At 39.5% G+C, this 72,089-nt stretch overlaps 3 protein-coding genes across 18 annotated transcripts in view; 2 read left to right on the forward strand and 1 right to left on the reverse strand.

The window, feature by feature from the left end:
* The window catches only part of LOC123505786 (protein SGT1 homolog), a 10,256-nt gene extending 6,330 nt beyond the window's left edge, over positions 1-3,926 (forward strand). For all 4 annotated transcript variants that reach the window (XM_045257471.1, XM_045257472.1, XM_045257475.1 and 1 more), the window contains 3 exons: positions 775-865; positions 1,745-1,941; positions 3,574-3,926. In XM_045257471.1, coding sequence (XP_045113406.1) covers positions 775-865; positions 1,745-1,941; positions 3,574-3,681 — 396 coding nt within the window. In that variant the 3' untranslated portion in view covers positions 3,682-3,926. The remainder of the gene's footprint in view (positions 1-774; positions 866-1,744; positions 1,942-3,573) is intronic.
* Positions 3,927-8,435: 4,509 nt separating this feature from the next.
* Positions 8,436-38,111, forward strand: LOC123505568 (VPS35 endosomal protein-sorting factor-like). Its single transcript, XM_045257034.1, is given in 25 exon segments — positions 8,436-8,500; positions 9,868-9,940; positions 12,660-12,738; positions 13,449-13,517; positions 13,670-13,780; positions 14,416-14,563; positions 17,768-17,797; positions 22,986-23,033; positions 23,672-23,868; positions 25,489-25,619; positions 26,088-26,237; positions 26,544-26,721; positions 27,036-27,094; positions 27,096-27,168; positions 27,389-27,530; positions 27,760-27,941; positions 28,235-28,381; positions 28,496-28,559; positions 28,562-28,667; positions 28,863-29,025; positions 29,178-29,370; positions 29,945-30,247; positions 30,426-30,526; positions 30,856-31,011; positions 37,812-38,111. Coding segments are annotated over 24 exon segments (2,928 nt in total). The 5' UTR covers positions 8,436-8,500; positions 9,868-9,926; the 3' UTR covers positions 37,896-38,111.
* Positions 38,112-49,579: 11,468 nt separating this feature from the next.
* LOC123505838 (longitudinals lacking protein, isoforms H/M/V-like) overlaps positions 49,580-72,089 on the reverse strand; it is a 61,966-nt gene continuing 39,456 nt past the window's right edge. The window contains exons 6-7 of one of the 13 annotated variants that reach the window (XM_045257584.1): positions 63,900-64,192; positions 63,276-63,427 (exon numbers count right to left, since the gene is read on the reverse strand). In XM_045257584.1, the coding sequence (XP_045113519.1) occupies positions 63,409-63,427; positions 63,900-64,192 (312 nt within the window). In that variant the 3' untranslated portion in view covers positions 63,276-63,408. Of the gene's footprint in view, positions 50,002-51,773; positions 53,444-53,930; positions 54,488-55,671; positions 56,152-58,455; positions 58,925-59,206; positions 59,627-60,561; positions 61,434-62,443; positions 63,428-63,857; positions 64,196-64,633; positions 65,625-65,657; positions 67,206-72,089 lie in introns of those variants that run through there. The other 12 variants (XM_045257582.1, XM_045257586.1, XM_045257595.1 and 9 more) reach the window with 12 other exon arrangements.

Here is a 72,089-nt window from a genome sequence, read left to right on the forward strand (position 1 = left end):
ATGTCTCAGAGTGATTGGTGATTAGTTGACTGTACGGCAGTCAAAGGGTTGAGGTGCTGGAGGAAGATCTTTTATTGTCTGAGTTAACTGAGATTCTTCTTATTACCATTGCTGTGCTCTGACTTTGTAGTGCTTCGTAGCATTATCCTCACTCAGATGTAGTGCTCCTTTTCTCCATGACAAGGTACTTAAAGGGCATTATTTTACTTTCATGTGAATTCTTACAAGACAGACTTTCCACTGAAGCACCACATCTAAATTCACTACTAAACCAATCCAGACAACAAGTAAGTCAGAATTGTTGATAATCGATTGATCATTGTAGGAAGTGAATGCTAGACCAGAAAATACTGATGAGGAGAAGTTACAATTACTAAAAACAAGATATATTCTCTCTCTCTCTCTCTCTCTCTCTCTCTCTCTCTCTCTCTCTCTCTCTCTCTCTCTCTCTCTCTCTCTCTCTCTCTCTCTCTCTCTCTGGCCATTATTTTATTTTCATGGGTTTACTCTTTTGTTCATAGCAGAATATAAAATTACACTAATCCCTTCATCACATTGGACCATTCGTTTCAAAACAGATCCACTGCCTTTGTACATTATAGACTGTCGTTGCATGTAAAACTCTAGTACAAGAAAGGTTCAGTGCATTGTGAGCTGTGTCTGTTGCATCATAGTTGTGTACATTATGAATAATTTCTTGTATATCTAACTTAAAGGGATGATAAGGGCAGAGTAAGGCCATCAGTGTAAATGTCTTTCTCTTTCCCCTCACAGATAGAGATCAAAATGAAGAAGGTGGATGGTATCAGGTGGGGTGCCCTGGAAGGGGATGGGGAGCCACCTTCCGTCAAAGCCTCCATTCCAGGTAAGCCTTAGACCCGTATTCAGAAACTGCTTGCTGTAACGAGTCACCATGATTATTTTCAAACGCCATAAGGTGATCAGCCGGGTTCTCATAAATATTTAACGTTGGTAATGTAGAAATGTTAATCTGTCACTAGAATCATAGAAACACTCTTTAGAACCCTATGTCATTAGAACATGAGGGTTTTGAATGTAGTGGAGGTGTGGCGCAGATGTGTGTCAGGATGTAGGCTTCACTGGTGTGCCCTCTTGTCCAGCCTTTGGTGTGTTAGTGAAGTGAATGATAATGTGGCTCTTAGTCTGATCTGTGTGTTTAACAGTTTGCATGACGACTTGTGATATTTGATTGGTTTCATTAGTCATCATTGGTACTAATCTCTCTCAGCCATGTAAGTAAACAAATGACAAGTGATTTCATTAAGCTATGTTCCTTTGTCCTTTCATTCATGGACTATTGTTACCGTTAATGAGACAGTTAGTGCCAGAAGAATTGAGTGTATAGATACAATTGTCACTCAGTAAACATGACAATGCTGTGTGTGGGTGAGGACTGTTGGTAGTGTTCTATAAATGACATTGTTTCACCCCTTTTTTACACTTCCCTCTTTGTTTGACATGGAAGTTTTCAATAGGGAAGTTTTTAGACACTTATCCTCAAATTTTTTATTTTTTTATTTATTTATTTATTTTTCATTGAGGAATTGGCACCTCAGTTAGGCTTTTTTCTGTATGCCAGTGCCCTCATTACATTACATTAGAAAATAATAATAATAGTGCCAAGAGATTAGAGACATGAATATTGCTAGTTTAATTATGGATAAGCAGGGCATTAATGTGAGTGAGGAGTGGATGAGTGACACTTGCCTCTGTGCCTTCCTAGGAACATCAGAAGCAACAAAGGTCCCATCATACCCAACATCTGCCTCCAAGAAGCACGACTGGGACAAGCTGGAGGCAGAGGTCAAGAAGGAGGAGGAGGAGGAGAAGTTGGAAGGTGATGCAGCGTTAAACAAACTCTTCCAGAAGATCTACGGCCAGGGCTCAGAGGAGACTCGCCGGGCCATGAATAAGTCATTTGTGAGTGTTGCTCCCCAAACATCAGACAGCAAACTCAAGTGTCGTCCAATATGAAGCGTTCTTTAGTTCTTCCTTTAGGAATTGCCACTTCATTGGGTCTCTCTCTCTCTCTCTCTCTCTCTCTCTCTCTCTCTCTCTCTCTCTCTCTCTCTCTCTCTCTCTCTCTCTCTCTCTCTCTCTCTCTCTCTCTCTCTCTCTCTCTCTCTCTCTCTCTCTCTCACACACACACACACACACACACACACACACACAGGGGTCAGTATTGGCACCAATACTTTTCCTCATTTATATTAACGACATGCCAGAAGGAGTGAACAGCTACATAAATTTGTTTGCGGATGATACGAAACTGTGCAGAGTTATAAAGCAAAAGGAGGATTGTGAAATACTGCAAGAAGACCTAAATAAGATCTGGGAATGGAGTAAGAAGTGGGAAATGGAATTCAATGTGAACAAAAGCCATGTCATGGAAATGGGAAAGAGTGAAAGACGACCTGTGGGAATCTATAAGATGGGAGATGGTGTAGAACTGGAGAAAGTAAAAAAAAAAAGGACTTAGGAGTGACGATGGAAGAAAACAATCAACCAGTAAGCCATATTGATAGAATTTTTAGAGAAACATATAATTTGCTGAGGAATATTGGAGTAGCATTTCACTACATGGACAAAGAAATGATGAAGAAATTGATAAATACTATAATAAGACCTAGATTGGAATATGCAGGAGTAGTGTGGACCCCTCATAAAAAGAAACACATAAGAAAATTGGAGAGGCTACAAAAATGGCTACAAGAATGGTCCCAGAACTTGAAGGGATGACATATGAGGAGAGACTAAAGGCTATGGATCTACCAACCTTGGAACAAAGAAGGAGAGAGGAGACCTGATACAAGTCTATAAATTGATCAACGGAATGGACCAAGTGGATAATGAGAAACTGATCTTGAGAGAAGAATATGACATCCAAGCACAAGATCGCATAGTAAAAAGCTGAGAAAGGGAAGATGTCTGAGAGATATTAAAAAATATAGTTTCCCGCAGAGATGTATTGAGACGTGGAACAGTTTAGATGAAGAAGTAGTGTCTGCAAAGAGTGTGCACACTTTTAAAGTAAGATTGGATAAGTGTAGGTATGGAGACGGGGCCACACGAGCATAAAGCCCAGGCCCTGTAAAACTACAACTAGGTAAATACACACACACACACACACACACACACACACACACACACACACACACACACACACACACACACACACACACACACACATACATTTTGTTCTCCTAAGTCAGTTCCTGCTTACATAAAATGATAAGTAATCTTATTTTTTAGTAGCCAAATTAAGGTGAAGGAAGATTTTTCTCCCCTATTTTGTTCCTTTAGATTAGCTCCCCTCGTAGATAAGATAAGAAAACATTAACCTGAGTGTGTTTGCTAAGTGAACTGTCAAGACAATCTCCCTTTGCCTGTTATGCTGTGACTGTCCATAATGAAGTTCAATTGTGTGGTGGAAAGTCATTTTTATTTCTCTCAGCCATGTAAGTAAACAAATAACAAGTGACTTCATTAAGCTACTAACATGGAAGATTCCTCTTAAGCTACTAACATGTAAGTTTCTTCTCACTCTTGCAGATGGAGTCAGGTGGCACAGTTCTAAGCACCAACTGGAAGGAGGTGGAAGGCCAGAAGGTGGAGGTGAAGCCGCCAGATGGTATGGAGTACAAGAAGTGGAACCAGTAAGGACATCCCCTCCCCCTGTTAACTATTTTTCTTGCTTCTCTAAGTGATAAATGCACATATTACTATTGTCTCATGATTAGATTTAGGACATCAAAGGCTCTTTTTTATTCATGAATTAATGTTGAAGTACATTTTTCTAACACATTTCATGCCAGCGCCATATCTAAGTGTACACTCAAGCTCATGACATGCCTACAATATCCTCATTTGCTACATCCAAGAGATAATAAATATGATTCATAGAACTCTAGCAATTTATTTCTCCACTTGATAGGGAATAGAAGTGCTTTTTTTTTTTTTTTTTAGCCATCCACTCTTCTCAAATCAAAGTTCTTTTCTCAAACAGTTCCACTCTGCTACATGTCCTCTCAATCTTAAGTGTTGGGGTGACTCACTGAAATCCCCCAATAGTGTTTGCCTTTTTTTAAGTAAGAGAAGAAAGCTGGCCAAGGACAACATAAAGAGTTAAAAAAAAAAAAAAATGGTCCACTTATGGGGACCTCATAACACACTTTAGTAATGCCTTAAAGAAATCCCTGGGCTGTCTGCAGTAAGTGTAAAGCGTAGCTAGCCGATACAGATAAATATCGCTATGGGCAATGTATAGTCAGGTAATGATGGGTAGTTGTGATAGATGGATAGGGGATGTAGTAAAGTAGATAGTGGATAAACAAATAGGTGTTGTGTAACCATGATTATGTATGTATCTATGAAAAGTTTAGATTGGTAAGTAATGAATATATACATAGATAATACAAGTACCTATACCTATATAGCTAGATAGATAAAGTGAATAGGAAATAACACAAGGAGCCCATGTGATAGAGGCCACACCACCAAAATCACGCTCTGTGTTTCCCACCAGGCCAAACATTACTGAAACATGTGGTAGAAACCAAATTTCAATACTTGTCCTTATAGCAAAGCTACACAAGGTTGAGCATTGCTAACTTTGGTGTGTAGAAAAACAGCTAGATGGGTCAGGTTTTAGCAGGCAAGAGGGTTCAACTAACACGGGCAGGCAGCCTATGTGAGTATGGCTTAGACACTCTTGGCCAGTCATCAGTGTGCAGCAGCCATGTGTGTCTCAGTCTGTGGTGTCACTGTTGTGTACATGTCATAGTTACACTTTGTGCCCTTGAAAGTCTTGGGTCATTAACCCCTCCACCCTCCATCCAGTGCCATCCACCTAAGCAAGTTATACATTCATTGTTGGATAAAGCACCCAACAATGATTGTGTCAATGAATAATGCCTTTATTAATGCCATAACATAATAAAAACTACAAAAATCCTAATTTTTTATAACTTTTTGGAGAAGAAATTAAAAAAATCTTTTTTTTATTTTTAGCAAAAAATTATACCATACCATATTCATAGTGAGTTCCCTGTGGGCCAATCAGGACAGCAATCCAATGATAATAAAGAAATTCATTTGTTTTTGTGGGTTTTTGTTTTTTAATATATTTATTCTTTTTCAGGGAAACCCATATGAAAAAAAAATTATTTTCATAAGGTTTCATTTGATATATAATACTCTATGATTATGCTTTTCTTTTATATGTGCTGCAGTTGCTCAAAGTTAACCCTAAATATCTTAAAGTTAAGTGGTGTGTTGACCCTTATTGCATGGGGCTCCTTATACATATATATTAAAAAAGACAATACACATGTAGATAGTAAGTTAGTTAAATAGACTGTAAATAGATATATAGATTGATAGGTACTAATGTAATGGTGATGCACACATGGATGGAATGTAGAGAGATCTAGGTAGGTGATTGAATGACTAGTGAAGAAAAGAGTGGATGGAGTAAGATCTGTCATAGGGCACTGGTAATAACTGGTGCACTACTGATAAGATGTAGATAGGCAATAGTCAGATGATAAGAGATGATATACAGTTACTCAATTGAATAAGTAAAGAGGTAAAGATAGATAGTAATTAGACAATAGGTGATGATAGGCATTCATTGTGTCCCCCCACAATCGTGTGTGTGTGTGTGTATATATATATATATATATATATATATATATATATATATATATATATATATATATATATATATATATATATATATATATATATATATATATATATATATATATAACAATTAGGTTTTGAAATATGCTTCCACTTTCATGTTGATTAAGTTTGAAGTGAGGGTTCAGTGAGTACATAAAAGAGTCTTGTCTCCATATCTACATCTATCAACTTCCTACCAAGTATGCAGGCTGGTTGTTATAATTACATCTCTGTTGCCACCAGCCATCCCTGCCAGTTTGTTGATATATGCTTACTTGTGTGAAGATAGATAAATAGAGATAGATCAGCAGATCATTTGATAGGTTGGTAGATAGTAAATAGACAGACATATAGATAAACAGATAGATAGATGGATAGGTAGGCAAATAAATAAGTAAATAAACTCATAGATAGATAAGAAAATAGATATGCAGGAAAAAATGTATATACTCCTCAACTTATGATCAATTCACCCTGGTGTATTGTCAAAAATACTTGTATATCAAGAATAGAGGCAATAGAAATAGAGAATGGAAGAAATATAGTCTACCTTTTGAATACCTTTTTTTTTTTTTTTTCTTTTCCCTCGAGAGTTGCAAACTAAACACTATAACAAAGAGAAAGATGTCACAATAATCAATAAATCAATATGTGAAATTTGTAGTATAGTATCTCATTAATAATAGATTTAGTAATAGATAGTTATCGTAGACGTTCATACTATAAATACTGCTATCACAGACATACCTACAGTTACATTTCAGATGGGTTATAGTGGCAGCAGTGGTGATGGCAGTGGGAGTGTTCAGTCTCACCACACACCCAGATACACTCCCACACAGCCATAGATGCTAAGAAACACATGCTTATATACCCCAAACACACTCAAACATACCCAAAACATGTCTCTAGACACCAAAACACACACACACACACACACACACATAGTGTTGTGGTTAACATAATTGGCTCACAACCTAGAAGGCCTGGGTTTGAGTCCCTGGTGTGGCGATGCAAATGGGCAAACCTCTTTATGTGTAGCCCCTGTTCACTTAGCAGCAAGTAGGTTCGGAATGTAATTTGAGTGGTTGTGTCCTCACTTCTCCGTGTGTGGAGTGTCGTGTGGTCTCAGTCTTACCCTAAGATTGGTCTATGAGCTCTTCACAACTCTCCACAGTGCCTTATGTTCATTTATTGAAGTTTTTAAGGCCATTCACTTATTTTTAGGTTTCCTTTACATTTGAGATTGAAAACTTCAAAATCTACCCAGATATATAGAGCGAAGTTGTAAGTAATACCAGCTATCATTTACTATTTTCACTTACTGAAAGCGAGCATGTCTCAGAAAGGAGCCACTAGTTTAGCATTTCATATCCCTAGGTGCAGTATTCCTAACATGGCTTCATTTGGGTTTAGTGAGAGAATAAAGGCAAATGATGTCTGGCTGTTCCACCGATCTTAGTGGCCCCCACCACTCCCACCTCCCCAGGTTATCCCTGGGACCCCTGGCAGCCTGCTCCGGCCTGCAGGTTCTAATACTTTTTTTATACATTTGCTAACGATAACATGTTGCGCTTCCATGGTATGATTTTATGGTTTCTATGAATATTTTGGTGTCTTGAAAATCTTTTCTGCATCTCTGTTCGGTAAACATGTGGCGTTTAGTGTTGTTTTATGGTGTAAGTATGAGCTTTTCCAATAGTCAAAAATTTCATCTTAACGTTTATGGATTTTTTATTTCTAGCTATAACTGGGCCTTTATGGTATTACAGAATCGTCTATGCTCTCTTAAATACGTCACACTACCATTGAGTCAAATATCTGGGTTTTATAATGGTGTTTAGTCCTGTTAAAGGTAAATTTATTTTCTTTTATTTGTGTACTTTTTGGGGTCATAGCGTGATTCATTCTATAATGCCTTAAAAGATAGCTCATACTATGTAAAATGTTAGTGTATTCGCCAAGTGAAAATAGCTAGACTTTACAAGAGTTTTTAATGAGTGTAGATTTTGTCTTTTTGTTTTTACATAAATACTTTTAACACGTTCATTTTTGGTTCTAGGAAAGTGTTAGATGCCTGAGAAGATCATTCACATTGCCTAATATTTTTCAAAAGAGGTATAAAGTCGAAATGACTGGACGTTTTTAGTAGTTTTATAAGTGAAAATATTTCTATACTTTTACCATAGTTCATTTAAACTTTACTTTGAAACTAGTTAGGCTGGAAATGTTTAATTTTTTTGGATATTACTTAAAGGAACTATTAAGTCATAAAGTATCAAGCATTCGGCTATGACTTCATTATTTCCTATAAATCATTTTAGAATTATTTACATAGCTAGCTGAGTCACCGCTGTTCCCGCTCACCCTGACGACGTCACATTCAAGGTGGTGCCACATCTTGAGGATGAGGAGGAAGGAACAAGAAAGACTGCAGGAAGAGGAAGAGGAGCCGTCAAGCCACAGTACTTAATTATCTCCACTTCAATATTTTGCTTAATATGTAGTGTTTTGATGTGTTTTTAGGCTCAGACGTGTAGATGAAGCAATGGAAAGAAGAAAAAAGACAAAAAAGAAAGGAAGAAAAAAAAAAAAAAAAAACCGAAGCGGAAGAGGAGCCAAGCCGCAATATTTAGCCAAGAGTTTGACTCAGGGGGCCCTTCAAGGTAGTTCAGAAAGCTAGATTCATGAGCACAGCTGTGTGCAGTGACTGATTGTGTCAAATCGGTTGGAATTCGCCCTTGCTTTAATCAAGTTAGGGGCCACAAGCAATAAGTGTTTGGTTTGCCTAACTGTAAGGAACACCTCTGTGGACATTTTGAGGTGTATTCATGGTGCTTTGAGTGTGTTTTGGATTAGTTTTGAGTGTTTTGACTAGGTGTGTTTCGAGTCGTGTGTAGAAGTGATGTTCTGCTCGTGTTTGTGTGTATGTGTGGCCCCGTGTGGGTTTTCTTAGTGTTATTATTAAGAAAGGTTTATTAATTGTGTATTATGTGCACACTTACATAGTACTTAGGCTACATACATACATTGATATTTTCTTAGAAAAATTCCTTGGCAAAGCTGGATATCTTTTAATTTCCTCAGATTTTTACATTTCCTTAAAAATTTCCTTCTGTAACACAAATTTCCATGAAAGTGGAAACAATGAGGATATAGTATGATTTGCTTCCCAACCTCCTTTTTTCCTTGGTGAGTTGTCCATTGCATATTTTACTTTTTAAGTTTTTACCTTTTTAAGTTTTACTATAATTTATATTGATAAATGATAGTTATGAGACACTATTAGTGTTAGCACATGCAGGAAAACAGAGTAGGCTATAAGAGACATTGTCAGATTTCAAGTAGCACAAGCATAGACTAATATACCTTAACATACTGCAGGTGGTCTCAAAATGTCTCGTAAAAAAAAAAAAATAAAAATAAATAAATAAATAAATAAATAAATAAATAAATAAAAAATAACTACGCTTGTTCCCTTGCTCATAGTCCCCTCCCCCCCCCTCATTTGACTAATAGAATCGACTCCCTGTAAGTGTTTGAGTGTAGAAAGGTATGTATATAAGCAGTAGATATATCAAATATAACTACAAAGTGATGTGCAGTCTGATGGTATGTATAGGGAGATATGTATATATGATCGGATTATCTGGGCGATATCCAGCTGGTTTGACAGATCAGAGGCTTTCATTCAAAACTAATATAAGAAAGAAATCAGATAAACAGATGAAATTAAATCAGAGAGTGTATGACGAGTATTGCAGAATAAATAGCCATTGTTAAGTTATCATCATTATATCTTAAGCACATAATTTTCTTGCATTGCTATCATCATTTATTAGGAAATAAAACATGTTAATTTCGATATTTTTTTTTGGTAATGGTACGTACTTATTAGAATATATTTGAATTTCTTACACATCTATGTTATATTTCTATGTAATATTCATCAAAACACACATATAGGAACCCTAACAATTAACGATAATGATAGTAACACTTAAGTCAGTCTGCCATCTGTTGTTCATCTATTCTCTTTATTCTGCTCTCTCAATTAAGTACTCCCACTGACTTTCTCCTCTTTTTCCACATTTCATACTGTTTCTTCTCTTGTATCCTTCATTCAATCATAAAAAAATAAGTGTCCTGTAATCTTCTCAGTGGCTGGCGAGGCGTGGCGGTGATTGGTGGGCGTGTTTGTTGACATTCTGCGGGTGGTGATGGCGCTGGAGTGGTGAGTGCAGCTGCTTGTCTCTTCTTTATTGTTCCTTTCTGCCTCCCTGTCACTGTTTGTTGTGTTGGCTTGGTGCAGGGACGCGGGGACAGGTGGTGACTGGTGATGTGTGTGTTCAGTGCTGGGCGGTGAGTCAGGTGTGTGGATCACGGGAGTGTTGTGTGTCTTGTGTGTCAACTTGGGTCACCTGGAATGACTGCACATGTAGGTACAGTGGACACTGATCTGCTCAGTTCGCAGTTTCACTCAACCGTGGAGACCTTCTTGTGGCTCATGTGTTTTTGCTGGTGAGAAGTGTAGTGGATTGATTGATGGTATATGTCATTTCCTTCGCAAATTATTACTTTTCGAGTTACGACTTCTTATTTTTTTGAACTCCAACTTATGCTTTACCTCTCATTCCCAACAGCTATGGTAAGCCTGTGGCAAATTGCAGTTTTTGGTATTACTGCAGAGTTTCACCACAATCAGCTACGTGTTTTTTACCTACCTCAAGAGATAGAGCTCCTGATTACGAATAATTTGAACCCCATATATACTAGGTGCAACCTTTTTGAATGGCGACACAGATTTTTTTTAAATTTAAGCGTGTTTTGGTGTTTTGGTGATCAGCCGTGACACTAGCCTCCCTGCCGCACACTGATGGTGTCATGCGCCCGCGGCGGCTCGGCAGGCTCCGTGACATACCATTGTCTGAGCATGCGCTTAATTGTTTACGCTGATTGGTTCTGTTCTTTGAAACTGAAGCGGCGGCCAATGAAAAAAAAAAAAAGCATGATTATTTCCACCAATCACGACGGCCCCTGAGGTTAGGTTTAGTTAGATTAGGTTTAATTAGGTTAGGTTAACTTAGGTTTAGTTAGGTTAGGTTAGGTTCTTTTCTGGAGGAAACCAATTTTTTCTGGTAGATTTCGGCTTGTTTTTAATTGAATTACCGGTTGCTTTTTTATGCAAATCATAATATGTTTCGGGGCTGTAAAAAAAAAAATTCGTTGATTTGCGCCAAAAACAAGTTGTATTTTGACTAAAAGCAAGCTGAAATCTACCAGAAAAAAATAGTTTCATCCAGAAAGGGCACGGTGGTGAAACTCTGTAGGTTTACCCTGTTTTTTGTTGGGGAAGTATTAAATCCAGTAATGTGTATTGCAAAAGAGGTCGAGAATCGATAAAATAATAAAAATTTTTAAATACTTTGAGGGTGGCAGCGACTGGATGCGGCTTTGGTTTGTTTAGTATCCCAAGGGATATTAAACCAACCCAACGTAATAACCTTCTACCTTGGGGAGCTGTGCCACCCTAGACCCCTCCTAAGGGTTATTAACTAAACTCATTGTAATAACCTAGCCGGGAGTTGATCTGTCTCTCCTCAGGGCCCCCGCTAAGGATACTAACCTAACCAAACATAATAACCTTCTAGCCGCCCCCTGACGCCTCCCAGGGGTTATTACGGTAATTAAACCCAACATCCTTCTAGCTGGGGGTGGGTAGCTGCACCTCAATTTAATGCTTGTCAGAAAATTGTTGGTGCTGCTCCACTCTCCCACCTCGCCTAGAAGGTTATGATGATGGGTTTAGTTAATAACCCCTGTGGGGCAGCTAGAAGATCATTATGTTGGGTTTGGTTAGTAACCCCTGGGAGGATGCAGTCCTCCTGGCTAGAAGATTATAAGGTTGAGTTTGGTTAGAATCTCCTTTGGGGTGTGGTGTAGCTGATACAGCTGGAAGTGTAGCATTGGCAGCACTGCTCAACATAAACAGAGCAGTGCCGCATCCAGCCACCACCGCCACCATCAAAGTATTTTCAGAGTTTTTTATGTGATTTTTTTTTATTTCCAACCTCTCTTGCAATACACATTTCTCAATATAATGCTCCTCACCCAAAAACCATGATTTCCCACAGGTCCCCCAAGATGAGAGATAGTCATAACTCAAAAAAATATTCAATGAAATTATATACATCAATCATTTCGTTAACTACATTTCTCACCAGAAAAACATAAGCCATGCCATAGATTCCATAGTTGGGTGAAACTGTAAATTGACTGCTAATTTTGACATGTAAAGGAAGGCAGAGTAAATTAAGAAATTGCAGAGAAAATCAAGAAAATGGTGTGAATTTGGACTTTTACCCAACCAGTGAATCTCTGATGTGACTTATGTTATCTGGTTAGAAATTTAGTCAATTGATTGAAGGTGTACATAATTTCCGGTGCAAATGTATAGTTTTTAGAGTTGCCTATGACTGACTTTCAACCCCAACTTCTGTTTACCTCTCATTCCCAATGATCTTGGAGGATCTGTGGGAAGTTGGAGTTCTTGGTTGGGGGAGCATCAAATTGTGGGTAAAAAGACATACACGTCCCCTTTGTCTAAAAGGTTATAATGTTGGGCTTGGTTAGTGATGAGCATTAAATGAAGGTTATAGTGTTTGGTTTGGTTAATTACCCTTGGGGAGGTACATGGATGAGTGTTATGGGGAGTAAACAAAATAAAATGTAGAATTTGCCTTTCTAACACCCAACAAAGTGATTTAATGAATGCCATATAGTAACATTAGTCCCAGTAGTTGCTATGTTAGGTTAGGTAAAGGGACAAACCAGTTGATAATATGATGTTTCTCAGGATAATATAGACCATTTTGATTGCACAGCTCTATACTGACCACAGTCTTGCAGCACTTTATTTTTTATTGAACCTAAGTGTGTCTCCTTGGTTACAGGAAGACCGCGGCTCGGCAATGGGGGGTGGAGAAGAAACCCTTGACTGCCCGGCCAGCCACCACTCATCCTCTGCAGGGGGTCAGTTCACATCGCTTGCTTTTGTAGTACCTGCACATGTCATGTCTTGCATATTGGTCTTTCTTTCTCATACAGGAGGGATACCAACCAAGGGCAACAAGATTAAAGGAAAAAAACACATTGAGGTGTCAGTCTCCAGAGTGTCAAATAATTGTGAAAAAAAAAAAAAATAGGGCAAAATTGTCTTGAAATCTCTGTCATAAAAATTCATCATAGGAAGGAGGAAATACAGAAGCAGGCAGGGAGCTTCAGAGTTTTCCAGATATCAGAAATGAATGATTGAGAAGACTGGTTAACTTTTACATTAGAGAGGTGGACAGAATAGGGAGGAGAGAAATTTTTATACAGTATCAAGAAAGATGTTTGGTGTGTGTGTGTGTGTTTGTCTTAGATTTCAAACCCGTTTCCTCAAAATTTTGGATATTTTTCGTTTATGATTTTTTATACATAGCTAATACATATATTGAGGAGATTGTTTAGATTTATGTGTGTTTGTGTGAGTAAGGTTTCAAGACATTTTTTCTCATAATTTTGGCTAATCCTTTTGACTTCTTTGGAAACAGGCACCTTAGTGAAGTTTTTTTTTTTTATTCAGCATTTGTGTTGTCCTTGAGCAGAATTCCTCTCACATACATAAAAAGTAAATAGAAATATACATTGTTATTTATGACAAACCCAAGTGCATTTATGGTGTATGATCTAATCCACAGGTGAGGGACAGATCACTCAAAGAATATGAACCATCTCGAGACAAGAAGCCAAAGACTCTAATTCAGTCAGTAAGTATTGTAATGAAGTGTTCCACCTTGTGTGTAGGGAAGGTGTTGGCTGTTTGGCTGTAGCTGTGACTGTGTGTGGGCTATGCTGTAGTGACATGGTGGAGTGTGAGTGGAGACTGAGTGTGTTGGCTGATGTATTCTTGTGTGTTCAGATGGTGATGGATCCGTTGTCAGCTGTTCTGGATGACGGTCCAGATCCACTAAGTGACCTCCTTGCAGCCTCTGATCCTCTCTCTGCTCAGACCTACACTGCCTCTCAGAAAGTAAGTAGTCATTTAATCTATAAGGTGAAAATGATGAGGTGTGAATTACTTGACAACACAGAAATAAAATTAAGTTTCAAGATAATTTTTGGTTTTTTGATACTTAATCCTTTACATTATACCCTAATTTTTTTTTTTTTTTTTTTTTTTTTTTTGTCAGAATCCCATTACATTAAAAAAACTTGTGTACATGTGCTGAGTTTTTTTCCAGTTGTTTACATATTACAGGGGCTTTGTCTGTTAAAGTATGGAGCACTGGTCCCTCACATGGAATTCAGTGTTCATGATGTAATGTGGTGCATATACTTGTGTGAAATAGAATATGGCTCACTTACCTTGTCATTGAAGGGCTGCTTATTGCATCATGAGGGACAAAGATAAGAAATACATCACTCATTATTCATCATGAGCATTAAATGTACACCAATACATAAAACAATCTATATTTTTCTAATATATCCAAGGTTGGCAGTCCCTCACAAGATAGTCCACACAAGATACCATTCATTCACACACTCATTATTTACACTTTTAGCCCCGTCAGTCTCTGGTGGGAAAGGAAAGTATTGTGACTCACTTTGCCAAATTATCTTAGATCCCAAAAACTTGTATGCTTCATGATGTTGTGTCTGCAGGGCATGAAGGACAGCCAGGAGGATGAGGCCAGTTCCCCCAGCAGATGGCACACCACCTGGACACAGACCCAAAACCACATCCTGGCCAATTTCACCACCTCCAGCACCCTCACCTTCATGTCCAGCTTCCTGCACCCCTCGGACACAGGTGAGCACTACACCCTAACCCCAGCAACAACACTCACACTCACTGTATCTTTTTTTACACTGACTGTCGAGCTGTCCCAGATAACTGACATTCTTGCTTCTGTATGTAAATGTAATGTGTTGCTGCTTCTCTGCTTTTTTTTAATCATACTATGAGAGTTTGTGGGTCAAGTAGATATGATGATGGAATGGGTTCTGGTCATGTTTATTCTTGCTGTAGTGATTATTCTCTGCCAGCGTGCTTACAAGAATGATCTTAGGGTTGACTTAATTAAATGTTTGAATGCGAACTTATGGTTGAGTTCATTAAATGTCGGAGAAAGTCATATTATTTAGCACATGTAAAGTAAGACATTAAAGAAGATGAATTGATGAAGTACTATTAGCTTTGACCAGCCACAGTAAACCATTGGTAACAACTTAATGTCAGTCATGGGTGTCGGCAGGTCTTTAACACTTACCGTCCTGTACATGTATATGTATGTTTGTGGTCAAAATGCCTGTTCACACACATTTACAGCGTAAATTTTCCCGCCTCAGTTCATATTGAAAAAGGTACGTTACTGTTGCCATATCACTAGCCATCAATTATCTTCGAGTTGTGAGTCAAGGATGCATGATACATCCCCTCAGAGCCTGGCAGTCATGGAGGAGGAAGTCGCTCTCACAAGAGGAATGGACCGAGATATTGTTTCCTAGAGATGATTCACAAGATGGTGAAGATGCGGATAGTCTAAAGTAATGGAAACATATCTAAATTACAAAATAACTGAAAAGTGAAGAAAAACTAACATAATATATCAAATTTTCACCGTATTGTCACATCTCTGGTGGTGCGACTTTGTAGGGGATTATCGTCAACATCTCGACTTTCACATCGCTTCTCTAGCTGTAAGTGTTGAAAAAAATTTTTGTCTTGCTGTCTTTTCCTATTTATTTTCATCTTAAATTTTCATATTTTAAGACTAATTAATGTTTGGCAAAAAATATATTCACTCGCAAATGCAGGTTGTGGGGGGGAACAGAATAACCAGAATTAATGCAGGATTGTAAGGGTTAAGGATTGTTGCTGCAGGTGAAGCTGGAGCAAATAAGTAATTGGAGATGGAAAGATATGAGTGCAAAGGGTGGTGAATAATATTGCAGTATATGAGAGAGAGAGAGAGAGAGAGAGAGAGAGAGAGATGGTAAGTTAAGGCATATATGAACTAGAACAAGTGAATGATTGTGTTGTGATACTACCAAAAGAAAGTTGTGAGGAAGAAAGCATCAGTCAGATTAAATAGCTTGATTAACAGCCTCAATTCAGACATTCCTGTGTAGCCTTGCTTTGTGCTTCAGTTCTTGACTCATCAATGGTTTACTGTGTTGGTATCGAATTGAAACATTTTATTTCATTTTCATGGAAGAAATTTCCCATATATTGGCTATCTTGAATCCATGTTTTCAAGGAAAGCAGACTAGATTATACCTTCAGAACAACATGAATTTGTCTTTTAAGAAGTTTTGAGCATACAAATTATCTAAAAAATAGAAGCAATATGTAATGCTTATGGCAATACCAATTTCATTATAGTACATGTCAAGTAGCTACATACTCTTTATACATCCAACAATTAACAAGCTTTATTCTTGCTTCCATCACCACAAAACACTTTGCTGTTCTATCAAACATTACTGTTGAGTCATCAGTATTATTATTGTAGGTTGGCCAAAGACAAGACTAAGCTTTCATGCATTTTGCTTTGAATAAACACATTTGCATAAACATCATCTCAATACAGTAGATGCTCACTTAACCAGCATTCACTTCATTCATAACCTGTATTCTCTTCAGTCATATGAATGTAAAAACTGAAAATTCACATTTATCATCCACAACTTGTCTTGTTGTTTGATCATCTTTAAACACGCTGCCATCTGCTCTCACAAATTTGAAGCCATTGTCACCTAAGCAGCAGCCATGAGTCAGTATTCATGTCCACCTCACATTTTGCTGCCATCATTACTAACATTGCTGTGATCTGTGCACATGATAAATGACACTAACACCACATGGAGGACGGGAAGTGAATGGTCTGAGTCAGGGAGGCATCATCTGACTGTGCTGGTAAAATGAATGAGTATTCATGGGTCAAAGATGATGATTTCAGTCTGATATGTAATCTTTCCTCTTGGTCAAGTATGATGAACATTTTGACTGTGTATACTGTGCTTATGGAAGGCACATGGTATACAGTAGTGGTAGCTTCATTAGTCTTTTTGGCTTTCTCTTTAATGACTGGTATCATCAGTGAACCTTTTCATTTTCTCCCTTTTTGTTACCTTGGACCAATTTTCCTCATACATGAAAGGAAGAAAGAAAAATATAAATCTACTTACTTGATTTGATAAATTTGCTCAATAGTCACCAGTTTCCCTTTGATTTTATGTCATGCTGTATTCACAAATATTTGTCATTAACACCATAACAAAAATCTTACTGTAAATGTCAAAGTTATAGTGCTAGTTCTGTGTAACATTGTCAAGATCACACTAAGGCTGCCAGACTTAGAAGTCAACAGATGTGTCCCATCCACTTGACCATTCACTTTGCTGTACTTGTGCATCTTGCTATTAATAGAGAGAAGTGAGCAACTGCTGTTGTTTCTCCTTAAGAGTGTAATTTGGCCAGAGACTTGTTCATTCTTGCCAGTCCATAGTTTTCTCATTAGATGATAGGGATCCACTAGCAGTTGGAATTGTTAAGTTAGAGTCATGACAGAAGGAAAGGACAACAGTGTGATGACACAGAGGTAACAAACTAGCTGTGGCTGCCTCAGCTGGCTCTCTGGGCAATTGTGATCATGGTGAGGAGATCTGCTCATTTAGATAATTTTTGATAAGGTTTGAAAAAGACCTTTTTGATGCAAATAGGTGCTACATTTGAAGATTTGGTTTGTATCACTTGACTAGTCTTTGGGTACTTGCCTCCATGTCATGGTAATTCATTTTGATGGTCATGTTTTGTTGTGACTGGAAGCTGCCACGTGGATCCCTGTCACTGCCATTCCATGATAGAAAGAAAGTTTATTCATGAATGAGAGAATGACTGATCATTGTGTACAAATATTTGTTGCTTATTTAATAATATTCTTTTACAAAATTAGGAATATATGTTGAGTGCCTTTTTTTCCGTTTTTGTCCCATTTTCATCACTGGTCAGCTGAGAGCAGAGCTGTCCCATCCCACAGACGTGAGTAGCATTCTGTCCATAGAAGATCCCTACTGGTACTGTTGGTAGAGTAGTTGGTGTGTCTGTTCTCTTGCCAGCAGAGTCCAAGGCATCACTGATTCACTGAGCCATGTGATGTGTGCAGTGTAGGGATCACAAAGCCTGGGTGGGAGGTGCCTACAAAGAATGTCCCTCAGAATATGTTGGTGAACTCATGAATCTGTGAGTGTAGAGTAAGCATAGTAGTGCTGTAATGGTCATGTTAATGTCTCAGTAACTTGATCACTTTCATAACATCTTGGTTAGGTGAGGCAGCTTTTTTTGTATAGAGGACTTGGGAAGAGGTAAATGGTGTAACCTTGAATGTGTGAATGCCCATGACATCTTTGAGAACCCTAACAAAGCTAAGTGCACACATTCGCCCAAGGAGAGACTTTATGAAATGCAGTATATAAAAATGAGTATGTAGAAGCCACATCAGATTTGTATTCCCATGTAGAAAGCAATATCAGACTTCTTTTCCCTTCTTGTTCAAACCCTGTAGTGTTGTCTTTTTTTTTTTTTTTTTTTTTTTTTTTTGCACCAAAGCACCATAATGAGACTGGAAACCACAATTGTTTAGTTGCCACTTGTAATTTGGTGAAGCACTAGATGAATGGAGGTGTGTTGGGAAGGGAGGGGAACACTAAGTATGTAGAGACACAAAAGCCACAGTATGCAAAGTAGGTATCTTAATGAATTTTATGCATGATATGAAACTACAAACATGGAATCAATCACTAAGATTTATTTTGTTTTCTTATTATTGTTATTACTATTTATTTTTATCTACTCTATTTTCTTATTTAGTGTTAGAAGATGATGTTTGATGTATGGAAGGATTGAAGAGGATTGATGTGGCATGGCAGGTCTGAAGGAGTGGCCAGACAGTGCACTGGGCGAGGGATGAAACGGAGTGTTGAGAAGTGGTCTGAATGCAAAGGAAGGGAAGTCAGGGTAACTTCACACAGTCATCACAACTCATTGCATCTCTTACTCCACTCTAATATTGATTCTCTGAAAATATTCGTCACATTATTATTATTACTATATATTTTTTTTTATATGATTACTGTTGTGAGAGGCAAGGTCTTTAATGATGCAAGTGACCTTTTGTCATGAGGCAAGAGTTTGCTGTGCTGCATAGGATGTTAGGAGCAGCTCTCAGAATGCTTATGTGTGTGTTTGATTATTTGTTATTATATTTGCACCATGTTCTTGCATTTTTACTGTTTTGCAATATATTTTACTCTCTCTGACATCATTATAGATATTCCATCATTCTTCATCTCTTTGTCTTCCTGTACTGTCCAAACAGTTTTACAATTAGTATTCTTTGTCTTCTGTGTCCTCTCATCAGAAATTTTGTTTGTTTTGTAATGTTTATATCACTTTTTATTCCATGATCTCAATAAATTTTCAAGCCATCATGAAACTAGTGCCTTATAGTAGGGAATATTTTCCTGAACTGGATGGTGTTATTAGAGTTTCAATAAGGTGGAAAGAAAGGATGTTTTAGTGTCTTACAGTGCTTGCTTATTTACTTTTCAGTCTTGCCTGAAGTCTGATAATACCATTGTGTTCAGGAGTATAGTCCTTACCACTAGGCATAATGTTTTCAATAATGACTATAAATTCATAGACAAATTCTTACATGGTAAAAAGCTATATAAACATTTGGAGCTCCATCTGTGAATTTCACTTGCATTAATTCTTTCTATTTTTAGTCTCAATTTGTACAATGCATTAATTCTTTCTATTTTTAGTCTCAATTTGTACAATGCTGTCAAAATCCACTCTCCTTCTTCTCTCCATTATTCGTGAAGTTAAGTAAGTATTATTAAACAAGTGAATTTGAGAGATCTACCTAAGCTCAGTGAAGGCAGACAGAGACCAGATTATGTGAGCTTATTTCAGATCCAATATATTACATCTGCACGAACACATCCATTGTATCTATGTAATGTCTGTGTAACTGGAATGAGATCCAAGTAACTAATTCATTGATAGCTAGGGTGGAATTGGTTGTGGTGGTGGTGATGGTGGTGGACTAGAGAGGTGACAGTCAGTATATGGAGTGAGGAGAAGGTTTGACAGTGTGGTGGGGAGGAAGTGAGTACAGTTGATATGGTGGTAGTAATAGAAAGAATGCCTTGTTGTAGTATTAATGGTAGGTTAACAGACTACTAATTGATAAACTGAGGCTAGAAGCTGGAGAGAGGGTGGCATCAGGTGGTTGCCTCTCTGTTTACCTGGTGTGAGTAGGTGAGTGTGGCAGGTGGCTTGAGTGGTGGCAGTGCAGGAGCAGAGTGACAGCAATGCTGCACTTCTTTGTGTGTGTTAATAAATCTACAGGTCAGCAGTCCTGCCTTTCTATAGGTGTGTGTGTATTTACCTAGTTTACCTAGTTGTAGTTTTACAGGGCTGGGCTTTATGCTCGTGTGGCCCTGTCTCCATATCTACACTCATCCAATCTTACTTTAAAAGTATGCACACGTGTGTGTGTGTGTGTATGTGTAAGATATGCCTTTGTGATTCTTGCTGTACTGCATCCATAAGAGGTTGTAAATTGACAAAGTATGTATAAAAAAAATATATATATATGTACTGCATTATGTATGTGGTAGTATTAAGGTAGTAGTAGTTGTTGCTGTCATAATAGTTGTGCTGTTAGTATCATGATTGTTTTTTTATTATTATTATATTATCTATTATTACAGGCAACCCCCGGCTAACGAAGGTTCACACAACAAAATTTTGCTACAACGAACATTTCCTTTTACCACCATCTGCTCGTTTAACGAACACCAAACTCGCTTTAACAAAGTTTTTTCCAGATGATTTTTTCCAAGTTTGAAAGCCCTGCCGTATCACGCAAGCCGACAGGCTTTTGAATACACCAGTGCCTCTCGTGGATAAAACGTGCACCACTCACTCCCCTAGTTCAAAACAATAACAGCATCAGCAGCAGCTCATCTTCCCTCGCTCTACATGCCACTAAAACGCCCTGCTAAGAAGACCCGGAAGTCTCTTACTCTCGAAGTGAAGCTGGATATTATTCACAGACACGAGAGAGGCAAGACAACTAATAGCATTGCTTCCCACCATGGCTTGACTCCATCTACTGTCTACCATTTTCAAGTCAGCAGACTCTATTAAGAAGGCTGGTGAGATCATATCTTCCTTGCAAGCTAAATGAACCACCTGAACTCGTGACCCTGCAATGGATAAAATGGAAAGCCTTGTGGAAATGTGGTACACTTAACCCTCGGCTATTGCGCCCAATTGGGGCCAAAATAGCCGCGCCATAGCCAAAAACGCAATAGCCGAATTGATCTTGGCGGGAAGGCGGTTTTGGCCAATGAGCGTTCAGATATTCCACGCCGTCATGGCGGGGCGCGCGATAGCAGGCATCTGAGGTCGCGATAATGAAATTTTAGCAGCTTTTCATGGGTGCATGATAGCAATAAAACGCGATAGCCGAAGTCGCGATAGCCGAGGATTGACTGTACATAAGTTTTGTATGTGGTACAATGATGTGCCCTTTGTTTACATTCCACAGGTTGCCAGCTAGCGTATTTCCCGCTCCACTCTCCCTCCCTTCAAATTTAAGATCATCGACATTATAAAGCTACTTACATACATACATTAGTGTACATTATAATGACTTAGTCTTAAATTAAACTGCTTAAATGTTTAACTTCATAATTTTTACTTTCATTAAGCCTTTTACCGTACTATGATGCACTCTCGCTTTGTTTACTCTCAATGGTACCTCAAGTCAGGGGTTAAACTTGTTATGATTGATTTGCTTAATGAAGGGTTTTTTAGGAACGTAACCCCTTTGTTAAGTGGGGGTTGCCTGTATTTTATTTATTTATTTATTTAGAGAGAGAGAGAGAAAGGGGATAGGTTATATTGTCACCATGATGCCCAGGTTCTAGGTGGAGGTATAATTGCCTTACACCAAAGATGTGCTTGGGTGGTGATATGGGCCCAATATGGGTACCCCTATAAATAAAATTGCCTGTGCCGCTAATGGGTGGAAGTTGGACAGTGCTTCCCATACCCTTCAAGTAGACCTACAGGTGCTATAGGCTATGACATAAAAAAGAATAAATTAATTAGTTTTAAAAAATCACATTCTAGTTGTAAAGTTTGAGCCTTGCTTGAAGGAGAAGGAAGGAATGGTGCAGTGAAAGTCAGGGTAACACACTTTAAGAATAGATGCAATATTACCACTATATGATGAATGATAATGCTGCTTTCTCTCTCTCTCTCTCTCTCTCTCTCTCTCTCTCTCTCTCTCTCTCTCTCTCTCTCTCTCTCTCTCTCTCTCTCTCTCAACAATAATAATGATAATAGTAATACTTGTAATAACAACATCAGTGTGCACACAGCCACACTTTATATAATCTAATAGTCTAAGCACAATGGTAATGACTAATAGTAATAACAGTCATATTGATATACTGTGTGTGTGTGCAGACCTTTGCATCTTATTACTTAATCAGTCCTGTGGGGAGATTACTGTACCGTACCATAGAGTGAGTTTGTGTACCATAGATCACACTAGACCACCACCTTGCATGCTTGAGTCTGTCCTTACCTACCTCTTTGTCATTCACTCTTGATTAAGCCGTATATTCAGTGTGTTTCTTTGACCGTGCAGTTCCTTACTAGCTAATGTATGGATGGAACTGGAGCTCTTAAACTCTTTCACTACTTCAGTTACACTCATCAGCTATTATATCTTTATCTCAAGATGGAAGTTGTCTTCATTCACGTTTTCTCTTTAGACTTGCTTTTCATAATAGTCAGTTGGTTTCTCAGTCCCATCTTTGCTTACATAATGATTGTTCCCATAAGATGAGCTTAATTTTTAATAGTTAGTCGTCTTGGAAATCTCTTTTCTATTTCATTTGCTGCTTTTTAATCAGTGTTGTTAATTTAAAATGTTAGTTCAGAAATCTTGCTTTTTCTTAGGCTGAACCTGATAGTGTTTTACATGATACCAAGTAGTAGTAAGTCAACATTTTAACTTTTTTTTCTGTATTTCATTTCTTTTCAATATGGTGATAATTTAATCTTGTACACAGTGGTAGATTGCAGGTGTATCATCAATATTTTTCTAGCATTGCAGGTAATTTTCACGACCTTTCCTTAACAGGTGTAGTGAAGACTCAGACTGCTGTCCCTGAAAGACACCGAGCACAAGGTGAGACTTTGCAGCACGGTGTGGCTCAGCACTGACTGTGACTGTTGTGTGAGGTGTGGTGCAAAGCTTGCTGAGTCTTATGTCACCCCCTGAGCAGATCACATTCACTAGGGAGGAGTGATGAAGTAACACTGTGATTTGCATGCTTACATGAACTCCAGCGATGAAAGTTTTTATGTAGTTGTTTTAATTCAGGAAAGGAAAGTAAATGACTGCAAAGAGAGAGAAAGGTGAAAATTTAGCTAATCTTTAAATGCTCTGGTTTGGTTTGATATTAACCTAATTTTTAGGAATGAATGACAGCAAACAAAAACGTATCAATTATCTTTAAAAAAAAACCCAGTTGGTTGAGCACTAACATGAGTTTTAAGAGTTAGCAGGAGTGGAAATTGATGTAATCGTTAAAAGTAAATATTTGTGTAATCACCTTGACAACCTCTGCACTTCAGCACTAATATGATTACTAGGAATGAGTCGGGAATAAGCAAAGAAATCAATGTAGTAATCTTTGAAATGCTCCCTGTTAGTTCAGCATTAGCATAGATAGCAAAAATTTATCTGATTGTTACTAGGAATGATTATTTGCAAGTGAAAATGTATCTAACCTTCCTTGGCTGACCACTGACATGAATCCCTAGGAATGAGTGGCAGTGAGCGAATCCGTGCACGGCTGGAGCAGATGGACACCCTGGACGAGATTGGCAGCGGGGTGGTGCGGGAGGTGGGCGGCCTCACGCAGGGGGAGTTCACCAACCGCCTCAGTGCACTCAAGCAGGAGATGACCGAGGCCTGGAGCTCCGACCAGCGGGTGAAGGCGCTCAAGATTGCCATCCAGGTGTGCTGTGGTGCTGTGGTCAGGTTTTTTTTTTTTTTTTTTTTTTTTTTTTTCTTGTTCTGGTTCTTCTCTTTCTTCCTCCTCCTCCTTCTTCTTCTTCTTTTTCTTCTTCTTCTTCTTCTTCTTCTTCTTCTTCTTCTTCTTCTTCTTCTTCTTGTTCTTGTTCTTGTTCTTGTTCTTCTTGTTCTTGTTCTTGTTCTTTTCTTTTCTTTTCTTTTCTTTTCTTCATCTTCTTCTTCTTCTTCTTCTTCTTCTTATTATTATTATTATTATTATTATTATTATTATTATTATTGTTACTATTATTATTATGATTATTACTATTATTATTATTATTATTATTATTATTATTATTATTATTATTATTATTACTATTATTATTATTATTATTACTATTATTATTATTATTATTATTATAATTATTGTTATTATTATTGTTTTTCCTCTTTATTTGCTTCTTCTTCTTCTTCTTCTTTTGTTTCCTCTGTGTTTGCTTCTTTGTTTCTTCATCTTGTTGTTGTTGTTCTGCTTCTGCTTCTGCTTCTTTTCTTTTCCTTTCCTTTTTCTTCTTCTTCTTCTTCTTCTTCTTCTTATTATTATTATTATTATTATTATTATTATTATTATTATTATTGCTATTATTATTATGATTATTACTATTATTATTATTATTATTATTACTATTATTATTATTATTATTATTACTATTATTATTATTATTATTATAATTATTGTTATTATTATTGTTTTTCCTCTTTATTTGCTTCTTCTTCTTCTTCTTCTTCTTCTTTGTTTCCTCTGTGTTTGCTTCTTTTGTTTCTTCATCTTGTTGTTGTTGTTCTGCTTCTTTCTGCTTCTTTTCTTTTCCTTTTTCCTTTTCTTTTTCTTCTTCTTGTTCTTGTTCTTCTTCTTCTTCTTCTTCTTTTTTTTTCTTCAGCTTCTTTTTCTTCTTCTTCTTCTTCTTCTTCTTCTTCTTCTCCTTCTTCTTCTTCTTCTTCTTCTTCTTCTTCTTCTTCTTCAGCTTCTTCTTCTTCTTCTTCTTCTTCAGCTTCTTCTTCTTCTTCTTCTTCTTCTTCTTCTTCTTCAGCTTTGTCTTCTTCTTCTTCTTCTTCTTCAGCTTCAGTTTCTTCTTCTTCTTCTTCTTCAGCTTCAGTTTCTTCTTCTTCTTCTTCTTCTTCTTCTTCTTCTTCTTCTTCTTCAGCTTCTTCTTCTTTTCAGCTTCTTCTTCTTCATTTCTTCTTCTTCTGCATTTTTTGTCTTTGATCTTCATTAGTGACAAAAGTACTGTTTGCAATTGTTTATTGCTAACACTTGTTTTTGAGTGAAAGAATACTTTTATATTTATCTATTTGTTTCTTTTATCTGATTTCTAAGCTCTGTTCATATTTACTGTTTGCTTGACATCCTTTATATTATGTTTAGAGAATACAGCAGCAATTGATATTTCAAGTTATAATTTCCTTAAGTATGAGAACAAGTTTGTATAATGCCCAGTCTTTCAGAGTCACCACATATGTTCTTGATGAAGTTCATGTTTTTAGTAGTTTTGACCCCTGAGTGGTGTGTATGACCTTTCTGTGAGTGCAGTAAAGCTGAAGAGTGTGGTGATGGCCCTTGCAGTGTGTGAAGCTGCTCAATCTGTCGGCACCTGAGCACTTCTACCCGAGTAAGTTTGTGTTGGTGATGGACATCCTGAGCACACTGGCTGACCTGGTGTACCATCGTCTCAAGCAGAAAGCACTCAATGAAAGGTAAGCAGGTTATTCATCTCCTTTGTTGTCTTAAACCTAAAGTCTTTAGTATGTAGAGCATAACTAGTTGACTTTTTTAATGTTACCTATTGATGTAACTGTCTTTTCCAAAGCTTGATGCTCAGAATTCCCTCAATAGTCCCAGTTATCTCCATCTACTCTTATTTTAACATATTATCTCTGCACCATTAAACTTTTCACTCCCCATACCCTCAGTCTTTCCATTCCTGTATTGTAATATTTTGTGATTTCATTTTACTGAAAACCTTGCTTTCACAGAAGCATAATTTGTTAGATACAACAAATCTGTCTTAAGAATGTATACATGACTTACTCCTTATGGCAGTCAGGGTAAGAATGTCCTTACACAACATTTTCCGAACCAGTCAAGTCCTAAAGCACCCTCAATGGTGGAGTTAGGGACTTATTTTACTTTTTAACACATTGGTGGTATTGTTTGTCACACAGTTCACCAGCCAGCAGTGCAAGTACCGCCAGACTGGAGGCACAGGAGACAGCCCGTAACTGGTTCTACAAAGTGGCCTCCGTCAGGGAGCTGCTGCCAAGGCTGTACCTGGAGGCTGCTCTTCTACCCTGTTACTCACTCATTGATGAAAAGTAAGACTCCCATGAATGCTCATTTTATGATACATGAAAACCACAAACACTTCACTTGTCATGCACTTCATACTTTTCTTTTATCTTTTTAGTTTCACATTTACTGTTAGACTTGCACAAAGTTCAGTTTTTGTAACTTTTGATCATATCCTTTTGTCCCCATTTGTATTAAGTGTAAATTACTGTATTGTTTTATTCCTGAAATAGTACTGTACAGTCACTTATTATTTATTAATTTTGATTTGTTGTTTTATTTTATTTTACTCTATGCTATTCTATCTCATTCATTAATGTGTTTTCTTCCAGAGAGGGTGAACAAGCTCTGGTGCGGCTTGCCCAGATGACCCGAGGCATTGGAGACCCCCTGATTGCTGCCTACACCCGCATGTTTGTGTGTCGCATGGGTGTGGATGTTGTGCCCACCCTCACTCACTACATTGTGGCCACCATTGAGGACTTCCTGCACACTCTCACTCGGCTGCAAGTAAGTGTGCTGGGGGAGTCACCTACAATCACTTGTGTTTAATATTAGTTTTTTTTTCCTCACTAAGAAATGGAGTTCATGTTGATGGAGTTTGTTGTCTGAAATTTATTAGTTAACAAATTAATAAGCTTCCTCATGTTTGTGTCTTTCTTGGAGCACTGTCCGTGAATACACATGTCAGAGTATGCCTGGGCCAGGAAGGGATGTTGTTCATAAGTGGCAGAATCTGAAAGTTAATATGAATACAAAAAAAATTTTAATTCAGCATTTAGGAACCTTATTTCCTGATGCCAGAAAAGTTGTCATTGGCACAGGACACGTGGCCGGAGGGAGAGACGGACATGAACATGGGGGAGGACAAAGACGTGCTGGCAGCGGGTGTTTGCTCCTCCCCTGCAGTGGATGATGCAGTGCCTGGCAGGGCGGGCATCACACCAGGAACTGCAGGTTGGTTCTTCTCACACACACTAGATAAAATATCTCAAGATATTTTTCCTTTTTGGTGATGTTACAACTTACTGAGAACAAGACACTCTTTAAAAACCTGTTAGACATTCCTGACCGCATTGTTTATCTTAGACACCAACGTTAACAGCAAGGTGGAAATAAGCAATGAAGAGACTAAATTTGTTTTTATTAGTGATATGTTTCATTTTTATATTATCAGAATGTAGTGCGGATGTGTGAGGGAGCAGAAGGTCTTGGCCAGAACTTGATGTTGGCCGCCATACTCAACTCTTTCCCCAATGACTTTGTAGCTCTCCACGCTCTTCCTCTCACTCAGCTCATTGCTTCCTGCCCTTACTCAGGTAAGGATTCATTATTGTGGGCAGACCAGTGTGTTCATTGCTGTGTTATGGATTTGTGCCTTGCATCTATTTTTCCAACCAAGAAGTAAGAGAGATCTCAGCCTGGTTTGTAGGTAGATCAAATGAAATAGTGTTGTCAGTTTATAGTGTTTGGGTATGTTGAGTAAGATCTCAGCTTTTTCTTGTTGGTTGAAAGAAGATTCTTAATTGTTTTGTGGTATTACTTCAGGTAAGAGCAAGCATGAATTACTGTCAGCATTGGGGAGGTGTGTAAACAAGGTGCCTCCTGCCCAGCAGCAGCAGCTGTCTCTCCTCAATGCTGTGTGGAAGCTCATCACACACATTCCTCTCACCAATGACTACCTTGCCACTGCCGGTGTGTGGCTGGAGTACACTGCCAAGCACTTCTCGGTGAGCACCAGGTTGTTGGGGATATTGGATTTTGCAATATTCTGCTGTTTATGTGCCATCTTTTTAGTCAGAAGTCAAATGTGAAATGATTTATTATTCAATATTAGTACATTGATCATACACAGTCACACAACATTTTTACTACAATTCAACAAAACAAGTATCCATATATGTGAATAGAATAGACTAATGATAGGCTGAATTGCTCAAATGAAACATGTTAGTTTTCTCATACTTTTATTCTCATTTTCCACGTTAGTTTTCTCATACTTTTATTCTCATTTTCCACACAGTCTTTTGAAGTGAACACCCTTCTTGGAGATGTTCTGAAGCATGTGGGAGCAGAGCGGACCCAGGAGCAAATGCATTACTCCTCCCTTCTCATGTTGGTGTCCACTGCACTCACCAACTCCACAGACCCTCACTCCCTCTTCTCAATGGTGTGTGTGACAGTTCATCTGGCACAGAACATAGTTGCCCACACTGCTTCAAAATTTATATACATTTGTACTGAGTTGTTGTTTTCCTTGTCTCTTTGAAGTTTGGCTTTCCAGAACAACTTCCTTGGCCTGCTGAGTGTGTTCCAGCGTGACAGTGTGAGTGCTGGAGATGGAGTGACACGGGTGTGGTGGAGGCACTGCTGAGTCACCACCCAGGACACATCACTGACCCGGCACTCGTCCAGCACCTCCTCACTTTCTGTGGGGCGCTGCATGACTCAATAAAGTTTGTGGTTGATGTATATTATGTGAAACTGAGAAGTATTGAATAAAACTGAAAAGCTTGGACCACTATTAGATCTGTTTTATATTCTTGCTATTGTTACAGAATATTTCTCCTTTTTTTTCCCTTGTAATTTTACAATAGTCTACAAGTCTATAAAGTCAATTATTAACTTAAGAGTGTTTGCTTTCTTTCCAGTGCCCTGACAACAGACGATGAAAGGCGACAACTTTCTCAGCTGATCATATCATTCATTCGACAAGTGAATTTTGGAAGAGACTTTGAGCAACAGCTGGACTTTTATGTCAATGCAAGAGCTGCTTTTTCAAACCTGGACAGTGTGCTGGCTGCCCTCATTCAGGTGAACTTTGGATTACATCTATGCTAGCAACACCTAATCTCTGTTGCAACTAGGGATCACTGGAACAGATTGTAACATATATTTAGTTAATAAGTAAACTTGGATAAGATAGTTGTTATGACTCTTCTGATAGATTATCCTATTGTTTGTAGTGTGTGTGTCAGCTGGCTGTGGCCACGTGGCAGGTGGTTCACGGCCAACACTCGGGCAAGACAGCAGCCTTTGTTCGGGCGTGTGCTGCCTACTGCTTCATCACAGTGCCCTCACTCACTTCCTCTGCCACTCGCCTGCGACTCTACCTTCTTTCAGGAAATGTGGCCCTTCTCAATAATTGCTTGGGACAAGGTGAGTGCTGTTATGCTCTCTTCAGAAATGGGTGCTCATTATATGCTTTTGTTCCTTGAATTTATGGGCATACAATGCTTGTGCCTGAAAGATAAGAGCATGCAAAATATTTCAAACTCTGTCCACACAAATGGGCTTTACCAGTTGACCTGTGATTCTTGCTAGGTAGAGCGGCAGACATGATGTTCTGGTGTTGACTTGGTGTAAATCCCTGATAAATTGATAGTCATGGCTCCAAAGCTTCTGTTGTAACCTCGTGTGTCTGGTAGTGATGCACTGCTGGGTGTGGCAGATAGTGCCCGGTGAAATCACTTGCCTACCATCATGGGCAGTTTCCTTGTCTGCCCACAGACAGATGTGGGGAAAACAATGGGCAAGTAACTCACTTCTGCCCATGTGCATTACCCATTAGTGTAGGAGGAGCCAAGGCAGCTTGGTGAATTGCCACCTTAGAGAGAAAATTTGGAAATGAAAACCTGTCAATTTTGAGAAGTGTTTTCTTGCATGGATAAGCAGGCAAAAGTAATGTAGACTAATTATTATGGAGTACAATTACAAATATTCTGATTTTCAGGAGATGCCTGCATGAAGGCAGCCATCAGGGAGTTGCTGGAGGTTGCCAGCTCACAAGATGCAGAAGGAGGGAGTGTTGCCGACACTCTCCGCACTCTGACAGCAAACTTGGCCTCAACACTCATTGCCACACCAGACCCCCCTGATGCCTCTCCTCCGCTCTACCTGCTTCGGGGACTCACCAATGCCATCCATTCATTCTCATGGCCAAAAGAAACAGATACTCAAGCATTCTTATCAATTACACTTTTACATGCACTCTCTGCTGCATGTCAAGATGATTTACCCTATCATATTCACTCTGGTAAGTCTTTCTACCACTAGTACTGTTCTTTTAATGTACTCAGGATATCCTGATTTTCAGCTTGCAAAAACTTGTTCAACAGTTTTGGTAGGTATTTTATTATTTTTATTTATAATGTTTGATGTTTAATGAACTGGGTAAGTTAATTCTATATCTAACAAGGTACACTTTATTACAGTTGAGGGTAATGATGCCTTATATGGAGGAGACCCACTGGTTTGCCAGGAAGCAAACTCACTGTCAACACTGCTCCTACAAGATGTTGTCACTCACATACAGGTACAGGGTGTATGTAGTATGGTGAGCTGATGGAAGGAGAGTAAAAGATTTGTCTGGCCCATCCTGGTATTTTTTTCATTGGGAAGCAGAGTAAAAGAATTTGTCTGGCCCATCCTGGTATTTTCATTGATAGATAATGAATTTGTTCTAACCATTGGTACTATTTTTATTTAGGATTTAACTGTTGATACAAAAGACAAAAAGTCTGAAATGGGAGACATGTATGCACACATAGAGAAGCACTTCTATGTGTATTGATTTATGCATGAGGGATATGGGATAAGATTGTGTGTCCTCATCTCCTTCATCATCCACTCTCAAACTTGCAGAATCTTAGTGGTGTGCATGAGAAGCGGTGTGGCCCCGTGGCCCTGGAGCTGTTCTGGTGCATCGTGACCTGGGCTGACCTGACAGACACTCACATGATGAATGTAGCCACACTCATGTGGTCCTACATCATGAAGTTCATTGCCCCTCAGGTTGTGGTGAGTAATATTAAATTTTGTCTGTTTTCAATACACCCAGGGTATCTCTAAGAGTTCTCTTAAAAGATTATCCTCTCAAAATCGCATCAATTGAAGATCATCAGATAAGCTGGAATAGTGTGTGATTATTATTATATTAAGTATATTAATAATGTTTATTGAATATTTGTACATTAAGTATATTAATAAATGTTTATTGAATATTTGTACATTAAGTATATTAATAAATGTTTATTGAATATTTGTACATTAAGTATATTAATAAATGTTTATTGAATATTTGTACATACATAAATAAATATAATAACATAAATACAAATAGTCAAAGTGGGCATCAGCCCACCAGTGGCATGGTGAGATGAGTACTTGCCATTTTCTGTGCTGCTGCAGCTGTGGCAGGCAGTTACACATTAGTGAAGTAGAGATGCCGCCCGTAGCACCTGTAACATCACATCTGTGGGTGTGTGGTGGATGATGCACTGGTCTGAGGGCGGCAGTCACTGGGCAGGACAGGAAGTAGTGCAGTAACCCAGCCTCATACCATCTGCCCTAGGCTGATACTGGTAAGCGGTGGCAGCAACAACATACCATGGTGCCTGCCTGCCTGCTTCCTGATTCCCTCCTGTAATCAGTGTGATTGGTGGGTTGCAGCGTGCCTTGCTTCTGCCTTCACCTGCCATAGGCTTGGAGAATATGACAAGTCATCCTGGGACCCATTGCGCCTCTTCTGGCTGCAGCCTCATTGCTCACTATTCCCAAATGGCTGGGTATCCAGTTGAACTGCACCTGTGCAACAAGGCTCTGAAGGCTACCCAGGATGGCAGAGAAGAGCCCAACATTATAATCGGGATGTGGCTGCTGCAAGACCTTGTGGCGGCCGAGCACCACAAACATGATCACGAGGCCCAGGTTGGGAGCCACGCTGGATGATGATTGGCGGAAACATGCGGCCTACCCATATCAGATCACGGAGCGCATGGCAGGGGCCATGCTATACGCTGATTGGTCGCTGACTTATGTACTTGATCCAGGTGAAGTTTATATATAAATATGGGTATTTTTAACCAAAACCAGATCACTCTGAGCAATCATCGTGTTTACTTCTCTCTCCTTGCTGGACCTGAATGCTTGTAGCGATCATCAATGTTCACTACATTGGTGACCCCGGAGTGACAGCTTTTTGACGCCATGGAGAGGCCTGCCAATCATTCTATGCCTTCCACTCCCGGTGCAGCTCTATCGGCAGCAGTCACACAGGTCCAGCTCCTGCCTTTCTCGATCGACACCCCTACCTTGGTTTCGTTGAGCAGAGGTGCAATTTTGCCTCAGAAGAGTGACCAATGCCACCACACGTGCTGACCACGTCTTGTCGGCTCTGCTGGACAAAATTTTTCCTTGCATCTCAGAATGGTTGGAATGCAAGGGTGACAATGCCATCGAGTACGCCGACCTGAAAGCCTACCTACTGCAGCGTTTTACACCGTCACCAGCGGCACGAGTAACGCAGCTCCTCAACTCGCCCAACAAACCATTGTCGACCAGAAACCCTCCAACACTTTCCAGGAAATGAGGGCCATGGCAAGGCTCCCTCCAGCTCCCGATGGGACTCCTCGTCAACTAGATCTCCTCCGGGCACTGTGGCTCCTTCGCCTCCCCGAATCCATCTGTGCTGCCATCCCCAATGCAGAGGAAATCGATGAGAATGAATTACAAGAAAAAGCTGATCACCTGACTGACGCTCTTTGGGCTTCAAGCCACGTATTCACGCTGTGCCTCTTGACATCTTCCCGCCGCCACAAGACAACAAGGACGACGTCGCTACATTACAACGCCCACTACCAAGAACTCATCAGCCCCTCACTCAGAAGTACAATCCACAGCCATGATTGAAGCAGTGCCCAGCAGCAACCAAGACGTTTTTGACAGACCAGTTCTGCTTCTATCACGCTAAATTCGGCTCCAAGGGGTGCACGTGGCCAAAAAACGGGTAACCTGGCTGTTGTGCATTGCGGTGTCAACACATTCTTTTTCCAAGATCCTTCTTTGGGTGTGCTTCCTGGTTGACACAGGAGCTACCTGTTCCCTCCTTCCTGCAACACAATGGAAGACCCCTTCCATTCTAGCAGCCGATGTCCAGCTCACCACGGCCAACAGCACTCCTATCCCAACGTATGGCCGTCAGCACATTCAGGTGGAGTTTCATTGTCGCTGACATTATACCCTTCCCCTCCTTGAGGCAGACTTCCTTTTGCACTACCAGCTTCTCACGGACATCGCTGGCTGTCGGCTAGTTGACACGACTTCTCTTTCTACTGTCCCATCGCTGCCGCAGCTACAGGTCGTCAAAGCAACTGATTCCTTCGCTTACCTATGTGCACCATGTACTCTGATGTCTTCAAGCCGGAACTCCGCCAGCAGCCTCAGCTTCCAGCGAAGTATGGTATTTTTCACCACATAAAGATGGCCCCACCTGTATTCATCAAGTTTTGGTGTCTGGCCCCTGACAAGCTCACCTGCAGCTCAAGGGTTATTTATTACCAGGTTCCTATGCATCCTGAGGACATCCCAAAAACCGCTGTTACTATACACCCTTCTGCGCCTGCTATATTGATGACATCCTCATTTTCTCCTCTTCAAAGGAAGAACACACCTACACCATCTCTCCATGGTCCTAGGATGCCTTCAGCAAAATAGGCCTGGTGGTTCGCTATGACAAATGTGTTTTTGGGGCATGAGAGGTTGATTTCCTAGGCCACCACCTCTCTCCTGCGGGTGTTTTGCCCTTATATGACAAGGTTACCATCATCCAGGATTTCCCCACACCCATTATGGTCATATCCCTCCAAGAGTTTGTGGGAATGGTCAACTTTTACCATTTCCTGTCCAGGATTGCATCCACCATGGCACCACTTTATGAAGTTCTGGCAGGCAAACCCAGGGAGTTGGTTTGGGGTTCCTTGCAAGCACAGGTCTTCTGGGAGGCGAAACTCTCTCTCGCCTCAGCAACCCTCCTTCCTTATCCAATCCCTGGTAAGCCTCTCCTCATCACCACGGACGCTAGCAACATCAGGATTGGCGCTGTTTTGGAACAACTCATCCATGGACAGTCTGAGTTTCTTCAGCCACAAACTTCATGGGGGTGAAATACACTACTCTACCTTTGACAGAGAGCTACTCGCTGTTCACCAGGCTGTCCGCCACTTCCATCACTTCCTGGAGGGTGCCACTTTCACTGTTCAGACAGGACCCACATGCCTTTAGTACATGGCTTTACTAGGTAGTCAGATGCCTGGTCCCCCCAGCAGTGCCGTCACCTCTCAGCTATAGCCGAGTTCAAATGCACCTGCCAGGCAAGAGGAACCCTGTGGCTGATGCCTCCAGAATTGCAATAGACCCAGTTCAACTATGCTCATCTCGCCACGGAACAGCTATGAGACCCTGAGACAGCAGCAGCGAGAACATCGCTCACAGCCCTGCAGTGGAAGGATGTGCCTCTTCCCGGTTCTGACGAGACCATCCTCTATGACATCAGTACTGGGCAGCCGTGCCCATGGATACCAGATTCTCTTCGCCGCCACAGTCTGTCACACCCTTCACAGCGAGTGACTACAGAACTGTTGACGCAGAAATTTGTATGGCATGGTATCTCCCGCGATGCCGGGGATTGGGTTAGATCCTGCATTTCCTGCCAGAAATCCAAAGTTCATCGTCACACAGAGTCAGGCACTGGTTCCTTCCACCAACTACAGAGGCGTTTCGCCCACATCCACGTGGACGTTGTGGGTCCTCTTCCACTGTCATCCGGGCATCGTTACCTATTCACCATGGTTGACCACTCAACTAGGTGGCCTGAGGCCATAGCACAGTTATGGATGTCCTTGGGGCTGATAGGCAATTCAGTTTATCATACAAAGGCCTACAACCCTGAAGCCAACGGCATGGTGGAATGTCTCCATAGAACCCTCAAAGCTGCCCTGATGTCACGTTACACCAACCAACTCTACGTGGTTTTCACAACCTTGGATCATCGCTACAACCTCAAGCCTGGCCCTGGAGTCAGTATGCAATACCATGGTGACCTCCTGGCAGTGGTGGGCATGCTTCAGGGCCAGCTGGATGACCACCAACTCAAGTCCTGTCGGTTTAGTAGACAGCAATATCAGGCTTGGCAACTCAAGCCATGGCCATGAGGGTGTGCTGGTGCAGTGTGCCTTCCCAGCAGAGGGCAGAAGTTGAGGGTGCAGAGGTCTGCCTGTTGCCAGGATGATCTGTAGTTAACCATGGATTGCTAGTGAAGGTGTCAGTGCGCTGTCATCCTCAGCTGCGGTTAGGGACATTAGGCTGACCTTGATCAGCAAGACATGAGCAGCTCCACCTTGGTGCTCCTAGCATGGTTCTCATGGCACCCTTGGTGTTAGGGGGAGAGCATTATAAGGACAGGGGTCCTATAGTCCACGGTCCACCAGAGAATGTACTGCCTGCATGTAGTACCGCTGCACTGGCTAGATTTAAGATGGTGGCAGTCAGGTCCCTCTCCTGCCAGTGGAGGTTGTCAGGCAGCTGGTAGGTGGCTCACCACTTGCCTAGGGAGGCTTAAAACTTGGCTCTCCTGATATTCCAGTGCTCTGTGGTCTGTGGTGAGGATGAGGTGCACCTATTAGATGGCTCCGTTAGCAAGGACACTCGACAACAGAATGGGGTAGAGCGCCTTTACTCCCCACCAGTTGTATAGGTGGCCTTGTCTGTGTTGAGGAATTGAAGGAGAGGGACATCCTCGAGCAGCACAGCCAGGGGGGGTGGGGTATCCATCTTGTAGACTGGGAATAGTGACAACAGCACAGAGTCGTGGGCATTGGGGTCATCCACCACAAGGAGATGGTGTGGGAGGCAAGGATGAGGAGCTTTCCTACCTCCAGTGAATGTTGCTGGCTGCTGTAAATGTTATACACTAGGAGCAGGAGGCCTCCCACCATCTTGAGCGCAGGACCTTCATGCCTTCTCCGCAGTGCACTGGGACGGCAACTCTGCAATGAGGAATGGCGCTCCTCACCAGTGCCGTGTGGCAATGAGAGTGTGGAGTGTGAAGCCTGCTGCTACCCACCACTCGAAGTTGGTGGTATTAATATCCCCTGTGTGAGCACCACATTCAGGTCCTGTTCAAATATTGCCTGTAGCTTCTTTGGTCCATAGGCACGTTCTATTGTAGGACCAAGCCTTATGGACCCCACAGGGCTGGTGTCCTCAATAAATTGGTGCTCCATCTTGTTGGTTGTTAGTTTGGGTGAAGGCTGGCAACCACACACAGAGATGGCAATGGTTGTCTCCTGACTGAGGAGTGTCCAGATCCTAGAACTGTCAGGAACATTGTCAGGAACATTGTGACTCAGGCCTGGCGAGCAGCTTCATCATCAGCTGCATCGTGTTCCAGTGTCTCCTCACTGAGAGTGACAGGCATGTCATGGAGGGCACCATGCAGGGTCATGACTTATCTCTTTGCCGTTGTTGGTGCTGAGGCCGTTTGGTGGGGGCATTGTGTGTTGCTGCTTGTGTCCCAGTTAAAGGGTCTGACTGCCCTGCTGGGCTTGATTGTTGGTTGAGGTGATGAGATTTCTTGTTCCTATTGTGGGATATACCAGTGCATAGCCCTTCCTAATTTTGGACTGATGATGGAGAGGAGAAAGGGGGAAACATCCTCCTCATTCAGAAACTTATTAAGGAAGCCACTTCTAAGTTTAATGATCTTTGTTTTGCATTTATTGATATCAAGAAAGCCTTCAACTTGGTGGGGTACCCCTCTCTGGATGCTGCCACCAAGATAAGGATTTTCAGTCTGCGCTGCACTGAGTTGGTTCATAAGAGCTGGTAGGGACTTTATGGATGAGACATTTACTGTTCTCAACTCAATTAGGTACCACCTTCATCAGCTGGGTTTCTTTGGTCCTTTGCAAAAATCTCAAATGCCTCAACTACGTTTTTCAGTCTTGGCTAGAAACCATTGAATGTCTCAACCGCCAACTATTTACAGATAAACAGTGCCTTGCTGAATTGGGTCCTGACATGTTCCTTCAACTTATTCAATCCAAGACAGTCTTATTTAAAGATGTGTCATTAGGACATGTGTAGTTTGTGCTGCAACATGTGTGTATCTTCAGTAGCTGGATCAATTGTTTATTGACTGGAAGGTTAATCATGGTAGAATGACCTTCACTTTTCTCCAGTGAGTGTAGAATTGGAGGATCTTGTTGTTCTGCTTGTTCTCTTTTCACACCATCCATCCATTCCTTCCTTCTGTATTTACCTGAAACTTCAAACTCTCATAACTTTAAAGAGAGAAGAGTTTATATACATTTTATTTTTATCACAGAGGTTTATTATATTCTAGCTTGAGCTGGTATTCTCATTAAACAATTTTCCTTGGTTAGATCCTTTAGTTTTTTAGCATTGAAAATAAGAAACTATGCAGTCTAACTCCAAGCAACATATCAAAGTGAAATCCTGTGAATGTGGTTGTAAACCACCAAATATTCATTCATACTAATGTTCAAGAAACTTGTTTTCTTCACACAAATGCTTTATGCTATAATTATATGTAACTATGATTTACTTTGACTCATACCTCCACAACAGTTAGCTATGCAATTGTAATCATCAATACTTCTATTTTCCATCCACCTACAAGTCATGTCTGAAAATGGAAAATACAAACTATAGACAATTATTGGAAAATACAAACTATAGACAATTATATAGACAATTATATATACAATTATATATACTAATTGTACTCCTTTTCTCTGCAGAAGCAAGTCCGAGAGCTGCTGATGAAGCAGTCCTCCAGTGGCAAGAAGGGTTTCCCTCAGCTGATCCAGCACTGCAAAGGATAGTGTGTGTATCTATCATTAATCTCTTCATCCATGTCTCAGGAGATTATGTTGATTTCAACATTGTTTATTTATTCATAGGGAAATACTGTGATAATCATTGTTAATTTTGTATGATTTTTGTATGTAGAGAAATTACTGAATCCTATTATTGTCTTCATTCCCATATCATTGACTACTTTGTAAGTGCCAAACTTCAAATAAACTTATTTCAAAGGATGTTATATTATCAATATCACCCTGTGCTTCCTAGGAAGTTTGCACAGATCATCACTACATCATTGTATGTAGAATAACAAATTAAATGTAGAATAACATTTAAGATCTTAATTTAGCAACAGATCAATAAACTATAAGAAATTTAATCCTATACACTTTTGGCCATTTACTATCATAATTGTCTCTACATTTCCATACCAATGAAGTTTCCCTAGATTTCATTACTTACTGACATGCTAATTTATTTATCTAATGTCTGCTCAATTCTTCACTTGTAGGCTCTTTCTCACCCCCATGACATCCTCTTTTCAGTCACATATGTACACAATAACACCAGCTATACACATATGCCTCTCACATAAGCAGCCCAAGGTTTATCTGTATTCACTGTGAGACCTCTAATCACTAGGAGATCCGCTCCAAACTCTCCACCTTTCCTAACTTATAATATGGAGACACCTTTTTATTACATTATCATCACACATATTCCTCTTATGTATGCAACTTTTCATAAAGTGGATCAATGGTTCTTCAATTAAGCAGCAGAAGTCAGAAAGGAAAGTGGAGATAAATTTTCAGAGAGAAGGATAGAAACTGCAAGAGAGCAGTTTGGAGATAAAATTTTTGTGCTAATCAAAAGTTTTTTATATGTCAAAGGCAACAGCAAAAGTTTCACTACAATCTCTAGAAGAGGATGATCACGACTCAGTAAGGAAAGTCAGAAGATCACCACCAGTGGAGCGACCTTTATTAATGCAAGACATACTGGCAATCAAGATAGAATGTTAGGAAATGACATGTTTAAGAATATTCCTGTTGAAGAAAGATAAAAAACTTTAGATGAGGATAAGATTAAACCAATACGAGGAAGTTTGAGGGATTGGGATGGTTGCCCTTTTTAAGAGCAGGCTGAATGTAGGCAAACTTCCAGTAAGAAGGAAAAGGTGAAAGTTGACAGAGTTGAAAGAGTTTGGCCAGGCAAGGTGCAAGCATGGAGGCACAGTTTCCGAGAACGATAGGAGTCCCCATCAGGTCCATAAACGTTCCAAGGATTTGGTCAGCAAGGTGATGGAAAGTATTGTGAAGGATTTTAATCAATGGCATGAAGAATTTTGATGCAGGAGGAGAGAAATACTACATGAATGATTCCTGAGGGCTTGGGCTTCTAAATTGTGTCATTTCACAACTGTATAGGATTATTTTAATTAATTTATGTGACAACAATTGTATAGGCAAGCTAATAGTGTGGCTTTTAGAACAGATAATACAGCTGCTATGAGGTTGTGTTCTCAACAGTCACTCCCTCTCTCATCTCCTGAAGTGCTACCTCTGTAGTACAGGACCCTTATTCGCCCATTCACACAGTTATGGAGTACACTACACACAATAGGAGGAAGGTTCCATTCATGCCACTCTCTTGAACAGGGTGGAATCAAAGACACTTATCTTATTAGGTTCTCTGACAGCCTTCAGCATGCCTTGCCCTTGTCACAATGCTGTAATTGCATCTCTGGCTACCTTCCACTCATTACTTTCATACTAACGGCTGTTCTGATCTTACAACTGCATGCCTCTTCCTTTTCTGCTGTCTTGCTAGACAAAACACAATATTTTCATACTCTTTCATCATAATCAACATGGCTGTTCTTACTCTTTTTCATCATGTAGAGCTTCTTATTCTGAGTACTCATAATTTGGACCCATACATATCCAATGTAAATTTATAACATTGACAACAATTTTTAAAGATTCACCATTTTTTTGGGGAACAAGCTGACATAGTGTGACACCCACACATGTGATGGACTGACAGGAACACAGTTGGGTGTGTTCATTCGTGTGTGCATATAGAAATAAGGTAACAGCGTAATATCAATTTTTTAGAGTTGCTAGTCAGGTTAGGCTAGTTTGCTTTGGTTAGATCAGTTTAACTGGGTTAGATAGTCAATTTGTTCTGAGGAAGACACACCAGTGGTGTGTATCACCTAAACTAAGCTACGTTGGCTAGGTTAGGTTAGATAAAGATTGGGTTAGTTTTGGTTAAATAAACAAATTTAAAAAGGTTGGCATAGCCTGCATGTGGTGACCAGTGGTGGCAGCAAGTACTCTTCACAGCAGGAAGTCAAAATTTTGGACTATTACTTTTGTGGTACTTTAGGATAAATAAACTTTTTTTCTGGTACAAATATTTTGGTCTTTTTTATTAATCTTTTTTTTTTTAAGTTTTCATCGCAATACAGTACTTTGAGGGGATAGACTATCTTTTCGGAGGCAAGGAGGGAGGAGGGAATATAAAAAAGTACAGATTTATGATGGAAATGAAGTGTAGATTCATTCAAAATGGGTCGAAAACTACCAGAAAAAAAAACTTTTCATCCTGAATTGAGAGTATGGTGAAAGACTAAATTTACCCAAGAAGCACCACACCTTGCCTTTTTTCTTTTTATGCATGAGAGAAGCCAAAGGGAACAAATATTAAAAAATAAAGGTCCACTCCAGTACTGGTTCTCTAAAAGATAAGTAGAGTTAGTCAAAATTAAGGAGCAAATTTCTTGATACCTTCCTCTTAAAAGAAGTTATGTCATAGGAAGACAGAAATACAAAAGCAGGTAGGGAGTTCCAGAGTTTACCAGTAAAAGATATGAATGATTGAGAGTACTGATTAACTCTTGCATTTGAGAGTTGGACAGAATAGGGATGAAAGGAAGAAAGCCTTGTACAGCGAGGCTGCAGGAGGAAAGGAGGCATGCAGTTAGCAAGATCAGTAGAACTATTAGCATGAAAACGATAAAAGATAGAAAGAGATGCAACATTTTGGTGGTGAGAGAGGTTGAAGACAGTCAGTCAGGAGGGGAATTGATGAGACTAAAAGCTTTTGATTCCACCCTATCGAATAAAACTGTGTGAGTGGAACCCTGCCGCCATGGTATAGTGGAACCATGCATGCTTTGGGGTCTGAGGGGTCTCCAAGTGCACGGGTTCAAATCCTGTCCACGATCCGAGTGTAGGTTGGGCTTCCTCGCTCGGGGCAATGGTTTCCTAGCGGGTGGGCTTTGAGATAGGAGGTACCCCAAAAAGTATCCCCCTTTAGCCCAGAAATTCCTGTGAAAAGCTGAAATGGTAAAAAAAAACATACAAAAGTACTCCATACAGACTCCATAAGACCCTTGTACAGAGTTAGCAGTTGGAGGGACAAGAAAAACTGGCAGACACACCTCAGAATGCCTAACTTCATAGAAGCTGTATTAGCAAGAGATGAGATGTGAAGTTTCCAGTCAAGATTATTAGTAAAGGATATTCAGTGTGGAAGAGTGAGACACTTGAGTGTTACTGAAGAAGAGGGGATATTTGTTTGGAAGGTTGTGTCGAGTTGACAGATGGAGAAAATGAGTTTTTGAGGCACTGAAAACTACTAGATTTTCTCTGTCCCAATTGGAAATCTTAGAAAGATCACAAGTCAGGCATTCTGTGGCATCCCTGTGTGATCTGTTGACTTCCTAAAGGGTTGGTTGCCTGAAAGAAAGTGGGTGACAGCACAGAACCCTGAGGAACACCACTATTAATAGATTTAGGAGAACAGTGGCTGTCTACCACAGCAGCAATAGAACGGATGGAAAGGAAACTTGAGATAAAATTGCAGAGAGAAGGATAGAAACTGTTTGAGGGTAGTTTTGAAATCAAAGCTTTGTGCCAGACTCTATCAAAAACTTTTGATAACGTGACGGCAAAAGTTTCACCGAAATCTCTAAAAGAGTATGACCAAGACTCAGTAAGGAACACCAGATCACCAGCAGAGCAACCTTGACGGAAGCCATACTGGCGATCAGATGGAAGATTGGGAAGTGACAGATGTTTAAGAATCTTCCTATTCAGGATAAATTAAAAAACTTTAGACAAGAAAGAGATTAAAGCTATAGAACAGTAGTTTGAGGGATTAGAACAGTCACCCTTTTAAGGAACAGGCTGAATGTAGGCAAACTTCCAGCAAGAAAAAGGTAGAAGTCGATAGACATAGTTGAAAGAGTTTGTTCAGGCAAGATGCAAGCATGAAAGCAGTTTTTGAGAACAATAGGGATCCCATCAGGTCCAGAAGCCTTCCAAGGGTTTAGGCCAGAGAAGGCATGGAAAACATCATTACAAAAAGCTTTAATTGTAGGCATGAAATAGTTAGAGGGAGGAGGAGAGGGAGGAACAAGCCCAGAATCATCCAAGGTGGAGTTGTTAGCAAAGGTTTGAGAGAAAAGTTCAGCTTTAGAGACAGAAGAGATGACTGGTTTCATCAGGAAGAAATAAAGAAGTAAAGATGAAGAAGAAAAGTTATTGGAGATGTTTTCGGCCAGATGCCAGAAGTCACGAGGGGAGTCTGAGTTTGAAAGATTTTGACATTTTCTATTTATGAAGGCGTGTTTGTTTATCCGCCCGTGTATGGAGTATGGCTCTCATGTCTGGGGATCCACACACAGCTTTACTAAACAAGGTGGAATCTAAAGCTTTTCGTCTTATCAACTCTTCTCCTCTAACTGACTGTCTTGATTCTTTAAGTCACCGCCGCAATGTTGCATCTTTATCTGTCTTCTACCGCTGTTTTCATGCTGTCTGCTCTTCTGAACTTGCTAACTGCATGCCTTCCCCTCCTGCGGCCTCGCTGCACAAGACTCTCTACTTCTTCTCATCCCTATTCTGTCCATCTTCCTAATGCAAGAGTTAACCAGTATCTTCACTCCTTCATTCCCTACACTGGTAAACTCTGGAACTCTCTACCTGTGTCTGTATTTCCACCTGCCTATGACTTAAACTCTTTCAAAAGAGGAGTGTCAAGACACCTCTTACGTTAACTGGACCCTCCTTTTAGATTTTTCTGTTTTTTCTCTTTCTACTTTTCTTTTAACAGGGCCTGGCAACCAGCGGGATTTTTTTTTTTTCCAACACTATGTTTGCCCTTGGCCAGTGCCCTTGTAATGTAAAAAAAAAAAAAAAAAAAAAAAAAAAAAAAAGTTGAAGAACAGACTTGGCATGATATATAAAGTGCATAAGATTCAGGAGATGGAAGGCTCAAGTACCTCTTGTGGGCAACCTCTCTATCATGTATAACACAATAACAGGCTGTGTTAAACCAAGGTTTAGAAGGTTTAGGTTGAGGAAAAGAATGAGGAATGTACGTCTCCATGCCAGACACTATCACCTCTGTTATGCGTTCAGCACAAAGAGATGGCTCTCTGACACGGAAACAGTAATCATTCCAGGGAAAATCACCATACCACCACCTCAGGTCCCACCATCTGGCATAGGCAAAACGCCAGAGGCACCTCCGCTTTGGGAGATCCTGAGAAGGAATTGGAGAAATAGGACAAGACACAGAAATGAGATTGTGATTGGAGGAGCCCAACGGAGAGGATATGGTAACAGCATAAGCAGAAGGATTAGAGGTAAGGAAAAGATAAAAAATATTGGGCGTGTCTCCAAGACAGTCAGGAATTCAAGTAGGGTGTTGCACCAGTTGCTTTAGGTCATGAAGGATAGTAAAGTTAAAGGCTAGTTCACCAGGATGGTCAGTGAAGGGAGAGGAAAGCCAAAGCTGGTGGTGAACATTGAAATCTCCAAGGATGGAGATCACTGCGAAAGGGTAGAGGGACAGAACGTGCTCCACTTTAAAGTTAAATATTCAAAGAATTTGCTATAGTCAGAGGAGTTACGGGAGATAGACAGCACAGATGAATTTAGTTAGAGTGGCAACTGAGTTGAGGCCAGATGGTGGAAAACTCAGAAGTTCCAGAGCATGGGTACAAGAGCAAGTTAAGTCATTGCATATATAGACGCAACATCCAGGTTTGGAACAAAAATGAGGATAAAGTAAGAGGGAACAAAGAAGGGCTACTGCCAGTTGCCTCAGACAGCTGTGTTTCAGTGAGAAAAAGAAGAGGTTTAGTAGAGGAGAGGTATTGTTCTACAAACTGAAAATTAGAGCTAAGACCACAAATGTTGCAGAAGTTAATGTAGAAAAAGTCGAGGGAGGTGTCAAGAGAATTTGGGTTGACACCAAGAAAGCAATCCAACTGGGGAATTTCTGGTCCCCTCCCAGAAGGGGACCTCAAGGCTGGATTTGGTGTTGCCATTTTTTATTTTTTATTTTAAGTGAATTAAGGTCACTGTTTGATCTGCTGCAGTCTCTGACGAGACAGCCAGACATTACCCTACGGAACGAGCTCAGAGCTCATTGTTTCCGATCTTCGGATAGGCCTGAGACCAGGCACACACCACACACCGGGACAACAAGGTCACAACTCCTCAATTTACATCCCGTACCTACTCACTGCTAGGTGAACAGGGGCTACACGTGAAAGAGACACACCCAAATATCTCCACCCGGCCGGGGTGGAGATATTTGTGTGTGTGTGTGTGTGTGTGTGTGTGTGTGTGTGTGTGTGTGTGTGTGGTGAGTGCATGTAGTTTTTGTGTGAAGAAGGAAAGTTGTCTTTAGAAGACAGGCTGTGACTGTCCCCTTTAATTAAGAGATACAAGGGGAAACGTTCAGCGAGATCACAACTAGCTTTAATGGAAAGTTCACAGCACCCCTTGAATTAGTGCTATTAGACCTCGCTGGGAGTATATTATCGTTTCGGTAGGTGTCCACTACCTCCTCCTAGGAGAGAATGATAGAAACCGTAGGAGGGCAGTTTCGAAATCAAAGCTTTATGCCAGACTCTATCAAAAGCTTTTAATATGTCTAACGCAACAGCAAAAGTCTCTAAAAGAGGATGACCAAGACTCGGAAAGAAAAGTCTCGGTAAGAAAAGCCAGATCACCAGTAGAGCGACCTTGACGGAAGCCATACTGGCGAGTGGCGATCAGATAAAAGATTGTGAAATGACAGATGTTTGAGAAGGGTTACCCTTTTTTTAGGAACAGGCTGAATGTAGGCAAACTTCCAGCATGACGGAAAGGTAGAGGTCGGTAGGCATAGTTGAAAGAGTTTGGCTAGATAATTATACCATGCTCGTGGGTCATAAGGAAGTTAGTTACGTGGTGATCAGTGATCGTTCAGCAGCTCCATAAACTGAACTAGGTATATACAATCATCGTTACACTTTCCTCCACCATGCCCACTTCCTGACTGTTCTCCCACGTGTACAGAATGAACAGTCAAACTTTCACCCACCAGACCGCTAGAAATGAAAAAAAAAAAAATAAAAAATAAAAAAATAAATAAATAAAAAAAAAATAAATAAATAAATAAATAAATAAATAAATAAAACAATGATACTTCCATACTACTCCTCTGTGGGCGAGCTATAGCACTTTGGGATACGAATGCAGAAGACGAATTACTGTAATCTGGACTGATATACCAAGATAATACCAGAAATAACACTCACCTCACTCGACACCTTGACAACTGCCTCTCCCCGCCTCGCCTTGGTATTCCCTCTGCTGCGCGACTCCTTCCACAGCTGCCTCCTGTCCACCGCCCAGCCGGTCTGACCAGTGACCACCATGCAGCACGAAGGATTCGGCTGTTGGGTTCTCTGCGTCAGTCTCACTGCTTCATTGTCTCAATGTCTTGCTTCGTACTTCTGTAATCCGATGAAGGCTGACCGTTCGTTATAAGGCAGTTAGTTATAATGAGTATTTAGCTGTCATAATCACGTGCTCGTTGATCGCTGAAAAACATGATTGGTGTTTATAAGCGAATTATTTCACTATGCTAATGTAATGGGTCGTTACTTTATTACGTGATGGTAGTTGGTTGTTCAACAGATAAAAAGACCAACTACAATAATCACGATTACGCCTTCTTTCACCCATAATTAAAGACCGATTAACCTTTTCCACATAAAAGAAATTTATAATTATAGTCCATGTACATATTTTTTAATTGTTCATCTGTGTGTATACATAGCACCAGAAAAGGCAATCGCAGCAGCAGCAGCAGCAGCAGCAGCAGCAGCTAGTAGTGTTAATATAGTAGTAGTAGTAGCAGTAGTAGTAGTAGTAACGCCAATAGTCGTAGTAACGCTAATACTAGTAGTAGTAGTAGTAGTAGTAACGCTAATAGTCGTAGTAACGCTAATACTATACTTATAGTAGTATAGTAGTAGACAGTAAGTAGTAGTAACGCTAATAGTAGTAGTAGTAGTAGTAGTAGTAGTAGTAGTAGTAGTAGTAGTAGTAGTAGTAGTAGTAGTATGTAGTGAATTGAGTGATCGTAAAATTAATTTGTGTTGCAATTCAATTAATACTTTTCGAATTATGACTTTTTCAACTCATAACATATGCTTGCTTACCTCTCCTTCCCAACGATCTCGGGGAACCTGTGGGAGAGGTTTTCTGGGTGGGGAAGCATCAAATCGAATAATATACATTGCAAAAGAAATAAAAAAAAAAAAAAAAGTCAACAAAATCATAAAAAAATTGTAAAGATACTTTGAAGGTGGTGGCGGCGGCTGGATGCGACGATGCTTCATGTTGAGCAGTGTTGCCAACGCTACATTTCAGGATGTTATACACGTGCAACAACCCCCAAGGCTTACCCTTGAAGGGTGTGGTGTTACTGGTATAGAAGCTGAAGCCGGAAATGTAGCTGCTCAACATAAAGTATCATTGCATCCAGCTGCCGCCGTCACCATTAAAGTATTTTCGTTTTTTTTCCTTTCCTCCCCCAATCCTTTTTTTTTTTTTTTTTTTTTTTACTGATTTTCTTGATTTCCGACCTCCCTTGATTTGATGTTCCCCCACAAAAAAAAAAAAAAAAAAAAAAAAACGACTTCCCACAGGTTCCCCAAGCTCGGTGGGAATGAGAGATAGGCATAAGTTGAAGTTAAAAAAAACTCATAACGGAAATTAAATATAACATCAATCATTTCACTACATTTCTAAAGAAAAACGTAAGTCACGTTAGAGATTCCATGGTTCGGTGAAACTGCATATTGAGTGACTAATAACTAGTTATTAATGTGTGTGTGTGTGTGTGTGTGTGTGTGTAATTCACAACTACGGTTGCCTGCTGGTCACCCAGCCAGTCTTCCCCATTACGGAGCGAGCGCAGAGCTCATAGACCGATCTTCGGGTAGGACTGAGACCACAACACACTCCACACACCAGGAAAGCGAGGCCACAACCCCTCGAGTTACATCCCGTACCTATTTACTGCTATGAACAGGGGCTACACATAAGAGGCTTGCCCATTTGCTTCGCCGCGCCTGGACTCGAACCCGGCCCTCTCGATTGTGAGTCGAGCATGCTAACCACTACACTACGCGGTGTGTGTGTGTGTGTGTGTGTGTGCTCGCTCGCATAGACATGCTTATAAAAATAGTTCCCACATCAGTGGAGGCCATCAACTACTGTTACACTATCTGCAGCACCACTGAGTAACTAGCACCAGCCCTCTGCACGATTGTTAACTACCATTAGCAAATTATGAAGTGGCAGGACATTTAGTTGAAAATTACTCTTCACTGTTATTATGGTGCACTTTACCCAAAAACAAATGATAAACACAGAAGTAAATTAGTTAAGAGAGCCAGTTAAGCATTAGATACGAAAGGTGGCTAGTTATGTAGTAGAGAATAGTTACTGTACATCCTCATCTTACCTGCCAGTACTCGTGATGATGAACAGCCACGGTCTCCTCTCCACCCTCACCTCTTCCTCCTCCTTGACCCTTGTCTTGCACCAAAACACTCAGGAATTTCCCCACTGCTTTGTAGACGCTCACAGCGCCACACGTACTGCCTCCTCAGTCCTCACCTCACATGTATCTGCGCTCTTCCTCTTGTGATTTGTGGTTCATTTATTGCTTCACTCCCCTGTTATAAGTTTTCAACCTTCCTGCTTATATATGGTTTATCTATTCTTTTTTTTTTTTATCTTTGCAAATTTCTATTCTTATCTTCATAAATCTTTTCCCGTTATATATATATATATATATATATATATATATATATATATATATATATATATATATATATATATATATATATATATATTACCTTTTTCATGCTTTCTGCTACTCACACGAAGCTTCGATCTCAGTAAGAGGGATTCGATAGATGCTTCAGGTCCTTGCAAGCTCCACTTTTTCTATAATTTTTAACCCCTTCAGTACCAGGAAGCGTTTCCATATTCTTTCTGGTTACTGTATGGTGATATTATACAGCTTCACAAACTTATGTGTGGATTAAAATAGTGATGACTCTGGCCATTAATCTCCTGACCTCCAAAGACCCTTCCTAATATCAATAAAACGGTCTAATCACACCCAAAAATGCAAGGTAAAAATGCATCCCAGTACTGAAGGGGTTGATTAATTCAATTGCTCATGTGATTTGTTAAAATAATGGGACTGTCCAAACTGCAAACTATTATGGACACTCATCATATTGTCATTCCAGAGGGGGAGAAAAGGATTTACCAAGTGATGTCCAATGAATCTCAACAAATAATACTATAGGAATGTGTAATGGGCCTCACGCCAGGACAGGGGTCGACATGGGGATATATATGTAGAAGAAGGGTTGATAGCTTGTGAGTGGAACGACAAAAGACAAGTGATCTAACTGAAAGGCCAATAAAACTTGAATAAGCTACTCACCATGAATACTTGCCACTCTACAACACTTATGATACTCAGAGTCCAGTCAGCAGATACAGCAGAAACAGGAGCAACACCACCACCAGCACCACCACAACCAGGTTGTTCATTCAGTGCAAGGGCAGGACACCAAGGCTTCAGGATGTTCACAAAATAAGAAAGGAATGTTAATGAAGAATTGTTGATGATGATATTAGTGAAGGGAAGAATGTCAATTAAGTAAAACAGAAGGATGGATGTTAATGACCAGAGAATATCAACACAAGGGCAAGTTCTCAGAGGCAGTGGAGTGGTGGTTGTGAGGGTGAGGACGACCAGGCTCAGCAACACAGCTTCTTCACAGTCAGTGGGAAGGATGGACAGTGATGGAGAGTTTGACCAACCACAGAGTGAGGGAGGCACAGCTCACCTTCAAGACTGGAAAATTTCCTCTCACACTTCAAGAAAGTTAAATATTCAACAAGTGTTTTGTTTTTTTATTTCATAAATCAACAAACGATACAGCACTTTTAAATATTTAGAATGAAAGCTTTATCATTAATCTGAGTGTGTTTGTGTGTGTAATATATATATATATATATATATATATATATATATATATATATATATATATATATATATATATATATATATATATATATATATATATATATATATATATATATATATATATATATATATATATATATATATATATATATATATATATATATATATATATATATATATATATATATATATATATATATATATATATATATATATATATATATATATATATATATATATATATATATATATATATATATATATATATATATATATATATATATATATATATATATATATATATATATATATATATATATCACATGAAGCAAGTATTCTAAACTGGTTTATATGTATTCTCAAAACAATTAACTGAAATTTATCTTAACTTAGCAAAACATTAGATTACTAAAAGACTAAAATAATAATGATAACAGCAGTCCCTACAAGAAGCTCAGTAAGGCCCTCAAGTCCCAATACAACACAACACAAGCATCAAGCAACTCAAATGTCCACACTGTTGGGGTCGTAGTACTCGCGGTGCTTGCTGCCGATGTGTGCCTTGAGGTTGTCGCGCTGGTTGCAGCGGTGGGGGCAGTAGGGGCAGGCGTAGGGCTTCTCCCCAGTGTGGGTGAGCTGGTGGCGCTCCAGCTTGTAGCGCGTCTCAAAGGCCTTGGAGCAGATAGGGCAGGAGTGGCCGCGGCGGCGCGCTGCAGCCGTGGGGGACGTGCCTCCCCAAACTGACAGCAGCTGGTTGAGAGAAAGGCATTGTGTTAGCTCATTACTGACATGATGAGAACAGTTGCCATGCATGTACACTATTCAAACAAAGCCTTAGCAAACCTTAGAATACATTAATAAATAGATAAATGAATATGAAATAAAGAAAACAAATATGTATAAAAAATACACAAAATTCAATTGATAGAATAACAGCATCTAAATATTGAAACATATTTAGTGATCAGCTATTGACTTTCAAAAAACATAAATTGTATTGCTGGAGAGACACTTTGCAGGAACACAGTTTTCTTTCTTTCTTTTTTACATATGTACTTTTCACTTACACTGATGTTCTTTCAAGGAATTTGTAGCTTCATTTCATAATTTATTTAGTTTGCAGTATTTTTGTAGTATTTTCATTACATAGGAATACAACTATTGCAATATCAAAAAGAAGACTACCAGGAAAGAAAAAAAAGGGAAAAGAAGGAAGAGATAAAGAAAGAGAAAGGAGAGAGGAAACTATAGCCAAGAAAATAAGAACAAAAAGCATGAAACTGCTTCATGAATTCACAAGGTAAGTAAATAATAAGATCCAACATCACCACAGTTCATTGTAGTTTTTTATAACCTAACACTATATAAAGAATCCAAATTGCAGCCTTCCCATCCTTCCCATCCTCACAGCCTCTCCAGCAGCCCCACCAGCACAGCCTCTCCTTGGTGGCAAGCAAAGGACACAGACAAAAAACAATTGTGGAAGGAAATTCTCACTTTACTATTACCAGTGAGTTGCAGTGTGCACCATCACCATTTGGCACATCACAGCAAATAACAAAGTACGTATGTATATATGCAACACAGCAGAAGCAGAATATATCTTAATTTGTGCACACATCAATACATATATATATATATATATATATATATATATATATATATATATATATATATATATATATATATATATATATATATATATATATATATATATAGGCAATATATATATATATATATTACAGGCAATCCCCGCTTAATGAACGGGTTACATTCCTTAAAAACTTTCACTGCGAATTTTCATTAAGCAAACCAATTATAACAAATTTAATCCCTGACTTCAACTTCCATTGATACTAAACAAAGCAAGAGTGCATCATAGTACAGTAAAAGGTTGAATGAAAGTAAGAATTATGAAGTTAAACATTTAAGCAGTTTAATTTAAGACTAAGTCTTTATAATGTACACTAACGCATGTATGTAAGTAACTTTATAATGTTGATGATCTTAAATTTATGAAGGGAGGGAGAGTGGAGCGGGAAAGACGCTAGCTGGCAACCTGTGGAATGTAAACAAAGGGCGCATCATTGTACCACATGCAAAACTTATGTACCATATTTCCACAAGGCTTTCCATTTTATCCATTGCAGAGTCACGAGTTCAGGTGGTTCTTTTAGCTTGCAAGGAGATACGGTCTCACCAGCCTTCTTAATAGAGTCTGCTGACTTGAAAATAGTAGAGACAGTAGATGGGGTCAAGCCATGGTGGCGAGCAATGCTATTAGTTTTCTTGCCTCTCTCGTGTCTGTGAATAATATCCAGCTTCACTTCAAGAGTAAGAGACTTCCTGGTCTTCTTAGCAATGCTAGGCAACATTGCAGGGCTGGTCGCAGAGTGTTTTGGTGGCATGTTGAGTGTGAGATGACGAGCTGGTGCTGGACCCTGTTTTTGTTTTGAACTAAGAGCAGGTAAGGGTAGGGGATTGAGTGGTGCGTGTTTTGTCCACGAGAGGCGCTGGTGTATTAAAAAACCTGTCGGCTTGCGTGATATGGCGGGGCTTTCAAACTTGGAAAAAATTACCTGGATAAAATTTTGTTAAAGCGAGTTTGGTGTTTGTTATACGAGCAGACGGTGGTAAAAGGAAACGTTCTTTGTAGCAAAATTTTGCTGTGTGAACATTCGTTAAGCGAGGGTTGCCTGTACTAGTATTCAAAGGAAATTTATACTTTATTTCTTTTTATCTCAAATAATTTGATAGACAAACTTCTGAGAATATTTTGAAAGATTTTTTTCTACACTGGTCCCAAGGTACTCCAGTAACAGGGAAGAAGGGAGAGCCTTACACGGTAAAAGATATATGTGACAAGACTTTACAAAAACAATTTTCTTGTAAAGCAAATCAAAACTATTAACATTGAGGCTTTTTACTTTGCTTTTACTTTCTTCATAACAATCAATGTGCAGGTTAAACCAACAGTGAACAATAATGAAAGATACATGCACGAAACCCTGTGGAAACGATAAATTGTGGGAAGTGAATGCAGTTACCCTCACAATGCATCCACCCTACCACACTGAGTTACATGTCCCTGTGATATGTAAACATCTCCTTCAAGACAATAGAGTAAACATTCTGTCTGTGAATTGTATCTAGGAAGAAGCTCATGTCATGTTTCCCTCCATAGTATGTCATCCAATGCCACTCATGGTATTCTTTCCTTGGATGCACACGTAGTCAGTTTCTTTGTCACTTAAAGAAATGACAAGTCTTTGATTGCTTCAGTGTCTTTTACTGGCTTTGCTTTACTAGTCAAACAATCTCTACTATTACTTTCTTCACTCCAAATTACTTATCAAATTGGTGTTGATAAGATAAAGGAAATGTTGACAATAAGTCAAGGTGCGAAAAAGAACTTACAAAATTAACATGATAAAGCGAATATGATACAGAACACATGGAAAATTTCTTTCTCATACAGAGAACAAAATCATATATTCAGGTAACAGTCTATAACACACATTACAATGGTTTGGAAAATGGTTCCCCAAAAATCTGTTTTTTTACCTTCTCTACACTAAATAAACAGAACTGGTGTGCTATATGCCACATCCATACCTAACAGATGTATCATGTTGACAACATCAAATTGACAAACACCACCACCATAACACCAACACATATCTTTCCTTGACAGCCAGAAACAATCTCCAATGGGTGAGCAGTGAGTCGTTTCTTCTCGATGTCTAATATACAGTCTAATATACAGCCAAGTACATGGTACCTGAAATGATGGCCATTCTATATCTTGGAAAAGTCCATCCCTTCTTGGTTGTGTGACTTATCAGTGATAAAATGCAGATACAGAAGCAAGAAACAAGTGCTCAACAGTAACATTGTACTCTACCTTGAGAAGTCTGAAAAGGAAAGATTCACGAAGATAATACCATCTGGCAGTAGACGGTGGCAGAATGGTTTCAGACAGTGTTTGGAGTGACAGTCTTCCCTACAGGTCAGTGTCGTGTCTGGTTCTGGCATGGCTGCGCAGTCTGGCTTTCACCGCGGCTCGGTACGGGCAGTACGGACACGCATAGGGTTTCTCCCCTGTGTGAACCCTCAGGTGCTTTCTGAAGTCATTCTTGTGGTAGAAGTTCTTGTTGCAATGGTTGCAGATGAAGCGATAGGGTGAACCAACCTGTGAAGAGAGGGAGAGTGTCAGCCAACTGCTTCAGCCACGGCTCAGATGCACATTGTATTCAAGACTATGTATGTATGTATGTGTATGTATATATGAGTATGTATGTTGTGTGGTCCAGAACATACGTTTATTTCCTTCTTTATATATATATATATATATATATATATATATATATATATATATATATATATATATATATATATATATATATATATATATATATATATATATATATATATATATATATATATATATATATATATATATATATATATATATATATATATACTACATATCATACTAGTATGTTTCACTTGTAGATTTATTTCACCATATCATGAAAAACAGAGATAGGAAACATCTTGTGTCCTATCCATAACATTCACGTCTGGCCTGAGGAGGTTCATGTGATCAGTTTCACATGTGGTGATTATGAAATACAAAAACTTGTTTTACCATGGAAGGGACATATCAATAATCCAAGGAGACAAGAACAGTTTATTGGAATTCTCGACATACAGATGAATCATAAATAAGCAAGTAGAGGAAATCTGCGTAACTACATTTTAACACGATGAAGACGTAATACTGGCAAGTCTATGTGAAGGAGTCTGAGTCCGGCTGGTCCTGGCGCTGGTGGACTCTGTTGATGTGCGTCAGGACGTGGGAGCGACGGGAGCCTCGGTATTCACAGTGGGGACACTGGTGCGGCCTCTCCCCGGTGTGGGTGCGCAGGTGCCGGTACAGGTTGTGCTTCAATCCGAAGCTCTTGCCGCACAGGAAGCAGGTGTGGCCTGGTCCAGGGCCCGATACAGTGTACATCTGCAGGTTGAGGGGTGCCAGGGACCGCATGCTGGGGTGGGTGTCTGGGTGGCCACGGTCCTCTGCTTTACAGATCCTCTGCAGGTCTGGTGGTTGGCCATCCCTTGCCTGCAGTGTGGCATCAGTGAGCGGGGCGTCCTGGGTGGTGGCCATGCGGTGGAAGGCCCGGTGGTGGTGAGAGTGGGAGCTGCCTACGTCCTTGTCCACACTGCTCTTGCTCTGGAAAATGCATGAAGTCTGTGAGTCAGCATTGCCACATGACATCTTAACAGTCTTAGTCTTAGTAGGAGCATTAATGTTCTATACTAATGTACTAAAAGGTAATAACATTTGCATCCAAGACTAGCAAACATCATACACTATGTGCAAACTATGACATGTAGTGTGCTCAGTAAAATATTCTATGAGAACAATATTTTTCTTGTTTACTGCAAATATTACAATATTCATGTAAACATAACATAAATAGGAGAGGTTTTGAACACAATGGTGTGAAAAAAAACTGGTTTATAAAAGGATGACTGTAGATTTATTTTTTCAAATCACTACAGTGTATGTACATAACAGAATAAAAATGCCTTGCTGTTTTTTCCATTACTGCTGTTGCTGGAATAACCCAAGAACAAAACTCAAGTGTATGTTCAGTATAGTAGTGGTCTGCTCCTTTCCTTCAGTACTTGTACACATGATGAGGAATGTTTGAGATGCATTGCAAAACCATCAGCCATGTCTTGCATCACAGCCTAATAAAATAATGACAATATACTTCATAATTGCAGTAAAAAAAAAAAAAAAAACAGCATGAAAATGGAGAGAGAGAGAGAGAGAGAGAGAGAGAGAGAGAGAGAGAGAGAGAGAGAGAGAGAGAGAGAGAGAGAGAGAGAGAGAGAGAGAGAGAGAGAGAGAGAGAAAAGTTCAACAAAAATTTAAATTGCAAGTATAAAGCAACATCAGATGTTTCATATAACTTGAATATTCATTAAAGTTACTGCTGCACAGAAAGTATATATATACAATATTTGCATTATATTTCTGAAGGAGCAGGTGTCAGGCAGCCAAGCTGGGGCCGCCATGCCCCACCATGTACTGTGCACTCCTCTCCTCCTCCTGACATAAAACCACACAAAAATTACTTCAAAGAGGTTGTTTTCTTAGTCCACTTCATGATATCACATCATAAATGAAGATATAATCATGTAGTTTGCTGAAGCCTTACCAGCGGTAAACATAACTCTCCACAAGCAACAATTATTTATTCCAGAAAATAAAAATAAAATCTAGTCATAAAAATAAGCAGTCTTTGAACAGCTTTTATACAATTTATCTTTGTTCACCAACTCTAAATAACACAAATGTTTTCACTCATATACAAAATCCATTACTCAAGTAAAAAATCAATAAATAAAGATCTAATAAATTCAAAAATCAAATTGATGGTTGTATTTGGTCATGTGTCGCCGCATTGTGATACGCTGGGAGCAGTGGAAAGAGCAGTGCTGGCAGTAAAACTTCTCCCCTGTGTGTCGTCGCATGTGGGTCTGTAGCACTGGCTTCTGTGATGCACGGTACGGACACAACGCACAGGCAAATGGCTTCTCCCCGGTATGAACTCGTCTGTGTCGTTTCAGCTTCCATTTACTTGGGAAACACTTGTCACAGTCCAAACACTGGAACCATCCTTCCCTGTCCCTAGGGGGGGACATCTCCTGCTGGTCCACCAGCTGTGATGCCAGTGGATCTTGGAACTGTGGTGTCTCCAAGCAGGCCACAAGACCTGATGGCTCCACTGCCTCCCCATAAGAATGTATCCCTTGATGGTGTTGGTTAAGGTTGGTGTTTGCTGGTGTGTGGACGCCTGCCCCATCCACACTGCCCCACGCCACCTAGGGAGAAAAAACAGTGCAATCTCAACAAAAGTTTCCCAGTGGCTCAAAGGAACGGTCAGATGCTGCATGACACAATGAAATGTACAAAGATACCAAGCACCACTAAATTCCTGAGTGCTATATGGTAAAACCTCCATTATTTGGAATGAAATGAGGGATGTATTAGGACACAATGCAAAATGATCAACAGACTGCATCCATATGCCATCATTTCACCAGCAAAACAAGGATAAAAAAAACAAGTTTATTGATTTTTAGTTTTTAATAAACTTATAAAAAGATTTCTCCAGCTGAAGCATACACTGACTGGTGCAAAGTAACTCAGTGTGTCCCACACTGATGCACACTGCTGCCTCACCTCACATGGAAACTCCTTCATACAAACATCACTTCACATATAACACAAAATAAACATTATCTTACAATGCTTAGGTAAAAAAAATAAACTAAGTCTTTTCAGAAATGAAAGTGATTTAGCAACTAATGTGTGTGTGTGTGTGTGTGTGTGTGTGTGTGTGTGTGTGTTTATCTATTTTTAATATAGTACTGTGCAATGGCTGTACTACATTTGTGAATGTATAGTAGTCAATCAGATCTCCTTTAGTTGATGTGTATTTCTTATTACTATCAAGTCTTCTACTCCATTCCACACATCTATAGTAAATCTATGGGGGAAGTCATACTGTCTGAAATATCTTCCCTTTCTCAGCTTTTCTTGTCCTCTCATACATCCTGCCTCTCCTTGTCTCTGCAATTAGGGCTCTTTTCTATGTAATTCTTCCATTGTATTCATTAACTCATACAGTAACATAACAAAACTTCCCTTCTCTTCTTTCTTCAACTATATATGTATGTTGCATATTATCTAACTGTACTTATCTACTTGTATTGACTGATGTTGCTTTGTGCCATTCTTGAAACCTAAAATCTTTGAGTGTGTGCATATGCACGTGTATGTGTGTGTATTTACCTAGTTTAACCTAATTGTATATTACAGGGTTCGAGCAGGGCTCATAGTGACCCATCTCCTTATTTTTGTGCAGACTTTTTGCTGCTACAGTCTCTTCAATCAATCCATTCCAGATGTCCACCAGCCTATTTGGAAAACTGAACTTCTTAATGTTCTCAGACACTGTTTTTTCATGATCTTAGAATATCCTCTTGTTCATCTATCTCCATCCTCTGTTAGTGAAGCCAGGTCTTGTCTATCTATTTTTTCCATACTGTTTACTAACTTATATATTGTTATTAGGTCTCCTCTTTCCTGTCTATCCTTCAAAGTTGGTAATTCCATTTCCTTCATAGGGAAGAGCCTTTATTTCTGGGACCATCTTTGTAGTGGTCCTTTGGATTCTTTCTAGTTTATTGATGTCTTTCTACCTGTATGGTGTGTGTGTGTGTGTGTGTGTGTGTGTGTGTGTGTAATTCACTGTTTGATCTGCTGCAGTCTCTGTGTGTGTGTGTGTGTGTGTGTGTGTGTGTGTGTGTGTGTGTGTGTGTGTGTGTGTGTGTGTGTGTGCAATCATGACTACTGTAGCACGTACAATGAAAATCAAACATACACTTTTTTTTTGGAGGTAACATCACAACACTCCTCTCTTTGCACACAACCTCTGTAAATCCCTGCACACCTTCACGGCTATCTCGGATCACCAAGCCACACCCTGCTCAACACACTTCCTCTTGCAAGGCTAAGAGTTTGTCATTTTTATAAGGGATGTTCCTTGAATTGAAAGTGTTCTTTTTTGTATACATATTAGTACAACAATTATTTAATTATTTCCTTTCCAGTTTCATCTAAATAATAATATTCATAAAGAAAGTACATAGCAGTAGTAGTAGTAGTAGTAGTAGTAGTAGTAGTAGTAGTAGTAGTAGTAGTAGTAGTAGTAGTAGTAGTAGTAGTAGTAGTAGCAGCAGCAGCAGCAGCAGCAGCAGCAGCAGCAGCAGCAGCAGCAGCAGCAGCAGCAGTAGTAGTAGTAGTAGTAGTAGTAGTAGTAGTAGTAGTAGTAGTAGTAGTAGTAGTAGTAGTAGTAGTAGTAGTAGTAGTAGTAGTAGTAGTAGTAGTAGTAGTAGTAGTAGTAGTATCATAATAATAATAATAATAATGAAAAGAAGAAGAAAGACAAGAAATATAACAATAATAATTGTAATAACTATAATAGTACATAATAATAATAATAATAATAATAATAATAATAATAATAATAATAATAATAACAATAATAATAATAAAATATAAAAGAGATACTCTTAAAACGACAATAAGAGTAGTACTAAGCTCCACAACATGAGGTACATAATGTTAGAGAATGCATAGGTTGTCCTGGTGAGACTGAGAGTGAGAGTGAGTGGGGGATCAGAGTGGTGCCAAGCGGTGGGCAAGGAGGAGGTGGTTCTTTAAGGAGGTCTCACTACTGTGCAACAAGAGACAGTGGGGGCAGGTGTGCTTTCTCACTCTGCCGTGCCTGGCGATGTGGCGCTTCAAGTTGGCAGATTTGGCAGTGCAATAGCCACACTGAGAACACTTGTATGGCTTCTCCCCGGTGTGAATGCGGATGTGATTCTTCAGGACGTTATCTTGTGCTGCACGGTAAGGGCAGAAGGAACAAGCAAAGGGTTTCTCTCCAGTGTGAGTCCTGACATGTCTCTCAAGCTTTCCTTTCTGGATGGAGGAGTATGGACAGAAAGGACAAGAGAATCCTCTCTCTTTACTCTCCTTGCCTGAGGCGCCCTGCATGTCAACTCCAAGACCACACTCACCCGACACCTAAAAAGACAAGAAGATATGCCCGTCACTCCAAGGTGGATAAAAATCTTCAAAGTCAGATAATACAGATTTAATTTTTCATTTTTTTGTGTATGTGTTTGTGTGTTCATATCTTTTGGTATCTGTCCATATTTCTATTAAGTTATTCTGTTCAAGTGAAATACTGTCTCTTGCCAGCAAAATAAATTGTGGCTAGAATATATGCACCAGAACAATGTCAACACACTGAGCACGTCACAAAACCTTAAGTATCAATGCATTTTCCTTGCAGTATCAACTAACCTTTGCATGTATAGGTTATTTATTGTCACAGTGGTTCTGTAAATGCTGCTGCAACAAGTCGTATCTTGCACAGCGATAGGGACAGTGAGGGCACGGGAACTCTGCACCAGCACTGTGTGTGTGCATGTGGTTTTGGAGGTGAACCTTCTGTGACGCCTTGTAAGAACACAAATGACATGCATAGGGCTTTTCTCCGCTATGGGTTCGCAGGTGCTTCTGAAGGCTAGTTTTCTGAGTGGCTCGGTACGGACAGACGGGGCAGGCAAAGGGCTTCTCTCCAGTGTGCGTCCGGCGGTGACGCTCAAACTCCCACTTGGTGGCAAACGCTTTGTCACAGTCTGGGCATTTGAAGTGTTTGATGGTGGCCACAGACTCGGCCCTGCCACTCTCTCCCGGGCCCCAGCCGCTGCCCCAACCGCCCTATAAGAAAAGAAAGTGGCGATGTTGGATGCTGTTGTTGTTTTCTTCAGTATTGTGTATATACTACACAACTATATGCACTAAACTAATCAAATTACTTGTATTTATATATATACTACATAAGTGCGTACAATTAATAAGCTTTCTCATCTACATGAACACAAGCACTATCACCAGGCAGAGATATAGCACGTACTATTTCCAAATGACAAGTAAAGATACTGACACAGACTAAACCTCTTGTCAACTTACTTACAAGCAACATACAGTATGTACTAATTCTTCACAGATATGATGCATTGGCTGATATATATATATATATATATATATATATATATATATATATATATATATATATATATATATATATATATATATATATATATATATATATATAAAGACTTATCCTTTTCAATATTTGTCAGTATGTATATTTGATCTAAACTGCATTGTTGAGTCATGTGCTATGTTCTCTTTTATCATACTTGCATATTTAGCGGCATCAAATATACAATTATGATGAGATTCATCAAATATACTTCAGGAACAGCTTGTGACCATTCCAGATCATAATCAACACTATATTTATCAACAAAACTTGTCTTTCACTTCAGTTATGTAAACTTCAAATTTTACAATTTTCTTTCATTCACTGTCGTACCACCAGCTTCCATTTCAATCACAAGCAACACAATCCTGGCTGGTCTGTCAAAATAATCCTGTATGTAAAAATGATGATGATGATGATGATAATGATGATGTTGATGATGATGGTTTTAATGATGATGACAGCTGTAAGACTTGAGACATAAACTAACATGAGTTCTATGACAGGCAAACTGAACTCCACTGCTACATGTATCTGGTTCTTCTCCTTCCCCTGCCCTTCCTTCTCACTCCACTCTTATGTTCACTTAGTTTACTGAAATGCAACAATGTATTTTCATCTTTATTAACATTCATTTACCATTACAATATAACACACTTGTGATAAATAGCTAGTTAGCATCATATATGAAAACTGTCAATCAATATAATCCTCAAGCAATATGACTGAATTAAATATAATAACCTGACTGTAACTTCAGAACAAACGCTTCTAAGTACATTATACATATTTGTAAAGACAAGAAAAAAGCAAAAAAGTTGCAACAAGAAGAAACACAGCAGACAATTTTGATATGGTATATTAAAAGGCAAGAGTTCAGGTTTAAGAGCCTCTCTTCAGTACAGCACAGCTTGTACAGCCAAGGGACCACATTCTGAAATAATTCTGTACCACACCTCCATACTTTCCAAATGTTCTAGTTTAAGCTACAGAAGGTTTTCAAGTTGTTTTTATGGTTCTAGTGGCAGATCAATAAGATTTCTACATTAGCAACAGGAGGAACACTTAGAATGCAGATAACAATCTCTGCAACCTTTGAAAATTGTCAACATGAGTGACAAAGTGTTTCAGAATAAAGGTTCAGTTTGCATCACGGTGTTTGCTTCTGATGTGCCGGTAAAGGTTACTCTTGTCACTGGAGCGAAGGGGACAGAATGGGCAAGCATATGGCTTCTCTCCACTGTGCGTGCGGAGGTGCTTCTGCAGACTGGTCTTTACTGTAGCTCGGTACGGACAAATAGGGCACGCGAAAGGTTTCTCCCCTGTGTGGATCCTGTAGTGTCGCTCCAAGTCTACCTTGTGGGTGAACCCCCTGTGGCACTGAGGACAAACTAAGTGCTTGCTAGGTTGCAGCTGCTCTTGAGTCCTGATATTGGGAGGCAAACAGTCGCTGCCCTCAAACCTTCCTGGCCACAAAGCCTATAAAAGAAAAGAGCTTTGATGGTAGTTTGCCATGACATGGACCTTTTGGTTACACATTTCACTTATACATTTTTGTTTTCTGTGACAAGCTTACTAATATCTGAGAATAAAACTCATCAAAGATAGTGAAGCCAATGTTATGAAAATTATGCTCCAGCTATGATGAAGCCAAACATCATACTGGGCTGCTGTTCTCTACATGATGTCGTCACCAGTCTGGCTTGTGTTACATAGAGGTGAAAACTACTGTTCTACAATATTGGTGCCCAATAACACAAATTCTAAAGGTAACAGATAAAATAATATCTGATAAATACGAATGAATCTAGGTTTAATGAAATATTTTACCACGTATCATTGTAATGTGTGAAAATTACGGATGTGCTTTGTCAAGCAAAGATATTTCCCAACTCAGTCATTTCTCTCACAAAATCAATGAAATACTAATTAAGTCAGTAAGACAACTCCACATCTCCTTCCCTATAGTTTGTGCACGTGTAGCCAGCGGATGAACCAAGTCTCTCCTGACAACTCATTCCTTCCACCCAGACATGCACACACCAAACATTTAAATACTACCTTTGCTTTTCTGCAGTAGTGCTGTAGAGTGTAGTAGCAAACAACTTTCTCAAGGTTTGGTTTCTCTAAACAGTTAAGCCTTACAATAATACAAAATTAAAACCTATATTAGATTTATTGAAAACAACACTTTATACAAATATGTCACAAAAAAAAAATCATCTTAAAAAAAATATTTCAGTTACTCCACAACTGCCTGAGAAACAGACTAATATGAAGTTAATTTCTCAATGAAGGATATTTCCTGATGATATTGTTTTGAGTGACTCACAGTTCTCTTCCTGACCTGAGCCAAGGATTTCAGAACTTGGCCAGTCCATTTCATATATAAGTAGAACTTGGCCAGTCCATTTCATATATAAGTATATATATATATATATATATATATATATATATATATATATATATATATATATATATATATATATATATATATATATATAGACACTACTAAAATACAGTCACATTATGCTGATAATATTCTGGTTAACATATTACAGTATAACACTATTTTATCAATTTCTTTATTCATTTTATAATAATATAAATCCTTGTTAAATGTCATCCTTGAAATGAAGTCACTTTCAGACTTCCTTTGTACACTGAACTCTATTGAGCAATGCCAACACTGAGGCACAGCAGTGTCTCCCATCAGGAGTCACTCACTGCCCTTACATCAACTAAAAAATTTCATCTTCCTTTGACAACATATAGCATATGTGAATACTTTATCCTTCATTTTGTACAATACAAACATGAATTAATGAAAAAAATCAATGATGAACAAATGAACCCAAACCTGAGCACTCGGCAAGCAAGAGCACCACAGTCCCAGCAGTGGAGAGCGATTGGTTGTGTTTCTGTGACTAGAACCTCTGACTCCTTCCTGGAGGACATGTTCTTCAACCCTGAGAAGTTAAGATAAGGACATGGACTCTGTTGCCTACAGTGCCCTATGATTTTTTTGCATGTGTACATGTTATGGAATATCACTTTTAAATATTTCTTGGATTTCATAGAAAATACGAACACTGTTTGGCATAAATGTACAGTCCATATGTCATACAGAAACCTAAGCAAGTTTATGAAAGAATTTGTTTCGATGCAGTAAGATATATGATGGAGTCTGAACTTTTCTGGGAAAATTACTCCACTTCTGTTGGGACAGAAAATCTTGTGCATCTAAAATGTCACAATTAACGATGTCTCCTTTTGATGTGCCTGCGAAGATTGCTTCTGTCCTTGGTGCGCAGTGGGCAGTGGGGGCAGGCAAAGGGTGCATCCCCAGTGTGAGTCCTCATGTGGATGTCTAGAGATCCTCGGTAATCATAGGACTTGGGACACAGAGGGCACTGGAAGAATTTGCTGATGAGAGGTGAGGCATGCGGCGGTGCTACAAATCTGGCTGACATCTGAGGAGAGATGAGGTCGGGTAAGTCTCACTGATAGAAGGAGTGTCCATAGGCTGTCTGATGCACACTCAGTCTCTGTGATTACCATCCATGACCTTGAGTTCATGGTATCTCCATAGTCTTGATCCACAGAAAATGGTACTTTGATCTTCACTAAAAACTCTTTGATGACTACAATCTAAATGAAATAACGAGAGCTCTACACAAAAATCTGAATTTATAGTTTTATAAAGGCTTGAGAACAAGTTCACTGATTCAGAATTGTTGCTTATTTTCAAAATCCATAAGCATAGCATTGTTCCTTGTAATTTAAATGTGTGTTGTCCCTTTTTCACAACATGCCAGGGAACTTTCAAATTGCCATGAAGAACATGCATCATGATGGTGGTCCCTTACTTATATGCATATTAAGAGCAGCCACATTCAATACCTTCTTATTTCCTATGATTTGTATTAGCAAAGGTCAGTTTACTTCTTCTGAAGATTCTGATGTCTTGACTTTACATGCCGCTGTAGGTTACCCATCTGTGTTGCCCGATACGAACAAAAGTTGCAAGCGAACGGCTTCTCTCCAGTGTGAGTCCTCTTGTGTCTCTCAAGGTCAACACTTCCGTAAAAGTTCTTAGAGCAAAATGGGCACAAGTAATTGCGAACCATAGCGGGCATCTCTGGGAGACTGGAGGAGGTGGAGACCTGCTGTTGGTGCGGGAGTGGCCGTCCCGGGGTGGAGGGAGACAGAAGGGACTGCAAGGGTGGACGCCTCACCTGCTGGAGAAAGAGCAGGTCACCGTCTGACTCACTGTTGAGTATTAACTGTAGCTTACATCACTAGCCACGCCTCAACAAGGACGTGGAAAAGTTTCCAGACAAGATATCCAAGGCTAAGTTCATTGTAGCTGTAGATAACTGGGAGCAATTTTCTAAACTTTTCAGCTTCCTCTTATGTCAATTATGTAACCAGTGCATAATTTTCTTTGATTTTGTATTGATCCTTTCATTTGGACAGGGAAAAAAAAAAAAAAAAAAACTTTGCACATGCACACAATCATGACAATACTTCCTCCTGTATGGCCAATGTAATATCAAATTGTTGATCTGAACTCAGTTTGTTGCAAACTTAGAAACAGAGTGATGTGGCACAGGCAATCATGAGACAGCTGCAGTATCAACATTCACCTTTGAACTGTAAGGATATAAAACATCAAATATTATCAACCACTTTAATGTCTTTTCTTGTAGATGCAATAACTCTGCTTGTTTATGATTACAGACCTAGTCAAATGTTCTCTTTTTTTCATGTTCTGGTCTCTGATATTCCATGAGTGATGCACACATCAGCATCTTAAGACCACCTCTTTTATCAGGACAAGGACATTGTAAGTTTGAATGCTCACAAGCTTGAGCTTCAATATAGACTAATTAACTCTTCCTATTTCACAAGTAGATAAATCACTGATCAAGATCCAGATTACACACTTTTTTTACAATTTTGTGAATTTGAAGAGGAAGGATCTGCCACATGCCTAAGCTGAGCTGAGCTGAGCTGAGCTGAGAGAGAGAGAGAGAGAGAGAGAGAGAGAGAGAGAGAGAGAGAGAGAGAGAGAGAGAGAGAGAGAGAGAGAGAGAGAGAGAGAGAGAGAGAGAGAGAGAGAGAGAGAGAGAGAGAGAGAGAGAGAGAGAGAGAGAGAGAGCAGGGGGGATGCAGAATGCAATAGATGCATCTTTCATTAATAAATTTTCCTTAACTATTTACTTAAACAGTGTATCAACAAAACACTCATAAATTTGCCTCTTGACAGCATTCACCATTTTATAGGACATAACAATCAAGTGTATGATAAGAGTAAGGATTCAGCTGTGTTCAGAATAAAATCTCTTTTTCACACATACTTCCTGGCCTTAGTGAGTCAGTAAGTCTACTGGACAAGACCAAACGCTGAGTTACAACAAAGGGTAACAGGTTTAATCAGATGGGAATATTGAGAACCGAATGTGTTCTCTTCTTGGCCAGAATCCTGTGTCTCCTCCACAGGTGATCATTAAGGTGCTCCCGCCGCACGGCACTATAGGCACAGTACTGACAACTGAACGGCTTCTCCCCGGTATGAATGCGGATGTGTCGCTTGAGATCACTGGTCTGCTTGAAGGTGGACCTGTAGCAGTAGGGACACGTCAGCGCCAAGCCCTCAGGTGTGGCCTAGAAGAGAACAACCAGAGTCAGTCTGCTGCCCTCGTGTTCTCTGCACTAGTCTAATCCTCCCTCATCTTCAGATTTTTTCTCTCACAGCCATGATTAATGAAAATGTGAATGGTATTCATTATTGCTGGTTCCTCTGCACTTTGAAAGGAACATTTACTGAGGTACATCCTGTGGATAGGTAAACCCAAAGTATATCCCAGAATAGATTGTTATTCTTATAAAGCTGCACTAAGAATGTGATCCTCAAATGGTCGGTGTCAATACAGACTACTTGGTTTGCCTCTGCCAGGTAGCTGCAGCAGCTCCAGTGAGTGCCAGGAAATGTGACCAATACCTTCAAAGATTCAATGTGCAGAAGCCTTGCACAGATGCTCACTAAATGTAAAGCATTTAGCTTCTGCAACTTTTTCCATTTATATTCTAAAAAGTATTTTATTATACAGGGCAATTTTCAGTTTCATAAAAATTTACCATGGTATATAATAAATAGGAATTTATGGTTACATAGATATGATTTTGTCTATTACGTAAATGAAAATAACCATTTTGCATGTTTGATCACATCACTGTATGATGAGGCTGTTCAAACACTATGCAGCAAGTCAGTATTACTTCCACATTGAGTGGATCCCTACAGGTCTGATGCACTTCCTTGTTGTTCCATTTCAACAAAAGAATTAAAGTGCTGATCACCAGGTCTGTCACTGTCTGTTGCTGTGATATCATCATCTTGCCCACTGTGCCTTCAAAACACACCATTCACCATACTGTCACAAACTGCAATTAATAAAGAATTCATTCATACAATTCTATGGTTCAATATTTATTTTCAATATTCTTCATATTCACAATTACCCATGGGTGCAAAATTCATAAGAGAATTCTCAGCATTGGCTTATTGTGAAATTATCAAAACACTTTGCACAAACTAGAATGTCTGCAAGACAGTAAACTGCTTTCTGTCTTTCATGAAATACAGTGAGAAATACCACGTAACAAATTAATAGCCACAAATTTCTCTTGATACAATTTTCCAGTGGTTTATAAAAACAGTTGTAGGTACTTCATGGAACACCAGAACAATCCACAAAATATACTATTTATATTGCCATAAATTTCAAGGCAAGAAATATCCTGATACTTTCTCAGTCATGAATCACTTCCTCCACAAAGATGAGCACCTACAGTACGCAGCAGCACACGGCAAACCAAACACCTGCCTTTACTTCTCAGCCTCAACACGTAAAATGAGGCACAATTGTGTGGAACAAGGCATGATACTGACAGGCACACACACAACACGCTGTGCAACACTCAGTTCCCGCCCTATGACCATGAAGGCACTGGTAGCTAACTCAAGGTCCAGTTAGGATTGGTGGCGCGTCTCTTGGCCCTCGGGAGCTGGCCGTGGCGGCGCATCAGGTGGTCTTGCACGTAGTCGCTCCTCCCGGCAGAGTAACTACAGATGGGACACTGGTAAGGCTTTTCCCCCGTGTGCCTTCGGATGTGACGCTTTAAGTCACTCTTCTGCTTGAAGGTTGACCTATGGCAGTATGGACAGACCAGCGGCTCCAATGCCTAGAACAAAATAAGCCATAGGTTACCTGGGGTTCACCAAATATGCAGTTTTGGGCACGGGTTTTCAGGCAATGTTTTTCTGTGCACCTTATGCATCTTCCCAGGCTGGCTAACTTCCTTACAGTGAAAGCAAGCTCTCCTATACACTGTGCCAGTCATACTGTTGAAGATGAATCAGATACATCCATGGGGAAGTTACAGAATTTTTGTGTATTCCTTCACATACCTACTTATACATGATCTTCCATTTCTTGTGGTACAGAAAATATAAGGATCACTTGTAAATTTCTGGTCTCATTCCACAAAATTTTGTTATAATTTTAACTATTTGGAGTCAGTGTACAATATAGCTTTCAATATAAATGTACACAATAACATAATCACTCTCCTCTCCTACATTTCAGGCCTTTAAGACTTACTGAGAGAGAGAGAGAGAGAGAGAGAGAGAGAGAGAGAGAGAGAGAGAGAGAGAGAGAGAGAGAGAGAGAGAGAGAGAGAGAGAGAGAGAGAGAGAGAGAGAGAGAGAGAGAGAGAGAGAGAGAGAGAGAGAGAGAGAGAGATAAACAAACTAACCATTTGAAAGACGTTATGATCACCACATAGATCCATAACAACAGGTAACACTCAGGGAAGACTGGTCTTCCTCGTCCACCATGAAAAAGTTGGCTGCTGAATTCAAGAGGGGCAGGAGCATCAAAGGTGACAACAGGTCAAGATATCAAAAAGACAAAAATGCACAACAATGAATAAATGGATACTAATCATTGTTAACTCAAGATGGAACTTAATTTGAGCACAGACTGTGCAATCAATAGCACAAGGTGAAGGCAGGACTAGCAGGTCCTGTATTGAGACTGGTGGTCCTGCCATGGCACCACCACACAGTCATTCCCCCACCACAAGAACACTACCAACCACAGGGATTATAGCTGTAGGGTTTCTCCCATGCACTTTCAAAGTAATGGCTCAATCAGTTTATAGTTCACACTTTAAGATATAGTACAGAGGTACATTCTTTGAATAATTTGCATACATTATATACATACAGTAATATCGATACAAGTTACTTGAGATATAAGTTTTTTTTATACGAGCCATGATTCCGTCCATTTTTTGTTTTGAGATATGAGCAAAATTTTGAGATATGAGTCATGCACTGGGATGCTGCCACTAGTCAGTGTATCTGTCCAGCCTCAGCTAAGCTAGTATCTGCATGTTTCCCATGGATGTCATGCACTGTGATTGTTCTTTCATCATTTTCACACTATTTACTTATTTTTTTTTTTTTCTTTTGGTGGAGGGTGGGGGGGGGGGATAAAGAAAATGCAGTTTTAGCTTACATTTAATGTTTACGTGTGAATAGTGCTTGCATCCCTTCCTCCCTCCCTCCTCCCCCACCATCTACCTCCATTAAGGCGGCGTCACACTAGCACCTTTTCCGTCGTCTCAGGCGATTTCTGTCGTCTTTTTACTCTTCCGTCAACTCTTTCCGTCGTCTTGAGTCAGACGGAACGCATCGTTTTTGTCTAGCACCAATTTTTAGTCAAAATAAGAACTATGGTTTCTAATCAACACTTTTATTAAAAAAAAATTTTTTTTGTTAACCGGGAGAATGCTATTATCATGGAATGAAATTTAAATGAGTTGGTGAATATATGTTTGTATACATATTTTTTTTTTCTTCTAGCCTAGCAATGAAAAGTTCCTCAGTTGTTTGTGTACATTTCAGGAGTGCGAATGTGCGATGCTTTTGAATATTTCCAAGGCAACTTCCAAGTAGCTGGCCAAGATGAGCAGTGGACAAAACACACTAACGAATTTCTCATAGAGAGCATTAGAGGTCACCGTTGCCTTTGGGATCACAGAACAGCTGATTAGATTATAAGGTGCAAAAAAGCCGCGGCTTGCTGGGGTGAATGAGGAGCCATGTTTGTTTACAATCGACAAGCGCGGCAAAGGCGGAAGCAAGCTTGTGTGTGACGGCCACCGTCTGCAAAAGTTGACAGTCGTCAGAAAATTGACGGAAAAAGAAGACGGAAAAGTGCTAGTGTGAAGCCGCCTTTAGCTGCAAATGTCTGTCTCCAAGGTAATAACATTAAATAAACCTTTTTATTTCATTTTTCATATATACTGTGTATATATATATATATATATATATATATATATATATATATATATATATATATATATATATATATATATATATATATATATATATATATATATATATATATATGCATTGATACATGTAAGTAAATAAAAAAAAAAAAAAAAAAAAAAAAACAAACTTCTACAATCTCCATCTACCTCCTCCATCCTCACTAAACCCCTGCAGCCTTGATTCTCTCTCTCTCTCTCTCTCTCTCTCTCTGCCAACTAAAAACTTCATTCATTCTATGAATACTGTTTACAGGGTAGTTCGTCAATGAGCTCTTCTGTGATTAATAAAATAGCCAGTTTCCTGTGGTTGGCTATGGTATTTGATCGACAGTCTCAAGTGAGTGGGGGTGGAGGGAAGGATGCAGCAAGGTAACGTCTCGTGGAATGCACCCCTGATCTCCGAGATAAAATATACTTCATAAAACCAGTTCATCTATTTATATTGTTTTGTTATGTTTTATGATATTTTTATACAATATCCATCATTTGTAAATACCTTTTTCTTATCCAAAAGCACGTACAAAAATTGGGATGCTTTCTTTGGGGAGGCTGGAATGGATTAATTGCAATTCAATAGATTTCATTGAGGTAAAGTGTTTTGAGATACGAGCAATTTGAGATACAAGCTAAGTCATGAAACAAATCAAACTTGTATTTCAAGGTGGCACTGTATGTGTGTCTATATATATATATATATATATATATATATATATATATATATATATATATATATATATATATATATATAAGTACTACTCTCAATTTGTTCTAGTTATATTCCCTATAATCAGATCACACACACACACACACACACACACACACACACACACACACACACACACACACACACACAGTTACCTAAGAGTAACCAAGGTGGGAAAGGAGCTGGTAATGTTTGTCCCGTCTCCATATAGTCATGTTAACTGTTGATTAGCAAAATAATGTCCAGTGAAGGTAAATATAAACTGTAGCCTGCGTTTGAGCCATCAGCTGGTTTGTTTACGTCTGCGCAACATGGCGGCCGTGAACTCGAAAGAGGAATCAGACTTCACAGGGTTTCAAGGAATAATGGAGAAGAGCGCTTATGTGAAGAAAATTCTGGAGTTAGAAGGTAAAATTGAAAAACTGTTTGAAAAGTATGAGGGCCTGGAAACGAGTTATGACAATGTAAAGAGAGACTGTGCCGATATGAAGAAGGAAAATGCAGCACTGAAAGAGGAAGTTAAGCTAATTAAAGTGAATTGCGAAAAATGTGGAGAATCTCTAGGAAAAGTGATGGAGAAGCAGGCTGAATGGAAAAAAGTCAGGAAGTGGAAAGAAAGGAGGTAAATTACAAAGTTGCAAGTCTGGAAAAGGAAATCAAAGAGTCAGGGAGAAAACTTTGGGCCTTGCTGAAATTATAGATCAACAGATCATAGAAGAGAAGATAGCTGAGAAAGTGGTGAAGGTTATTAAGTCAAATGAGACATTGGTGAGGAAACTGTAGACAAAAAGAGATGTGTGGTGATATTTGGTGTGGAGGAGGATAAGACACCGAGTAAAATGGAGAGAGAAAAACATAAAAAGGTGATAAATAATATCATTAATGTGGTGCAAGAGGAGGAAAAGACCTAGTACAAGAAATAGAGGACTTCCATAGAATTGGAAAGTTCACAAGAGAAGGTATGAGGCCAATAAGAATCAAACTTAAGTCACAAAAGGATGTAGATGAATTGGTGGAGAAGTCATGGAGGCTAGCCCAGCAGGAAACAACAAGGAAGATTTGGTTGAGAAGAGATCTCGGTGAAAAGGAAAGAGAAATGTTAAATGAGTTGAGAAAGGAGGCTTTGAAAAAAATGAAGAGAGGACAGAAGAAGAAGAAAGAGTTTTTCTGGAGAATCTTGGATATGAGACTGAGGAAGTGGTTCATAACCCAGAAAAGTACAGCAAGAAAGGACTAAAGAAACTTACATATGAGCGAAATGTAATGTATTCCAACATAAATGGAGTGATATCGGGATTTTAGAACTCAACGATTACTTGAGGGACAAGAACCCAGATATTGTGGGTCTTACTGAAACAAAACTGAGAGAGGAGAAGACCTGATGAAGGTTGGAGAAGGAAATATAACGTTTGGAAAAGAAATAGAGTAGGTAAGATGGGAGGAGGAGTGATGTTGCTGGTTAAAAAGATATAAAGGTGGATCAAGTGAAAAAGGTATGGGAAAGGCAGAAGTGCTAAAGATCAGAGCAGAAACTAATGAAGGAAAAAGAGGCACTACATAGTGGTGTACGTACCACCTAAGACAAATGCATGGTCAGTACAGGAATATGAAGAAATGATAAGTGATACAGGAACATGTCTGGAAGAAATGTTGGGTGGCTGTGAACGAACTATAATGATGGGAGATTTTAATTGTAAAGAGGTGTGTTGGGAGGACTGGTCAATGGAAGGATCAGAGACAACATGGGGAAATACACTATTGACACTGGCAATGGAAAATGTGTTAACTCAGTGGGTCAAAGAAGATACTAGGTTTGGAGGAGAGGGAGCATCGTCAAGACTGGACTTGGTCTTTAGTACAGAGCCAATGGTCATTGAGGAGATGAGGGTGGAGTGCCCTTTAGCAAAGAGTGATCATGCAGTTTTGGAGTTCAAGGTGATAGACGAAGAGAAATCTAGAAGAAATGAAGAATATAAAGTGGGAAGATGGAATTATGCCAAGACAGATTTTGGAAACCTAAA

Source organism: Portunus trituberculatus, chromosome 18 (assembly GCF_017591435.1).
Source record: "Portunus trituberculatus isolate SZX2019 chromosome 18, ASM1759143v1, whole genome shotgun sequence".
Lineage (NCBI taxonomy): Eukaryota > Metazoa > Arthropoda > Malacostraca > Decapoda > Portunidae > Portunus > Portunus trituberculatus.